The following is a 72,089-nucleotide window of genomic DNA, read 5'->3' as shown; positions in this document are numbered from 1 at the left end:
CGCAATCACTGTAACGGAATACTATAATAATGTACAGTGAAGGATCAGCTTATTGGATGTGTTAGTGTGCTCAAATATAAGGTAACTTATGACTGATTTCATGTGCCTACCTTGATTTTTTCCCTGTCACAACACCTCTCAGGTTCCTCTCCATTTAAACTATGATTACCGAGTGTCCTAGTTTGTGGAAAAAATGAAAGCCTCAGAACATTAAATAATGTTGTTTCATCTTTCGTAAGAAGGGAGTGTTCAGATTTACTGTGGATTTAGTGAAATTGTGGGAGGTAGTAAATGTAGTCTTGTGAAAGCCTCCCAGGGATGGAAACAGTCTGATTTAAAGTTATGTGGAGTTTCAAAGTCAACTACTTAATCATTTGCTTGAAAGTAGAAGACTGTTGCAGTTTTTTTTTCAATTTAAAAATTCTTAAAACTGAGGCTTATAAAGTTTTGCTCAGTTACTGATCATAGTGCTGCCTGTAGTAAATTTTAAAAGGTGTGTCAGTTTCTTGTAAATTTGTCAACATTGTGTCACACTGCGGCAAAAGTCGTGAATTGCAGTTGTGGAAAGTTATATTTGCTTGCTAAGCACTTGTATCTTAGAGGTATTGAAATTGCATATTAATAGTGTAATAAGATCCACAGGTTATCCTTTACCACTATTTATGAAAACAATAATTTCTTTATTCAATAGACAGTGAGAAGAAACGTGTTAGTGAATTCCAATTAACTTTCATTTTAAATAGTAAAGTATTTAAGTGAGAGAGACTTAAACTGTGACCAGTTCATAATTTTGCAGTGAACAACATTTATAATTCTATGTCAATTAGGAAAGTGTTTGAAAAATAATACTTAACCTATGTCCAATTTATGATTCTGCAGTGAATAATAATATTAATGTTATAAAGACCATTTAGTTTGAATAAGCCCTGAAAGTAATAGTGTGTTTCGTTATCTGTTACATTTATGCAAATAGTTTGTTCTGCTCTGTGGTTCATGTTGTGGGTTCCTGTAGTCATGTCCTAGTTCATGAACCACGGGCAACGTATGAGTGACCAGGTAAGTGGTCCCGACAGTCGGGATACCAGTTACTTTGGAATAAGGCTGGGCATCTCGGACATATTCTGAGTCGTGGTCACCTTTGTGCTCATACGGCAAAGACTACCAAATCCACCGGTTAGTCTCTCAACCGTTAGGGGTAAAACTCAATGGGACTCGGGGCAAGTAAGGCTAGCAACCTGCTTCCCTGGTACTTTAAATATGATGCTGGCAACAATCAGAGCAAAATGTCTCAGACCTTTAGAGGTGCCGGAGTCCCACCTCTAACTGACAAACCAGGGACTCCTAAGATACGACTTGGCAAACAAATGGTAATGAGATGGGGAGCTATTAATATCAATGGGAGCTACTCTGGGAAGAAGGTAGAGCTGGCAGAGGCTGCAAGTAAGATGGGGCTGGACGTTTTAGCTGTTAGTGACATTCGGGTAAGGGGTGAGAAAGAAGAGGAAGTGGGAGAATACAAGGTCTACCTGTCAGGAGTCAAAGCAGGAATAGCACAATGGGGTGTAGGGCTTTACATCAGGAAAGAAATGGAACCCAGCGTAGTTGCAATAAGGTATGTAAACGAACGACTGATGTGGATAGATTTGACAGTGTTTAGCAAGAAAATTAGGATTGTGTCAGTATATTCGCACTGTGAATGTACAGATCAAGATAAGATGGATAGTTTTTATGAGGCACTCAGTGATTTAGTTGTTAGAGTAAAGGACAAGGACAGTGTTCTCCTCATGGGTGATTTTAATGCCAAGATTGGAAACCGAACAGAAGGCTATGAAAAGGTTATGGGTAAATTTGGAGAGGATATGGAGGCCAACAGGAACGGGAAACAACTCTTGGATTTCTGTGTGCCAGTATGGGCTTAGTAATAACAAACTCCATTTTTAAACATAAGAACATTCACCGGTATACTTGGGAAGGCAGGGGAACCAGATCTGTCATTGACTATATAATAACAAATCAGGAATTCAGGAAGGCTGTGAGGGACACACGTGTATTCAGGGGATTCTTTCATGACACCGATCATTATTTAATCTGCAGTGAAATTGGGATTGTGAGGCCGAAAGTGCAGGAGGTCAGGTCCATATGTAGGAAGATAAGAGTGGAGAAACTTCAGGATAAGGAAATCAGGCACAAGTACATAACAATGATCTCAGAAAGGTACCACTTAGGTGAATGTAGTCAATTACAGTCATTGGAAAAGGAATGGACAAGGACAATATAAAAAACGCCAAGAAAATAAAAAAAATTGTTGTATTAACTTAAGTATGTTGTTAAATTAACTTAATTATGTCATGTATTGGAAAATTTGACTCGTTCCACATCATTACGAAATATCGCAATCATGATCCATGGAACTAGTATTAATCTAATCTAATCTAATCTACACAGTATTAGAAGTGGCTAAAGAATGTCTTGGAACAGTAGTGTGTAAAGGTAGGATGAAGCAAACAGCTTGGTGGAATGACACAGTCAAGGCAGCCTGTAAAAGGAAAAAGAAGGTGTATCAAAAATGGCTACATAATAGAACTCAGGTAGACAGAGATAGGTTTGTTGAAGAAAGAAACAAAGCCAAACAGATAATTGCAGCATCCAAGAAGAAATCTTGGGAAGACTTTGGAAACAGGTTGGAGACTTTGGGTCAAGCTGCTGGAAAACCATTCTGGAGTGTAATTAGCAGTCTTCGAAAGGGAGGTAAGAAGGAAATGACAAGTATTTTGGACAGGTCAGGAAAACTGCTGGTGAATCCTGTGGATTCTTTGGCCGGATGGAGGGAATATTTTGAAGAGTTGCTCAATGTAGGTGAAAATACGATCAGTAATGTTTCAGATTTCGAGGTACAATGGGGTAGGAATGATGATGGAAATAGGATCAAATTTGAGGAAGTGGAGAAAATGGTCAATAGATTGCAGTGCAATAAAGCAGCTGGGGTGGATGAAATTAAGTCGGAACTCATCAAATACAGTGGAATGTCAGGTCTTAAATGGCTACACAGGATAACTGAAATGGCCTGGGAGTCGGGACAGGTTCCATCAGACTGGACAAAAGCAGTAATCACACCAATCGTTAAATATGGAAGCAGGAAAGATTGTAACAACTACAGAGGTATCTCTTTAATCAGCGTTGTGGGTAAAATCTTCTCAGGTATGCGAGTATTAGTTGAGGACCAATTCGATGAAAATCAGTGTGGGTTTAGGCCTCTTAGAGGTTGTCAGGACCAGATCGTTAGCTTACGGCAAATAATGGAGAAGTGTTATGAGTGGAACAGGGAATTGTATCTATGCCTTATAGATCTAGAAAAGGCATATGACCGGGTTCCTAGGAGGAGGTTATTGTCTGTTCTACGAGATTATGGAATAGGAGGCAAACTTTTGCAAGCAATTAAAGGTCTTTACATGGGTAGTCAGGCAGGAGTTGGAGTTGACGGTAAATTGAGTTCATGGTTCAGAGTAGTTTCAGGGGTAAGACAAGGCTGCAACCTGTCTCCACTGTTGCTCATATTATTTATGGATCATATGTTGAAAACAATAGACTGGCTGGGTGAGATTAAGATATGTGAACACAAAATAAGCAGTCTCACATATGCCGATGACTTAGTTGTGATGGCAGATTCGATTGAAAGTTTGCAAAGTAATATTTCAGAGCTAGATCAGAAATGTAAGGACTATGATATGAAGATTAGCACCTCCAAAACGAAAGTAATGTCAGTGGGAAAGAGATTTAAAAGGATTGAGTGCCAAATAGGAGGAACAAAGTTAGAACAGGTGGATGGTTTCAAGTACGTACTTAGGATGCATATTCTCACAGGGTGGCAACATAGTGAAAGAACTGGAAGCGAGGTGTAGCAAAGCTAATGCAGTGAGCGCTCAGCTACGGGCTACTCTCTTCTGCAAGAAGGAAGTCAGTACCGAGACTAAGTTATCTGTGCACCGTTCAATCTTTCGAACAACTTTGTTGTATGGGAGCGAAAGCTGTGTGGATTCAGGTTACCTTATCAACAAGGTTGAGGTTACGGATATGAAAGTAGCTAGGATTATTGCAGGTACTAGTAGATGGGAACAATGGCAGGAGGGTGTCCACAATGAGGAAATCAAAGAAAAACTGGGAATGAACTCTATAGATGTAGCAGTCAAGGCGAACAGGTTTAGATGGTGGGGTCATGTTACACGCATGGGAGAAGCAAGGTTACCCAAGAGACTCATGGGTTCAGCAGTAGAGGGTAGGAGGAGTCTGGGTAGACAATGGAGAAGGTACCTGGATTCGGTTAAGAATGATTTTGAAGTTACAGGCTTAACATCAGAAGAGGCACCAATGTTAGCACTGAATAGGGGATAATGGAGGAATTTTATAAGGTGGACTATGCTCCAGACTGAACGCTGAAATGCATAATCAGTCTTAAATGATGATGATGATGATGATGATGATGATGCTCTGTTAGCTCAAATCTTACCGTGAACATTTGCAGGTTTCAGAGCTCATAGCACTCGCGTGTAGCAAAGTATAGGTTGTGTTGGTCCGTTAAGGTTACTCATACTTAATTTCTTCAACAGGAATGTCAATCACTCTCTTGCCTGATTAGGCTGGCGACCGTTTTCTTTATTCTTTAAACACTGTAGATAGGAAAAATATTGTTTGTTACTGTTCGAATATTTACGTAATTCTGACTTTTATTTCCGATAAGGCACTTCCGTTAGGTATAACGCGGTCAATATAACGAGATTCCTCTCAGAGGGTAACACTGCTCTGTTACGTTATGCCATAAATGCTTTAACAAGACAGTTTTATTTCACAACCTGCCTCCAACTTTAGGGTTATGGTATAGCAGTAGCAGACGGTAGTGTTATAGAGCGACTATAAATGACTACGTCGCCCACATTGTTGTAGGCATAGTGGAACTTCAAATCCCCGGGAACGTGGTACAATAACAGAGACAGGACAGCCGCAACGGGTAAATAGGCGAAAAGTAACCCTGTTGAATTCATACAGATGCACTCAGCACAGAAAGCGGTGGCCGGCTTGGAATCCTCCATAAGTGGTAGCTATGGTATCAACTTTCGATACCACACTTGTTTGGGGTTGCAGATATCGACCGCAGTCCGTAATAGATATCTCTGGACCTGCGAGTGGCGACCAGCGCCGCTCCGCGGCTTGTGAGAAGGGTCTAGAGAGCTCTCGTCCGCTCTTGCTCGGGACGAGAACTAGGAATGTAGCATAGCCGTCAGCTGATAGGAAGCAACCTCTAACACGGCGCGTAGTCAAATATGGCATAAGTAATGTCGCTGTAGATATCTGTTAGTAATTCTATATATGCAGCATATGAAGAAGCCTGTAACGCAAGTTAACTACAATACATATTATTTTCTACCAACGAGTGCTAATTATTTCAGTCGTTGCAGATACAGACTATGCAGCCAGCTCCTTACCAACTTCCCTCCCAAACATGTAATATATGTTTCCATTTACCATTGGCCTCCTGTCATCATAGCAACTGACGACGAGACTCATAACAGTATCTGATAATATGGTATGTATAAATATAACACAGGAAAGTAAGAAGCGCCGGAAAACCACGTAAAGACAAAATGAAGAACGGGAAGTGGCATTGACTCTTACACTACTTTCTATTGAGGGCACGATAATTAAACACTGGCCTGTAATCTTTATCTGAACCCTTTGCCACCAAACTGAATGGGGAGGCACAGGGAGAAGTAGATGGCAGATATTAACAGAATTTTCCGTCGGTTCTTGGTAGAACAACATTATAATAAATGAAAAGCACCAGTTTGCTTTTGTTCTACAATATTACTTTTATTGCTAACCGGTTTTCGGCTTACAAGGCCATCTTCAGACATTTACTGAGTATTATCAGCAAAGAAGTTAAATGTTAGCAGATAACATTGGAAGAGAAGTAACACATCTAGACTGAAGTAGAAACATACAGTAAGTAACATCTTTGCAATGAAATAGTAAAAACTGAACATTACATAAATAACAATGGAGTTGACAGGAAAACCTTTAGCACAAAATTGGAATAGTATGCCGACATAACAGTTTCTATTAATAAACAAAACTAATAAAATAAGTTAAAATTAATGCTAGACAAGGCTGCATCAAGAGATGTGAAACATGGAGAGTGATACACAACCAATTAAAAAAGAAGAGACAGTTGCCAATGTAAATACAGAACACATAAGGAACTTAAGCAATATCAATAAGATAAACAGAAATTAATAAATGCAGGAAAATGGAGGTGTTTGAGGGAACCTACAGTTTGAGGGTGTGATGGTACTGCATTTTAACATTAACATTATAATAAAAGCAGTGGCTGTGTACCAGTTTTCATTAAATAAATGGGCAAAGTAAAATATGAACAGTATTTGATGAGACAACTACAAGGGTAGTTAAATACGGACTGTAATACAAGTACAAGTTAAAAGGAAACCCTTAACTATTGAAACTACAGCCTATGTGGAACACAAAGACAACTGCAACAAATAAAACAACTTAATGAATACAGGAAAATGAGAATATGTAGGAAGAGGGAGTGTGGGAAGTAATGAACAACAAAGGTGATTATATGAAGTTTAGGAGAGGGGAAGTGTGGAGCTGTGTCTGGTCATTTAGGATGAGATCTGGACTGTGAGCAAGATGTTTGTTAATTTCCATGGCTTCCAGCAGGTTGAGTTTATGGCCTTTATTTGCTAAGTGCAGTACATGGGACACTGGCTGGTAGTTGTGACCCTCACTCAGTACATGCTCAGCAAATGCAGAGTCTGAATTCTGCAACCTCCAGCTGCGTTCATGTTCAGCCAGCCTAGTTGATATGTCTCTGCCTGACTGACCAATGTAAAATTTGTCACAATCAGAAGAGGTGATTTTGTATACCCCACTGTTGGCTAATAACTGGATCTTGTCTTTGCTATTAAAAACACTCTGGGCTGTCGTGTTCCTGACATAGTAGGAAACCCTATACTTGCAGGATTTCAGTGCTTTGGCTACAATCTGTGATACCTGACCTAGGCAGATAGGCGTCCTGCCGAAGCATAAGATTTTCCTCCTTGCTAAGGACCGCCATCGTGGGTGGAGATAAGCGGTAACGCGCCTGTCGTACCAAAACGCAATCAGTAGCCGGATCTCTTACTGAGTCAAATTAGTAGCACCGAATCTATCAGATAACACATCAACAAACTCATCCGAAACGATTAACAATTCCCGCCCTTCATTGACAGCCAGATGGCCAACGTCAAATAGGGAATCCTGAAGCTGAACAGAATTAACGCTACCGGCAAAACGGTGCAAACACAGTGCTATTCCCTGTAAGGGAGGATTTTTAAAATAAAAATATAGCAACCGAAATCGAGCACATAGACAGTCCGTCGTATGAAATCACACCCAAGAATCAGAGTAAAAGACGAGTGTGTTGCGAGAAATACGGTCACCAGCCCCGAAAATCAACAAATAGTTAATTTTTCCTTTACTTGCACAAACAGAGGTCACTCTTGCGTATTAGTGGTACGACATAGCTGAGAAGGAGAGTGTGGTGTCACCGCTAGACACCACACTTGCTAGGTGGTAGCTTAAATCGGCCGCGGTCCATTAGTACATGTCGGACCCGCGTGTCGCCACTGTCAGGATCGCAGACCGAGCGCCACCACAAGGCAGGTCTCGAGAGACGTACTAGCACTCGCCCCAGTTGTACGACGACATTGCTAGCGACTACACTGATCGAAGCCTTTCTCTCATTTGCCGAGAGACAGTTAGAATAGCCTTCAGCTAAGTCCATGGCTACGACCTAGCAAGGCGCCATAAGTAACTTCATGTATCTACTGAGTCTCACTTGTATCATCAAGAATGCTGTATACCAAAGGACGATATAAAAGTTAAGTGTTCTAGTAGCTACGTTCTTTTCTTTATCACATTCATTACGAATCTTGTTCCAGACTTAACGCCAGACGGCGTGAGTTGACGCTTGCCCTTTCGGCTACTTCACTGTGGACTGGCTGCCTCATCAGTCCACAACAGAGAGCGCAGGAGAGGAAATTTACAAATGTTCCTGAACTCTAAATACCACCTGCAATCAAGAAGAGAAACGGCGCTACCGATATCCAACAATGCACAAAGAGGTTCTTAATTCAGACTAACACAAACAAAGGGGAAGGATGGATCCTTAGTAGCAACGACACGAGCACAGTAGGTTGTATCTCTTCCATGACGTCTCCCTCCCCCCTCCACCGCTTTTTCTGATGCCGTCCGCCACCCGGTCGGTGAGGGAGCTTAACGGGACGTTCCCGGGCCAAATGATCGTTGGATCTGCATACAAACCAACGCCTCTGCGACCGCTCGCCAGATAATGACGGACGAGACTCAGGAAGAGAGGGAAGACTCGAAACTCACTCACCATTATCCGGACCACACTGTTCATCAGCGAACCTTAAGGCTTCAAACGAACCAACTAACAGAATTCAGAAAAGGTGGTAGGTCTACTGGCAAAAATTACGCGTATCCCAACTTCGGCTCTCATCCCTTCTAAGATGGTGGAAACGATCTCCCGTTCCGCAACCGTCATCTGTAGGGCGAGAACTGCGATGCGAACACGCTCTATACAGGCAAGTAAAACCTCATTCGGTGCCTGATCGCGCCAATAATTTGTCCGTTATAATTTGTGGTGTCACCGCCAGACACCACACTTGCTGGGTGGTAGCCTTTAAATCGGCCGCGGTCCGTTAGTATATGTCGGGCCCGCGTGTCGCCACTATCAGTGATTGCAGACCGAGCGCCGCCACACGGCAGATCTAGTCTAGAGAGACTCCCTAGCACTCGCCCCAGTTGTACATCCGACTTGGCTAGCGATGGTTCACTGACTACAGACGCTCTCATTTGCCGAGACGACAGTTTAGCATAGCCTTCAGCTACGTCATTTGCTACGACCTAGCAAGGCGCCATATTCAGTTACATTGATATTGTGAATCATGTACCTTCAAGAGCGACGTTCATCATTAATGGATTAAAGTTAAGTATCAAACTAATTACGTCCGCTTTCTGAATACTGAATCCTTGTCTTGTTCCAGACCTCACGTCAGTATAGTTCTTCCCTCCTCACGCCAGCTTGCGTGAGCTAAGACGCGTGCATTTCGGCCTACTCTCGTAACACGGTGTTGGCTCTTCAGCCAACACAATTCATTTAGGGCTCTCGGTGACAATTTCTCCCGGAGAATAGGTTGCCTCAAATCAGTTGAACTACCTCAATTCTGAAGAGCCTCCATCAAAATATCACCTAAGGAGCCAACGACTAGCGGGTACTACAAACCAACCCATAATTCGTAATGTACGTAGATGTTCGCATGCTCGCACCAAAACCAAACCAAGTTCTCCACCATGACGACTCAAATCCGGAACAGTTACAATGCAATGTATTAGGCACAATATACAAAATAAATAGCAGAAGTAATATCAGAAAACTGAGTACACCTTGATGTAAAACACCTTGTTATTCGTTAATCCCTTTTTTCTCCCAAACTAGTTTCGGCGACAAATACCAGCATCATCAGTGCGTCATTTTAATCTTATTTATTGTATGTTACAGCATGTTTTAAGCAATTACTGTCGCTGTCTGCGACATATTTTCTGTGCGCTTTTTTTTGTGTTGCTGCAAGTACCTTAGCAGAGCACGACCACGCTCTGCTACCACAGAAATGTCAGTGGACGGCCCAGGATACGGAAGCAACTAAACTGGCATGGCTAAGATGCAGGCCATTTATCACAATTTGTTACTTCAGTAAAGGCCAACATTCTTTTATTGTATAGATACGAGGAAGAATAGTAAAATCTAAATGAATCAGGCAGTTACTGCAAAATGTCTTCAGTTGAACCGTTTGATGATTAATTATTTAGTTTAAATGAATAAGATGTTCCAATTTAGGTAGGACTGACAAGCAAGTAGTAAAATTAAATGTAAATCAAACTCGCGCTTAGCGGTGGGCAAACAATGACAGCAGTGATGCTAGCGACTATAATTACAACATTTGGATGGCCAAAGGGGGGTGTTCGGCATTAATCAACATAACTTACAAGAAGTGTTGTTGTTGTTGCTGTGGTCTTCAGTCCTGGGACTGGTTTCATGCAGCTCTCCATGCTACTCTATCCTGTGCAAGCTTGTTCATCTCCCAGTACCTACTGCAACCTACATCCTTTTGAATCTGCTTGGTGTATTCATCTCTTGGTCTCCCTCTGCGATTTTTACACTCCACGCTGCCCTCCAATACTAAATTGGTGATCACTTGATGCCTCAGAACATGTCCTACCAACCGATCCCTTCTTCAAGTCAAGTTGTGCCACAAACTTCTCTTCTCCCCAATCCTATTCAACACCTCCTCATTAGTTATGTGATCTACCCATCTAATCTTCAGCATTCTTCTGTAGCACCACATTTCGGATGCTTCTATTCTCTTCTTGTCTAAACTATTTATCATCCATGTTTCACTACCATACATGGCTACACTCCAATGCAAATACTTTCAAAAACAACTTCCTGGCACTTACATCTATACTCGATGTTAACAAATTTCTCTTCTTCAGAAGCACTTTCCTTCCCATTGCCAGTCTACATTTTATATCCTCTCTACTTCGACCATCATCAGTTATTTTGCTCCCCAAATAGCAAAATTCCTTTACTACTTTAAGTGTCTCATTTGCTAGTCTAATACCCTCAGCATCACCAGACTTAATTCGTCTACATTCCATTATCCTCGTTTTGCTTTTGTTGTTGTTCATCTTATATCGTCCTTTCAAGACACTATCCATTCCGTTCAACTGCTCTTCCAAGTCCTTTGCTGTCTCTGACAGAGTTACAATGTCATCGACGAACCTCAAAGGTTGTATTTCTTCTCCATAGATTTTAATACCTACTCCGAATTTTTCTTTTGTTTCCTTTACTGCTTGCTCAATATACAGATAGAATAACATTGGGGCGAGACTACAACTCTGTGTTACTCCCTTCCCAACCACTGCTTCCCTTTCACGTCCCTCGACTCTTATTACTGCCATCTGGTTTCTGTACAAATTGTAAAAAGCCTTTCGCTCCCTGTATTTTACCCCTGCCACCTTTAGAATTTGAAAGAGAGTATTCCAGTCAACATTGTCAAAAGCTTTCCCTAAGTCTACAAATGCTAGAAACGTAGGTTCGCCTTTTCTTAATCTTGCTTCTAAGATAAGTCGTAGGGTCAGTATTCCCTCAGGTGCTCCAATATTTCTACGGAATCCAAACTGATCTTCCCCTAGGTTGGCTTCTACTAGTTTTCCATTCGCCTGTAAAGAATTCGCGTTAGTATTTTGCAGGCGTGACTTATTAAACTGATAGTTCGGTAATTTTCACATCTGTCAACACCTGCTTTCTTTGGGATTGGAATTATTACATTCTTTTTGAAGTCTGAGGGTATTTCGCCTGTCTCATACATCTTGCTCACCAGATGGTAGAGTTTTGTCAGGACTGGCTCTCCCAAGGCCGTCAGTAGTTCTATGGAATCTTGTCTACTCCCGGGAAGTGTAGTAGCAAGAAATTACACAAGTCTCTTGTCAACACAAATATGTCCCTTAGGCATAATCAAGATACTGATGTGGAAAAAAAAATTAACAAATTGATCAATTCACCGATATCGAAAAGATTAATTAAAACGAAACTTGAAAAAAGGAAAAATTGGTAGGGGTAGGTACGGCAGGTCATGTTTGAGTAGGACGGTTGAGAATAACTAGCACTTGTGCCTAAATTAATACCCAATTGCTACGAGATAGAAGCTCAAGATACAAGGGATGCCAGGAGGCAGCAAACTTTCAGAGGCAGGTAACAGGTAACATTTCAGGACAGCGCCTCCAAACGCTACGAACAGCTCGAAAGCCGAGAACAAACAAGAAAAGATATAATTCATGCATAATAATTATAAAAAACATGAAAATACTCATACCAAGACAAGAAACTCGATGTGAGGGTGGCTTCAAGCGTCAACCAGACCTAGCGCATTACAACAAGAATTTTACAATAGGAATTACTAGAAGAATTAATCGGTTAATGTCATAATAACAATTTAATGTAATAAGCAGGAAATTACAGATTATTAAACCACATTAATTTAAGTGGCTTAAAAGGTAACAGACAAATCTTGAGGGTTATGACTGACACAACTACAATAGTAATTACATTTAAAACAATAAATATTAATTTCCTTGAAAGGGAAAAATATCACCAGAGCTATGAAGCGTAATTACTCAAATGAACCTAGATTCACTGGGCCTGCCCGCATCTCGTGGTCGTGCGGTAGCGTTCTCGCTTCCCACGCCCGGGTTCCCGGGTTCGATTCCCGGCGGGGTCAGGGATTTTCTCTGCCTCGTGATGGCTGGGTGTTGTGTGCTGTCCTTAGGTTAGTTAGGTTTCAGTAGTTCTAAGTTCTAGGGGACTTATGACCACAGCAGTTGAGTCCCATAGTGCTCAGAGCCATTTTTTTTCACTGGGCCTCTACAGTTTGCTTACCACGGCCATAGGCAGTTTTATAGTCCCTACGTAGGTCAAGAAAGCAACAACATGCAATACAAATAAGACCCACCTTGACCTCAGTCTTCACTAATACACGTGTTGGCCTAGAACGTAGTCTATGATGATGAGGTCCCACACTCCGAGGAGAGTAGGGGACGATGCGGGAGACCCATACCGCTGTAGAACATATGACACAATTAATTTAAGGTCAGAATGATAAGCTAAGCTGACACTGAACAAGTTACAATCAAAGGAAATTTTAAAACACAAATATGGCAATCAGATAATTTCAGACAGAGGCACCACAAGGTAAATTCGGTACTTGAGTCAGAGTGCTGGAAAACCACAGGCTATCCAGAGTACCAGGAGCAACTTCAATACATCATCAACTATGCCCCCTAAATCCAGGGTAAACTGTCAGTGTCTGTACAGCCGACCAGCACATCTCTACTAACCAAGGGTCGCTTAGGCAGTCGTGATCCGTGAACATTTCACTATACTTCAAATGTGCCTCTTGTCTTTCTCTTCCTGACTAGACCGATTGCCTGCCCATGTGGTCAACCACCACTCCAAGGACCTACAACCAGGCCGGCCGCGGTGGCCGTGCGGTTCTAGGCGCTGCAGTCCGAAACCGCAGGACTGCTACGGTAGCAGGTTCGAATCCTGCCTCGGTCATGGATGTGTATGATGTCCTTAGGTTAGTTAGGTCTAAGTAGTTCTAACAAGGGAACCTGCCCATCGCACCCCCCTCAGATTTAGATATAAGTTGGCACAGTGGATAGGCCTTGAAAAATTGAACACAGATCAACCGAGAAAACGGGAAGAAGTTGTGTGGAACTATGAAAAAAATAAGCAAAATATACGAACTGAGTAGTCCATGGACAAGATAGGCAACATTAAGGATAGTCCGAGCATAGGAGCGCCGTGGTCCCGTGGTTAGCGTGAGCAGCTGCGAAACGAGAGGTCCTCGGATCGAGTCTTCCCTCGAGTGAAAAGTTTATTTCTTTATTTTCGCGAAGCTATGATCTGTCCGTTCGTTCATTGACATCTCTGTTCACTGTAATAAGTTTAGTGCCTGTGGTTTGCGACCGCACCGCAAAACCGTGCGATTAGTAGACGAAAGGACGCGTCTCTCCAATGGGAACCGAAAACATTTGATCGCCAGGTCATAGCTTAACCGATTCCTCCACAGGAAAACACGTCTGATATATTCTATACGACAATGGTGACGGCATGTGCGTCACGTGACAGGAATATGTTGTCGACCCACCTAACTTGTACACTTGGCGAATGGGTAAAAAGATTCATCTACCTTGCCCGATTTAGGTTTTCTTGTGGATGTGATAATCACTCCCAAAAAAGTGATGAAAACATAAGAGTTTGTCACATAAACTGCAACAAATGAATGCAACAGTTTCACAGTCGCGCAGTTTTCCCTGTGCTCTGTCAAAACATATGTTTTAAACGTTTTCAAATTTTTCCATGTGTAGACCGTCAAATCCTGCATATGTCCAAGCATATATGAACATGTCCTGGAATTTTGGAGAGCGTAGTTGTTTATGTGTGAGTGCCTGAACTTTGATAATTGTCTGAAAATAAAAAATTAAACTTCTCACTCGAGGGTAGACTTGAACCAAGGACCTCTCGTTCCGCAGCTGCTCACGCTAACCACCGGACCACGGCGCTCCTGAGCTCACAGTTTCTTTGATGTGAACTATCTTGCACATGGACTACTCAGTTTGTATATATTGCTTATTTTTTTCATAGTTCCACACAATTTCTTCCTGTTTTCTCGTTTGATTTGTGTTCAGTTTTTCAAGGCCTATCCACTGTGCCAACTTACAACTAAATCTGAGTGGGGTGCGATGGGGAGGTTCCCTTGTAAGTTCTAGGGGACTGATGACCTAAGATATTGAGTCCCATAGTGCTCAGAGCCATTTGAACCTACAACCAGAGACGTAACTAACAGGCGGCCGAAGCTCCACCCAGCGACCAGTACGCAAAGATGTAAAATGTATAACGTACGACACGGCTCAGTGTATAACTCTCATCTCCCAACCGTTTCTCTTCTTCCATGATGCGTCTCTGTCAGGATGGATATGTGTCTACTGCGGCTCCTCGGATTTGCCGCCATTTCATGAGTTTCATGGGTGGATCACGCAGAAAATTTGCTTCACACTGAGAGGGAAAGACTTCTACATTCCACTAGTCGACGGACAGGTGCTCCTGTACGGAGATTTGTTTAGTAACGATGGGTCCTCCCCGTGGGAATCAATCAAGCTGTGTTCATAAAGAGGACGTAACATGAAGGCCGCGACAGAGGTTGCAGAAGTAGTTTGGGAAGCTGAGGCAACAGGAGAGGTATGCAATAGAGCCAGGGGATTCCTCAAACAGATACCTGAATAGGTTGTGGCGACGGAGCTTCCACAGTGACGGGAGAATTACCCGGTGCTTTTTCAGTAACCACCTGATCTGGTGCAGAAACATCACAAACTCAGACCGGAGAAGAGGGTCATTCAACGAAGGGCTGTCCAACGGGCGAGGAAATGAGAAAGGCTCCTGCGTTCCGATACTCTTGTTTTGAGTAAATGGACATCGTTGCAGTGACGGCGTTAATGTCGCTACGCCTGTGCAGCGAGGAAAAATTACAAGCGTTATCCTTCGAAGATCCACTTTGAACCTCGATTACGGAAGTTGGTTTTTGGCGGAGCTCCACTAAAGTCAATTTTTTACGCTGTTCGTTAGGGGTTTTAATACCATCGCATGATGCAGACGGTTTGTTCGGAGGTTGGCGGTCTGATTACAAATAAAGCATGTCCCTCCCTAGGTGGTATAAGTATTACGAACCCGACAACAAAACACCTGCAAGCGAGAAGGGATATTTTTTTAATCACCAATTTTCCACTTTATACTTGTAAGCGGTGCTCAGCAGACCAGCGTTCTCTTCGAATATGTCGTAGATCCCCATAAGGGAGCAGAATGGACCTCGCCAAAACTGACATCCACCTCGGGCGGAAGACAAAAACCCTAAATCTGAATAGACTCCACTTAAAACTTCGGGGTTGATGGGCCGTGGTCGATGCATAAAACACTCCCGTTTCGTCTCAGACTGCGGGAGTCGGAACGTCAGGGGATAGTTTTGTATATCGGCCATGACCTATTAACCAGAAAATTTTAAGTGAAGACAATACCGGCAGTGAAAGCAAACACTGTATGATCATTTGTAGAGACTACTTCTGCATTCGCCAAAAGAACAGTGGAAGCATCACGATGGGTGATGTACTCGAACGTAATAGCATCTTGTCAACCTGAAGTTGGTCTAGAAAGTTAAAAATACACATTTGCCAATCAAAGTACGCAATATTCCCCCGATCTGTAGTAACCTTAATCTTGTCCACCAAACAGTCATGCATCTCTAAAGATCCGGGCTGCACACGCTGCGTGGGTTTATCGAAACTGGAGGTGACAGTATCTATACATGGAAGAGACTTGGGAAACATCTTCACCATTATGACACAAGATAACGCTGTGTCAAGAAGGACTGCATAATGATGAGACTCTAGACGAGAAACACCAATGCGGCACGTACAAGAGCTAACGTAACACTGAACAGGAAACAAGGAAGACACGAGGCGCTACGATAGGACGCGGAACAGGCACAGCCTACTACCATGACGGGCGAAGTGGAAATGAACACTGGAGCACGGAATATTTTGATACAGTCCGCGAAATGCGTTATTAACAGAATTATTAGTAAAGAACGAATAAACTAAAACACTGTGCATGAAGCGGCAGTTTTTCACGCTTCTCAGTATCAGACGTCATGTCTCCTGTACTACGAGTATGTGCGGTATAATAATATAGTTTTGTTGGTATATTCTAGGGCTTATGTGGATACAGTCTGCGAAATGTGTTGCGAATAGAGTTAATAACAAAGAAGTACCAAATGTAAACGTCACATATAATGCGTCAGTTTTTCATGGACTACGGTGTTGACGACATCCTGAACTACGAGTCTTACAACGGTGTAATTTTGCACTAAAATGCAGTGATGTGTGTGAATGCTATATGCAAAACATGTCACGCATACAGTTAGTGGCAAAGAAGTAATAAATTAAAACGTTGCCACAGTTTTACTGCTTTATCAGCGGAAATGTACTAAGCTATCAACTTTTTTTTCCATTCTAAATTTTTTACGGGTTATCAGAAAATGGACCGTAAACGATTCAGATTATGTGTTAAGGGTGTTCCAAGACAGTATGTGTCCTCATTGGCGAATACTGGGGAACGAAGTATGAGTACTGGCGCGCCGTGGGCTGCACTGCTTTCTTGCCCCCACCCCAACCAGTTTCATAGGCAGCTGGTTCTTACACTCACAGAGATCTTTTGCGGGCACTAATTGATACGTGAACCAAGTTTGGTTGAAATTGATCCAGTGATTTAGATGGAAGTGTTGCACATACGTGCAAACGTACGTACATACATGTTTACATACATGCATACATTCATTCTTATAATATGTATGCATTTCTACAGCATCTATCTTCAGGTACTCATACTGATGTTCCTGTATCTCTCACAGTGTTGCAGACTTAATCAATGAAACTTGTCATATACAGAGCTGAACCAAACTTTAACAACATGTAAAATAGCCATCGTATGGTATTTAGGACGTAGAGTGTCATTACCGGCATTTTGGTTTGACAACCTGTTTGAGCAGTAAAATTAACAGGCAACCAACCGCAGATTAAATCATTACCGAGATGTGTCTGAGAATAATGTGTGAAGTCTCGAAATCCAAAGTGCAATAATACTTGTAACATCATGACTGCCGCCTGAGACCAATTTATATATTTTTATTACTGTATGTGGCTTTGTCCCAAAAATCCACTACGATGATCAATGAACGAAGAAACTTTTTTCCCTCATCATGAGAATTATAATACATGGCGTAAAGTTTAATCTGATGTCACAAAACTATATTTTCTACATGAATGGCAGAAGAAGCTTGTGGTGAATTTCAATTTATACATGAGATTACAAACTTTTTAGTTTCAAAAGACACTCTCATTTTACATGCGTAGGTATACATTCTTGCCGTTCTTTTTACTGTAATCTTGGAATCCAATTGTTTACTTTCATTTCACAACTGCAGAATTAGTTGTCCACTGGACAAAAGTAAAGATGATAGTTAGGCTTGTTCTACACTCCTGGAAATGGAAAAAAGAACACATTGACACCGGTGTGTCAGACCCACCATACTTGCTCCGGACACTGCGAGAGGGCTGTACAAGCAATGATCACACGCACGGCACAGCGGACACACCAGGAACCGCGGTGTTGGCCGTCGAATGGCGCTAGCTGCGCAGCATTTGTGCACCGCCGCCGTCAGTGTCAGCCAGTTTGCCGTGGCATACGGAGCTCCATCGCAGTCTTTAACACTGGTAGCATGCCGCGACAGCGTGGACGTGAACCGTATGTGCAGTTGACGGACTTTGAGCGAGGGCGTATAGTGGGCATGCGGGAGGCCGGGTGGACGTACCGCCGAATTGCTCAACACGTGGGGCGTGAGGTCTCCACAGTACATCGATGTTGTGGCCAGTGGTCGGCGGAAGGTGCACGTGCCCGTCGACCTGGGACCGGATCGCAGCGACGCACGGATGCACGCCAAGACCGTAGGATCCTACGCAGTGCCGTAGGGGACCGCACCGCCACTTCCCAGCAAATTAGGGACACTGTTGTTCCTGGGGTATCGGCGAGGACCATTCGCAACCATCTCCATGAAGCTGCGCTACGGTCCCGCAGACCGTTAGGCCGTCTTCCGCTCACGCCCCAACATCGTGCAGCCCACCTCCAGTGGTGTCGCGACAGGCGTGAATGGAGGTACGAATGGAGACGTGTCGTCTTCAGCGATGAGAGTCGCTTCTGCCTTGGTGCCAATGATGGTCGTATGCGTGTTTGGCGCCGTGCAGGTGAGCGCCACAATCACGACTGCATACGACCGAGGCACACAGGGCCAACACCCAGCATCATGGTGTGGGCAGCGATCTCCTACACTGGCCGTACACCACTGGTGATCGTCGATGGGACGGTACATCCAAACCGTCATCGAACCCATCGTTCTACCATTCCTAGACCGGCAAGGGAACTTGCTGTTCCAACAGGACAATGCACGTCCGCATGTATCCCGTGCCACCCAACGTGCTCTAGAAGGTGTAAGTCAACTACCCTGGCCAGCAAGATCTCCGGATCTGTCCCCCATTAAGCATGTTTGGGACTGGATGAAGCGTCGTCTCACGCGGTCTGCACGTCCAGCACGAACGCTGGTCCAACTGAGGCGCCAGGTGGAAATGGCATGGCAAGCCGTTCCACAGGACTACATCCAGCATCTCTACGATCGTCTCCATGGGAGAATAGCAGCCTGCATTGCTGCGAAAGGTGGATATACACTGTACTAGTGCCGACATTGTGCATGCTCTGTTGCCTGTGTCTATGTGCCTGTGGTTCTGTCAGTGTGATCATGTGATGTCTCTGACCGCAGGAATGTGTCAATAAAGTTTCCCCTTCCTGGGACAATGAATTCACGGTGTTCTTATTTCAATTTCCTGGAGTGTATATTTTTATGAATAGTGAGGAATTATTTTATTCACCGCTATTGCTACGGAACTTTGTCTTATTCAAACATATGCGTGAAAGAAAATGAGTACGAAAGTAGATAAATAAATCGCATACCATGAGATCGAGCGAGTTAGGAAGTCAATGGGGCAATGCTAGTGGCTTCGAGCTGTAGCAGAGACTTGCGACGAAAAACATTCCGCGCAGTTGTAACTCAAACGGAAAATTCAAAATGGCTTAAAAGTTGCTGGGTTATCGCAGTCTCGAAGCGAGCTAGTTGAAGCAGGACGACTCCCATGGTTTTGATATGTACTGGCAACTTACAACTAGCGCAACGGTGTATTAAAATTTACAAGGCAGCAGTGTGGCCAGCGTAACGTAGCGAGATCTTCATTCTCCGAGTCCTTGAGTAGGTTCATATTCTACCCCTGCTTTTATTTCGCATTACGTCGGCCTCAGTTCACCGCTGGGCAATTAGAGGCGTCTTCTAAATGTTATGCTTTGTCGCTGCAACCACCTTCCTGTATCTTCATTTGTTGAGAAATTGCGGCACGTTTTTACCGTCAATATATTTTCTGAGAACGAAGTTTTTCGCGGCGGCACGTATGTATAAAACATTCTCGGTATTCTTGCCGCGTCAGTTCTAGATAAAATCTCGAACTTTCGACGATTACCTCCATCGTCATCGTCAGGAGCTGACTGTCTCCACTTTTTTTTTTCTTTATTGATTTTCAATTCCCCCCGAAGGGGGCGGGCTGGCAGCAGCTTACTACGCTGCTCTACAGCCTACAGACTTTTTTAAATAAAGGAAGAAGAAAGAAACAAGGTAAAACAGGCGATAAAATGGTGATTTAAAGTGTAAAATGGCGTAAAAATGCGGAAAGTTAAAACAGAAAGCAAAAGGGGTTGGCAATGTAGATAAAATACACAGGGATCAGACAAGTAACATAGTAGACACACAGTTAAAAAAAAACACGGCGGCAGTCTGGTTTCTGTTCGCAAGAGATAAAAGGCACACCCAGCGACAGCATGATGGCTGTTCGCAACAAGTCCCAAAAAACACAACACGGAACACTCACTGTAAAACACGCACTGTAGAACACTCACTGGAGAACACTGCACGAAAGTGGCAGCACAAAGATGACACACCCAAGCCAAAGGCAGATGGGGGGGGGGGGGACCTGCAGGAGGGGGAAAAACAAGGAGGGAGGAGAGGAAAAAAAACGAAAAGGGGGGGAACCAAGGAGGGAGAGGACTAATAAAGGGGGAGAAGGGCAGACGCGAGAGGGAATGAGAGGAGGACGTGGGGGAGAGAAGGGGGCAAAGAGAGGGGAGGTGGGGAAGAAAGAGGATGGAAGGGGGGAGAGGGAGCCCGGGAAAAGCACAGAGGAAAGGAGGGGGAGTGAGGATCAGAGTTGATAGGAGGGATAAATGGAGGGAGAGAGGGCATCATCTGGGAGGGGGAGTTGATGGAAGCCACCTTGGGAAAGGAGATGTAGGGTGTAGAGATGGAGGGTAGGGGGGACACAACGGTGAAGACATGGCAGGGGGTGGGGATCGGAGAGGAGTGGAGCAACCAGGGGGTGAGGGGGTTCAAGACGGCGGGAGGTGTACAGGATCCGGATATGTTCGAGGAATAGGAGCAGATGAGGGAAAGGAATGAGATCATAGAGGATCCGCATGGGGGACGGGAGGCGTATATGGAAGGCGAGGCAGAGTGCATGACGCTCAAGGATCTGGAGGGACTTATAGAATTTGGGGGGGGGGGCAGATATCCAGGTAGGACTGGCATAACAAAGGATGGGACGGATTAAGGATTTGTAGGTGTGGAGGATGGTAGAGGGGTGCAACCCCCAAGTCCGGCCGGAGAGGAGTTTGAGAAGTCGGAGGCGGTTGTGGGCTTTGGATTGGATGGAGCGGAGATGAGGGATCCAGGTGAGGTGACGGTCAATGGTGAGGCCAAGGTAGGTGAGGGTGGGGGTGAGGCGGACAGGACGGGCGCAGACGGTAAGGGAGGAATCCAGGAGCCGGAAGGAGCGAGTGGTACGACCTACGATGATTGCCTGGGTCTTGGAATGGTTGAGTTTCAGGAGCCACTGGTTACATCATGCAGCAAAAAGGTCAAGGTGATGCACTGTCTCCACTGCTATGGTAGCCTCTATATAGCCCTAAGACGGCTTCTGATTGGTCGGCTTATGATTGGTCGGCGATTACGTGCTGCTGTCTCAGACGGTGTCACTGTGTGCGCCGGTGGCGCCATCGCTTCAGTTGGAACGTAAACCTTGGAAGGAACGTCTCTGCTGCTTCTCTGCATCAAGCGCTCGTTTCCATGCACAGCTCAGATGGTATCCGCTATCGCGGTTAAAGTTCTGTTGGCTCATTCTTATTTCAACAGCCTCCTTAATAACAGAATCCCAGTACGTGGAGGCGTGGGACAGAAGTTTAGTTTCATCGAAAAATATTTTATGTTTGTTCGTGAGGCTGTGCTCCGCAATTGCCGATTTCTCCAGCTCTCTATTTTTAACATGGCGTTGGTGTTCTGCACAGCGGTCGGAAACGGTACGAATAGTCTGACCTATATAATTGCTTCCACACTCACAGGATATATTATAAACTCCAGGGACCCTGAGGCCGAAATTGTCCTTAACAGGGCGCACCATCTCCTTAATTTTCTTAGGGGGACGAAAAATCGGTCTTATCCCACGTCTAGGCAGGACTCTTCCTATTTTGCTGGAAATCGCGCCCCAAAAAGGAAGAACCGCAATCAGTGTTTCATCCTGTGAGGTTCCAGCATTTTCACGTTTCCTTCTTTCGGAGAACGCTGCCTTCATATCGCGTGCACCATAGCCGTTCCTTCGGATCACGTTTTTCAGGTGATTAATCTCTGACCTTAAGTGGTCCTCTCCAGAAACAGTTTTGCCTCTGTATATCAAGTCGGTTGGAATGAAGAATATATTACAGAAGACAAGCCGGACGATCGTCAGAGAAAGATTACGACACACAAGGTACGAACTGGATCTTAATGCTCGAAGCTTATACAGTTGCCATCTTTTGTTATCTACAGTTCTCTCGCCGTTTGACTGGGAGTGGGTCGATATGACGAGGGCTGCTCATCAAAGAGCTCATCTTAGCAATACATCTGCTAGACAAGTAAAGAAATTTGAGCGTCTTGCAGCTGTGCAAAGATCAGAGTCATTGTATGAAACAGCACGCACTGTCGTCAACCTGTAGGGCAAGAACCTGGACAAAGGAGCCATCTTGGCCCTTAATAAACGTTTGAATTTTGCTCCTACACCACGTACTATACCCATCGTGGATCTTATCAGTGGAGTAGAACAGTCTGTGCGGCATCTTGCACAGGACGACGCCGACGATGTGAGACCTGTTACCAGTCGCTTTTTGGCCTCAACTAAGCCTCCCAGGTCTAATATCAGTAGAGTGGAGAGGGAGGGGCTCCGTTTACTTCGGAAGGATAAAGATCTTGTCATATTACCAGCTGACAAAGGCAATGCCATCGTGGTTCTTAATACTACAGAATATCATAGAAAAATGACTTCACTGTTGAAGGACAGTCCGTTGAAGTGTCTTAAATGGGACCCACCTTTGACGTACAGCAGAAAAACCATGGAGTTACTGAAGAATTCCGGGCTGCCAGACGATGTTACAAAAAATCTCAGAGTCCGAGCTCCTAGACCGCCCAGGTTGTACGGACTACCGAAGCTCCACAAGGATAATGTTCCCATGAGACCTACTGTCAGAGCAATTGGTTCTCCTACTTATAAGCTGGCCAAACACCTAACAAAGTTGATGACTCCTATAGATGGCCGGTGTGAACATCACATCAAAAACTCCCAGATGTTCATTGAGAAAATCAAAGATATTAGAGTTCGTCCAAATGACATTTTAGTCAGCCTGGATGTGGTGTCGCTGTCCACAAAAGTTCCTGTGGAGGACACTTTGAAAATGCTGGCGGATCTTTTTCCTCCTGAAACTATAAAGTTGTTCCGGCACGTGATGACGACCACCTACTTCTTGTAGGGTAATAAATTTTATGAAATGAAAGACGGTATGGCAATGGGCTCTCCGTTGTCTCCATAACTGGCTAACATTTTTTATGGAGAATTTTGAAGAACGTGCACTAAATTCGGATCCCCTCCGTCCATCCTTATTTCATCGTTACGTTGACGATACATTTATGATCTGGCCACACGGGGCAGAAGCTCTCGAACAATTCATGGAACACATGAACAGCATCAATTCGAACATCCAGTTAACTGTCGAGATGAAGACGGAAGGGAGACTGCCTTTCTTAGACGTTTTAGTACAACGACAGGCGGACGGGCGTCTTGGCCACTCTGTATACCGTAAGCCGACGCATACCGATTTATACCTGAATGCACAGAGTTTCCATCATCTTGCTCAGAAGAGAGCCGTTTTGAACAAGTTGGTATTTAGAGCCAAAACTGTTTCTGACGAGGACCACTTAAGGTCCGAGATTAATCACCTCAAGAACGTGTTCCGAAGGAACGGCTATGGAGAACGCGATATAAAGGCAGCGAACGGAGAGCAGCGCGCTTCGTTACAGGATCATTTAGTAATCGTGAAAGCGTTACGGAGATGATAGATAAACTCCAGTGGAAGACTCTGCAGGAGAGACGCTCAGTAGCTCGGTACGGGCTTTTGTTAAAGTTTCGAGAACATACCTTCACCGAAGAGTCCAGCAGTGTATTGCTCCCTCCTACGTAAATCTCGCGAAGAGACCATGAGGATAAAATCAGAGAGATTAGAGCCCACACAGAAGCATACAGACAATCCTTCTTTCCACGAACAATACGAGACTGGAATAGAAGGGAGAACCGATAGAGGTACTCAGGGTACCCTCCGCCACACACCGTCAGGTGGCTTGCGGAGTATGGATGTAGATGTAGATGTAGATGAAACGGAGGTCCAACTCTAAAAATAAAATTGCCTTCGCCGTATTGCTTCGGCGGATAAAAAGTAAAGCGCGGTCGACAGCCCGCGCGTCATTCGCTGAAACGGCTGACAAATCAGACGGCCAACCCAAGCTGGAACGTAAATAGTTAAAAGAAGGGGCATTCCATCAGGATGTTACGTACAGTTAAAATGTTGGCGCAGTGTGTACAAAGTGGTGGGGTAGTGCCACTTAGCAAATGACGATGGCTATTAGGCAGTGCTCAATAAGCAGCCTAGTTAAAACAATCTCCTCCCGGCGGGAGGGCCGAGAGGAGGTTGTCCTAGGAGCTGGGAGAGGCTTAATAAGTCGAAGCTTATTCCCATGAAGGAAGGGCCATTGGCGATGCCAAAGGGACGCCACCTCCTGACAGACGGCAACGCAGAGATCACCGGAGGGAATTTAGGTACTCGCGGGCTGAGGTACGAGGACTGCAGCCTTGGCAGCAGCGTCAGCAGCCTCGTTTCCTGGCAGACCGACGTGACCAGGGACCCACAGCAACATCACACTGGCTCCACCAACAGTAAGCAAGTGACAGTTTTCCTGGACCCGCTGCACTAAGGGATGAGCAGTGTACAGCGCACATAGACTTTGAAGGGCACTGAGTGAGTCGGAGCAGAGGACACAATTGAAAAGGCTGTGTCGGCGGATATACTGTGTGGCCTGATACAAGGCGAAGAGCTCGGCTGTAAATACTGAGCAGTCTGCCGGAAGCCAATAACCAAAGACACGGGTGCCAATTACGAAATCACACCCGACCCCATGGTCAGTCCGAGAGCCATCAGTGTATACAAAGGTACTATCGCGAAGTTCCATGTGAAGGTCGTGAAACTGGAGGTGATAGGCTGGAGTAGTGTCCTTAGGAAGCGAATGAAGGTCTAGGTTAACATAGGCCGCTTCACGAAGCCAAGGGCGTGAAGGGTTCACACCCACCGGGAAAGTTGCAAGTAGTGTGAAGTAAAGCCACCGTAGCAAGTTCCGAAAGTGGAATCCAGGAGGTAACAGAGAAGAGGGACCAGCCCTATACCAACGAACAAAGGAATCATCAAAGAAGGAGGCATAGGAGGGGTGGCCACACATGGCAGACAAAAGGTATGCATACCTGCTGAGGAGAAAGTCACGGCGGTAGGATAGTTGTAGTTCAGCAGCTTCAGCATACAGAAAGGGGCTGATGTAAAAGGCGCCCGTGGCCCAACGGATGCCATAATGCTGGATAGTGCTGAGACGGCGTAACAGGGATGGGCGTGTAGACACATAAACAAAGTCGAGTTTCGAACGCACAAGGGACCAGTACAAAAGGGAGGAAGGTGGTTCAATCGGCACCCCAGGCAGTACCATTGAGGACATGTGGGACATTGAGGGACTGCATACAGTGGGCTGCCGGGTAAGATAAATAGGAGGAGCAAGCGAGTTTCCTATCGAGCATGAGCCCCAGGAATTTCGTAGTTTCAACAAAGGGAAGGGCAACAGGTCCAAGATGTAGAGATGGTGGCAGAAACCATTTGTGCCGCCAGAGAAGTGCAACAGATGTGTGTGTCGTAGGTGTCGTAGGCCTTCTCCAAATAGAAACACACGGCTGCAGTCTGGGATTTCCGCAGAAAGCCATTCATGACACGGGTGGACAAGGTAACGAGATGGTCAACTGAAGAACGCTGCGCTCGAAATCCACACTGTGCATTCGTCAGTAAATGGCGAGACTCGAGCCAAACACCAGCCAGGCATGAATCATACGTTGCATCGCCTTCCAAAGGCAGCTGATAAGAGAGATGGGGCGGTAGCTAGAAGGATGGTTTTTCTCCTGTCCGGGCTTAGGTATGGATATGACGGTGGCTTCACGCCAGCTTCCAGGAAATTGCCCTCTGCCCAGATGAGGTTGTACGTGTTAAGCAGAAAGTGCTGCAACATCTGAATGTGGATGGCGTCTGGCCCTGGGGCGGGGGATCGCAATGAACAGAGAGCACGATCTAGCTCCCTCATAGTAGAGGCGGCATTGTAGCACTCTTTGTTCGGAGAGGGGTTTCGCCTGAGCCTCCTCCGCTCGTTTGCTATGGAGGAAGGCAGGTTGATAGTGGGAAGAGCTCGAAACTTCCACAAAATGGCCGCCCAAGTTGTTAGAGATAGCAGTAGGGTCTACGATGACATTGGCAGCTACTGTCAGGCGGGAAATTGGGGAATGGATCTTGGTTCCAGAGATCCGTCGGAGGTTAGCCCACACGACAGAGGATGGTATGGAACTGTTAAAAGAACTAGTGAATGAAATCCAGCTAGCTCTTTCGTTATCACGAAGAACGCGACGACACTTTTTACGCATCTGTTTATAACGAATGCAGTTTGCCAGCGCAGGGTGGCGGTTAAAAACGCGGAGAGCACGTCTCATTGCTCGAATTGCGTCGTGGCATGTCTCAGTCCACCAAGGGACTGGGACAAGACGTGGTGAAGAGGAAGCGCAAGGGATGGAACGTTCTGGAGCAGTAAGGATAACGTTTGTGGGATATTTTACCTGGTCATCACAACTGGGGAAATCTTGTTCTTCGAAGGTCGCCAGGGAGGAGTAAAGCTGTCAGTCAGCCTTAGGAAGCTGCCATTTTGGTGTGCACGCAGATGGGGTAGAAGTCAGCAATTGGATAGCACACGGGAAATGGTCGCTCGAGTAGGTGTCAGAAAGAACGGAGAGGCAAGCTGGGCAGAGCACAAGTAGAGGTCCAGATGGGAATAGGTGAGCAAGGGATTGGAAAGGAAAGTGGGTGCTCCATTGTTAAGGCAGAAGAGGTTAAGTTGGTTATGGTCAGCCAAGAGGGCACCTCTCTGACAGACCCTGGGAGAACCCCAAAGGGGATGATGTGCATTAAAGTCACCGAGCAGCAAAAATGGAGGAGGTAGCTGCCCAACAAGTTGAAGGAAGTCTGGCCTAGTGACAGCGAGTGATGGAGGGACATATATGGTACAAAGGGAAAAAGTCAGGTAGGGAAGGAAAAGGCGAACTGCAAAAGCTTGAAGAGTGGTAGGGAGATGAGTTGACTCTGAATGTCATCACGTATGAGCAGCATGATGCCCCCATGAGATGGAATGCCGACTTCAGGGGGAAGGTTAAAACGAATCGGTAAGAAATGTGAAAGCTCAAAGCGGTCGAAATTTCGTTTCCTGAAGGCAGAGTACAAGGGGACGCTGCGACGCTGCGACGCTAAAAGCAGCTCTAAATTCCCTTTGTGGGACCAAAGGTCGCGAACGTCCTATTGAAGAGGAGTCATGGTGAGGAAGAGATGTAGGGGTGTCACCTCGATGGCTGCCGAGTGACAGCTGAGGAAGAGGCGCTACTACGGGGCACAGAAGCAGGAGGATCCTGCTCCATGGGGTCCACAGAAGGATCAGCTTGCTTGTGCCGTCGGTAGAATCCAACGGTGAAAAAGGTTGTTGGTGCGCACCGGCGATATGGAGACTGGCTGGGCTAAGGTATCACGTGGAGGCGCCATCGAATAGGATCTTCGAGGTGGCGAAGGAGAGGACCGTCTGCCTTTTGTGGATTTCTTCGAGCGTTTCTGGTTAGATGAAGACTCGGGTGTAGTTTGGCTCGAGGGATGGAGGAAGTCTTCATGGGAGTACTTCTTCTGTCCTTTCCAGCCTACTGGTTGTGTAGCTGGTGGCTTCGTTCCTTGAAGTGAGAGTTTGACAGCACAGCTAGATGGGGCGATGGCGATACTACCTTGACAGTAGGCAATTTCACAATCTCAGAGTTGAATTGGCGGTCGCATAACTGCATGGCCATGTCCTTCATGGAGCGAGAGGTAACAAGAGCAGAACTGTAGGTACCAGACGGGAGAACGCAAGGTTTTAGACTCGCCAGTAACTTGCGAGCGACTAGATACGGGATCTTTTCCTTTACCTGGATATCTTAAACAGCCCGCTCATCAAGATAAACTGGACAATCCCGAGAGGAGGAGGCATGGCCTTCATTTCAGTTGATACAGCGGGGAGAAGGCGGTGGACAATCCCCCGTGTGTACATCCCTGCTTGTCGACAGGACCTTCTAGTGTGGTTGAAACTATGACACTGGTTGCAGTTCACTGGACTCAGAATGTCTGGCCAGACGGTGATAATGTCATAGCCTGCCAAGAAAGGTGAGAAAGAGAGTTCAGGTGGGCACTGAGGAGGAATCTACCTTTTACATTACACGATAGACGGCAATGACACCGTGATCAGAGAGGTAAGATTGTATTTCATCTCGGTTAGGCCATCGAGCAACCTGGTGTAAATTACATGGGAAGAATTCAAAGATCCATGGGCCTCGACATGAACAGGGTAACTGTGGAGAAGCGAGGCAGCAAGAAGTTCTGCTTGAGAATCAGAAGTGGTTTCCAAAACCGAAGTGCCATTCCATTAATGAGAGCAAGATTTCACTGGGCCATCAACGGCATCTACACCTTTCTCAATAAAAAACGGATTTACTAGCGAAGGACTGATCATCTTTAGTTCGAGAGACCACAAGGAACGTTTATGTTTTGTAGACATTGAGTGGGAAGATGATTGACTCATCGTGAGGAAATCCCCCATGATTGCCAGAATCTCCAATGTTGCACTCCTTCCAGCTGGGAGCCTCCTTCACAAGGGGGCACAACCGCCTTAGGTGATTGTTCATACCTCATGTCACTCCTCCCGAGTACCTCACAGAGGGACCAAACTGTAATTTGGGAAGGTTACAGATGAGGCCCTTCCCTGGGCCTGGCCTGTACCAGGGGTACCATGGGTATATGCGAACCCAACCTGTCGACCTTGGACCATTATGCGCTTAGGCCGGCCTTCATGATCGCTCATGGAGGAAGATGAAAAAAGAGAATCCTCAAACGCCGAAGAAGAGGAATGAGAGGAGAAGGAAACAAAGAAATGAAAAGGGAGTAAAGGACAAAGGTGAGACTGTTCGCACGTCAGCGACAGAATGCAGTACATTCCCAATAATACCCCAGACGCATTCCCCATGGGAGGGGAAAAAGAATAGCAAGAGGATGGATACGCAGAACGGAAGGGAAAAAATGCTGCAAAGGCTGGGGCCCCGTGGTAGCCAAGCATGAACCCGCCAAAGAGTGGCTAGCCCCTGGATGGGGGGAGGGGGGTTCCCGAAGAGTTATTACACGCGTCGTACATGATTGTGTGGGGCATATTCACAAGCATCTGTATTTTAGGGCCGTTGACAGGTCTGCCGTCTGAACTTAATCGAGACCTTTTTCGCACAGCATGTGATTCCTGCTAAGGTAGAGCGCAACTGTATGGAGATCGCTGTCGCTCACCCGCTGAAATATTCATGGCCTGCAAGAGCACCTGATCTGAACCAATGTGACTCTTGACTCTGGGGTATTTGAAAGAACGGTTTACCAAAAACACGTTTGGTCTCTACCTGATCTGAAGGCCGGTATACTGGAACACATTGCTCAGATTACACTGGAATTGCTGCGAGTAACTGCTGATCACGTCATTTTACAGGTGCAGCATCTCTTCCACGTCTCTGGTGCTCATACTGAATAAACTTTGTAAGCGGCGGCAAATAATAAAATCAACAATACGCCTTTCTCACTTCTTTAACTTTTCTTGCACACGTCTCTTTCCTAATATACTCCATGTGGAAGTAGTTCCCACGCGTCTTTCTTGTATCCACAGTGACAGATCTGCACTTGGTGACCAGAATTGAAACTATGGTTCATTCAGCGTAAGTCAGTACTGTATTAACCCGTAGGAATATCCACAAAGTTTCACTGCCAGGAGATAAATACAGTCCACACTGGACCTCTGTAAGAAGCTGTATTTTAATTACATCCATATATCCTAATCCAGGTGATCAAATGTGGTGTCAGTTGACTCGTTATATTTAAGGACTTCTTTCTATAATCGTTATGCAAAAAATTATGTAAAGGAATAATGACTAATCTGACAATATTCAGAGGCCAACTTAAAATATTGTTCACGTAACGACTGGAAAATGTCCTTGGTGGTAAAATATGTAGACCACCTGAATCATGAAGACCATCATCTTTACTTTTCTCTAAGTTTGATTAATCCTGTTTCAAAACTAATAATCTGCGAAATTAATTACTTAAGAACCAGGTGATTAGATTACGCTAGTTACTCACTACGTTGGTTCTTCCATCGTTTCTCGAGAGGACAATTTCAAACTGATAAATGAACGTCAAAAATTACAGATCTCCAGTGTTAATGTATTTAGACAACTGGCTTCCGGCGTACATCAAAAATTGTGATATAGAACAAAGAGATATTTGTGTTTTCACTTTACACATATTCTTCTCGTTCATAAGCGTATCATTTCTATCGTCTAGACGATACATTTTACTTAAAAATACCAGTGTGTGTGTTTTGTGTATTGAACCGGGGACCTAGAAACGGCAGAGAGTCTTCGACCTGCCGTAGCCCTCAGTGGTTCACAACCCCACACCGGGCTATTGTGTGATTCGGCCCCCACTGGACTTCCCACCCCCCCTTCCGCCCCCCCCCCCTATCATCCCCCAGGGAGCGACTCGTGTCAGATGAATGTAACCCCAATGTTTGCATCGTACAGTAATTATGTTGTACGCTTACGTGGAGACAGTGTTTACGCAGCAATCGCTGACGTAGTGTAACAGGCGGAGGAAGGCGAACCAGCATTCATTGGCCAAGGCAGATGAAAAATCCCCTTAAAAACCATCCACAACCTGGCTGGCAAACCGGACCTTGATAATAATTCACTGGGCGACTTCGTGCCGGCGATCCCGCTCGGGAAGCAGCGAGTTAGACTGCACGGCTAACCGGGTGGGCTAAAAACTACCTGACTTCAGCTTCATCGAAAAGATAAGAAATTAGGGAAAATAAAACAAATAATAAAGGAGCATAACTCAACAGGTTTTCTACACCGGAGTAGACATGATGTTTTAACACCACCTCGAAGAAATAAACTTGCGTAGTTACATTTGTTTGGATTCATTTTCAGCACTTAGTCTACCGAAAGAGGACTGCTACAAAGACGATCGAAAAGTTGGATCTATTTCCGGTTTTAGTTTCAAATTGACGCGAACAATGACGCAAAACGATTTCATTTAAATTCGTGTTGGCCGTGTAAGCATTGGCAGTTCATGTTATGTTTCTACACATGTACGAGCCAGCAGTCCTCATTTCGGAGTGCTACAGTACTGTACACGTACGCCCCTAGGGGATCAAGCTGTAGTGATAGAGTGGCATTGGAAAAGGAAAAAAAAGGCCATATTCCGTTGCAAATTGAGGGATCTGAACAAGAATAATACACTATCATACACTGAAGAACCAAAGAAACTGGTACACATGTGTAATATCATGTAGAGCCTTCACGAGCACGCAGAAGTGCAGCAATACGACGTGGCATGGACTCGACTAATGTGTGCAGTAGTGCTGGAGGTAACTGACACCATGAATCCTGCAGGGCTGTCCACAAATCAGTACCAGGGACTGGAGATCTCTTCTGAACACATTGCAAAGCATCCCAGATATGCTCAATAATGTTCCTGTCTGGGGACTTTGGTGGCCAGTGGAAGTGTTTAAACTCAGAAGATTGTTCCTGAAACCACTCTGTAGCAATTCTGGATGTGTGGGGTGTCGCGTTGTCCTGCTGGAATTGCCCAAATGTTTCAAATGGCTCTGAGCACTATGGGACTTAGCATCTGAGGTCATCAGTAACCTAGAACGTAGAACTACTTAAACCTAACTAACCTAAGGACATCAGAAACATCCATGCCCGAGGCAGGATTCGAACCTTCGTCTGTAGCGGTCGCGCGGTTCTAGGCCGAAGCGCCTAGAACCGTTCGGCCACACCGGCTGGTTGGAATTGCCCAACTCCGTCTGAATGCACAATGGACATGAATGGATGCAGGTGATCAGACAGGATGCTTACGTACGTGTCACATGCCAAACTCGTACTTTGACGTATCAGGGGTCTCATATCACTCAACTGCACACGCCCCACACCATTACAGACCAGCTTGAACAATCCCCTGCTGACATGCAGATTCCATGGATTCATGAAGTTGTCTCCATACTTGTACATGCCCCTCCGGTCGATACAATATGAAAAGAGACTCGTCCAACCAGGCGACTTGTTTCCAGTCATCAACAGCCCAATGTTGGCGTTGATGGGACCAGGCGAGGTGTAAAGCCTTGTGTCGTGCAGTCATCAAGGGTACACGAGCGGGCCTTCGGCTCCGAAAGCCCATATCGATGACGTTTCGCTGAATGGTGCGCTCGCTGACACTTGTAGATGGCCCAGCAGTGAAATCTGCAGAAATTTTCGGAATGGTTGCATTTCTGTCACGTCGATCGATTCTCTTCAGTTTTCGTTGGTCCCGTTCTTCCAGGATCCTTTTCTGGCCGCAGCGATGTCGGAGATTTGATTTTTTAGCCGAATGTTCTGACGAATTCTTGATATTCACGGCTCACTCGTGAAATAGTCGTACAGGAAAATCTCCACTTAATTGCTACCTCGGAGATGCTGTGTTCCATCGCTCGTGCATCGACTATAACATCACGTTCAGACTTACTTAAATCTTGATAATCTGCCATTGTAGCAGCAGTACCTGATCTAACAACTGCTCCAGACACTTGTTTTCTTTTATATGCGTTGCCGACCGCCGCGCCTTATTCTGCCTGTTTACATAACTCTGTATTTGAATACGCATGCCTATAGCAGTTTCTTAGGCGCTTCGGTGTCTGGTGCACAGGCGCTACCTGTGTAATCAAGAAAGCTGAAGGAAAAGAACGAAATGGCAGACCTCCTTTCTGCCATAGAGGAGTGCTAGGTGTGTCGCTATGACCTCTAAACAAAGGGGCAGACCAAGCGATGGAAACATTAGGTTCCACACACTGCCAAGAAATGTGAACAACCAAACGTCATCAGTTATGTGTGTACTTTGGGACAGCCGTGGTCTCGTGTTAACCATTATACTCAGGCCATGTGCCACAGGTGCAGCCATTCACCATAGGTGCATATTACCTAACGCTCCTGACGAATTTATGGTAGGCTACAAGACGAAGTGTCGCAGAAAGCTATCCAGTGTACCGTGTTTCTGCACATCAGCATCCAAGCTAGTTATGCTCAGGTTGGAGTCACACAGGCTGTTTTCTTGTTCTATAAAATCTCACCTCAACCCCCTTTTCTGTTAGCATGCCAGGTGGTAGGTTATTTCTCTTCCACCAGATAATGAAACCATTGTTTGGCAAGGATTTTCTGAATGAAGACGAGGTTATTTTCGATGTGGAATGTTTCCTGAGTATCCCAAATGCAAACCTCCACATACAGGTTCTCCACCAAGTTATCCGTCGTGTGGAGAAATGTGTCGAATTGAAGTGTGAATGTGTAAACATTAATACCAATATAGTTGTAAAGTGATTTTTTCGAGGTGATAATTAATATTGAATGTCTGCGCTTCGTAAGTAATGAGGGAGAGTAAAAAATTATATATCTGTTTTTCGCTGTGCAGTGTATTTCCAAGGAAATGATAGCTTGGAAATGTACTTTTTTTTTTCAAACGTATTCTCTTTCATAACAATACACGTATTTAGGTGAGCTAATTGGCCGCCCATTATTGGTACGAGGTAAGATGAATTCGTCGCATAGCTGAAAGCTAGCTGGTCCAGGGCACAGGACGCGCCGAAGCCAGGTGCAGAGGCCAGCAGTGTCACCGGTAATGGATCAATCCTAAGCTCTGGAATTTGGGCTGCTGTCGCTCGCATGACCTCCGTGCAGGAGACAATGTTCAACACATGGCAGAGTGTCAGACAAGCTGAAAGATGGCTTCTTACAGAACTTTGAGAATCTAATTTGCCATCGAATATTAATGTAAATCCGAATACATCTGCGATCACAGGAAAATGAGACTCATCAAAGGGCACAGCAATAATTCAGATCCTTAAAACTACAGCAGTTAATACAAGGCGTGTTTTTTAAGTAAGTACCGTTTTGAAATTTAAAAAAGGCGTGCTAAGATATCTCAATAATTTTATTTTTACATGAAAGCCTGTACATTAATCTACTTTTCTACACAATTTCCGTCAATTTTCAGGCACTTGTCATAACGTTGTACCAGTTTTTGAATACCCTCCTCATAGAAGTCTGCCACCTCACTCGTTAACCGCTGCATCACCACTGTTTTGACTTCGTCATCGTCTTGAAGACGCTGACCGCCCAGGTGTTTGTTCAAGTGCAGAACAGATGGTAGTGACTGGGCGCAAGATCGACGGTACGAAGGGTGATCTACAGTTTCCCATCGAAAATATGTGATGAGATCTTTGGTCTGATTCGCCACATGCGGATGGGCATTGTCTTGAAGCAAAACGATGCCCTTGCTCAATTTCCATGGACTGTAGCTTTGATTCTGGTGTGACGTAGGCCACCTATGTTTCATTCCCCTTAACAATTTGGCTTAAGAAATCATCACCGTCGTTGTGGTACCGCTCAGGGAAAGTCAATGCACTGTCTAAACTTTCGGTTTTGTGCACGTCCGTCAACATTTTCGGTGGCCACAATTTTCGGTAATTCAAGTGCTCGGTCACAATGCCATAAAAAACACTACGAAAAACATTAGGAAAGTCTTCCCGCAAGGAGGAAATCGTAAAGCGTCTGTTTTCTCTCACCTTATTTTCCACTTCCTGCATCAAACTTTCATTAACGACCGAAGGACGCCCACTCCGTTGTTCATCATGCACATTTGTGCGGCCATCCTTAAACGCTCTCACCCACTTTCTTACCATTGCATCACTCACAATGTTTTCTCCGTAAACTGCACAGATGTCACGATGAATATCGATCGCTTTTAGGCCTTTAGCACTAAGAAATCTTATAACAGCCCGTACTTCACAGTCGTCGGGGCCCACAATTATCGGAGGCATCTGAAACACTCAGTACACAGCGTAAACAAGGAAGAATCAGACTGTAATGGTGTCAGTACGTAGGTTAAGGTACAAGCTTTCATGTAAAAATTAAATTATTGAGATATCTTCGCACGTATTTTTTTAATTTCATAACGGTTCTTACTTAAGAAACACGCCTTGTATTTCGCAATGATTAAACATTTACTCAACGAACCTCTGATTTAACAACTTTAAAAAGCGTCCTGCGATTTCAGCAAACGATATCTCAGATGATAGCAAGGCACTGAACCATCATGTCTGAAACACGTGTGTCTGTATCTACTTTATTTCTCGATTAATTACGTCCTTCACATATTTATATATATTTATATATTTTGATAAGAGTCGAGGGACATCAAAGGGAAGCAGTTATTGGGAACGGAGTGAACCAGGGTTGTAGCCTCTCCACAATGTTATTCAATCTCTACATTGAGCAAGCAGTGAAGGAATCAAAAGAAAAATTCGGAGTAAGTATTAAAATCCATGGAGAAGAAATAAAAACTTTGAGGTTTGCCGATGACATTGTAGTTCTGTCAGAGACAGCAAAGGACTTGGAAGAGGAGCTGAACGGAATGGACAGTGTCTTGAAAGGGGGGTATAAGGTGAACATCAACAAAAGCAAAACGAGGATAATGGAATGTAGTCAAATGAAGTCGGGTGATGCTGAGGGAATTAGATTAGGAAATGAGACACTTAAAGTAGTAAAGGAGTTTTGCTATTTAGGGAGTAAAACAACTGATGATGGTCGAAGTTGAGAGGATATAAAATGTAGACTGGCAATGGCAAGGAAAGCATTTCTGAAGAAGAGAAATTTGTTAACATCGAGTATAGATTTAAGTGTCAGGAAGTCGTTTCTGAAAGTATTTGTATGGAGTGTAGCCATGTATGGAAGTGAAACATGGACGATACATAGTTTGGACAAGAAGAGAATAGAAGCTTTCGAAATGTGGTGCTACAGAAGAATGCTGAAGATTAGATGGGTAGATCACATAACTAATGAGGAAGTATTGAATAGGATTGGGGAGAAGAGAAGTTTGTGGCACAACTTGACCAGAAGAAGGGATCGGTTGGTAGGACATGTTCTGAGGCATCAAGGGATCACCAATTTGGTATCGGAGGGCAGCGTGGAGGGTAAAAATCGTAGAGGGAGACCAAGAGATGCATACACCAAACAGATACAGAAGGATGTAGGTTGCAGCAGGTAGTGGGAGATGAATAAGCTTGCACAGGATAGAGTAGCATGGAGAGCTGCATCAAACCAGTCTCAGGACTGAAGGCCACAACAAAAAAAAATATATTTTCTATTCTTCAAATGTCTGTCAGTACATAATAATCTCCATATTTACACAGTAAATGAAAACACAGTATCAGTACTTATATTGGCTCATACTTCTGTATTTAATTAATGAGCAGTTTAGTACTTTGGCACTAAGTTTATTCAAATGTTGTTAAAAACTGTGCTACTTTGAATGTGATCGACTGCATGTGTTAGCAAACACCACAATTGGAAAAGAGAACCAAAAGATGCTTCTGTCAACAAGGGATAAATAATTTTTTGAACAAAATTTTAAGGACAATTCGTTGTCATTTAACATAGGCGCCCTTGTGGAAGAATACTAGCTTGTTTACTTATGAGCGAACCTTTATTTATAATTATTGTGAATGATCTCAGTGTGATGGAATATTTATAACATTTCTTTACATAAATAGTATTGTAATATATAAGTTTAGTAGAGGAAATGGTCATGATCAGTAAATCATGTTTCTAGAAAGTAAGACTGATGTACTTTTGGTGGGGACAGTCCTCGGCCAATGAAGAAGCTATGGGGTCTTGCCCTCTAGTCGCTAATAGGGTGCCCAATGGATGAAGCGTTCTCGGAATGCTACACAACAATTCAGACAAATAACATTAGTAGTTTTATTTCTAGAAATCAAATTCACAATACTTAACATTGATTACAGCAAAGGTTGCTATACACAAAGTCCAAGTAAGCACCAGACACGGATCACGACAATCTGATAGCGTAGCGCCAATTTCCGTTGCGGACTGGGCCGATCTGAGTGGCCGAAGCTGGAAGGGGCGGCGCTTATATTCACTTCTTGAAGGGGGCCCTTCTGGCGCGTCGCGATCCAATCCCGCGCACAGTTGGCAGACGTCTCCTCACCGCCTTCTCTGGTCTTGCGTTCGTCGTCTTCGTTCTGGCCCTCGTCGTTACGCCAAGACAAACGCAGAGAGTAGTAGAACATTGTAGGAGTCAAGTGGAGGCTAGGACTTCGAGTGAAGATCTCAAGGGAGTGATTGTGGATATTTTATGTCAAGTTCTTGAAGATGGCAGACCAGCTTGAGGTAACATGCATGGTTTGGTATTATAGTTGTTTGATTCTGGACAGTGAACAGCAGGTTTCTCGAGGTCTGAATGTGTTCCAAAATAGGACTCTTAACGTATTCTGCTTGTATCACAGATCTGAGGACAGAGTATGTGTTACTATTCTTTGTATCACATGTGATAAATTGTAGATCGTCAGGTTGAACTCTGAACTGTTCTTTAGTTGCTGAATATTTCGTGTACTGTGCTTACGAAGTAGACTTACTTCTATGTATCTCCACTGACTGTTAATTTTGGGAATTTTTCTACCATTCTCGTAACACTTTCAACGTTATTGTAAGGCATATAATAAGGGTATTTTTTGTCTATATTTTAACTGGATATCGTATGACCAGTTGCTTTTCATTTCTCAACATAATTCTCTATCGTCTATGTCAATTATGTACATTAGTAAAAACACTTGCTATTGAATTATTCACTGAATTCTTATTTGTGTTTCTGTGTATTTTGTTAACTCGCATTTCCAGCCAATGCACAGATTATTTCACTGCAGGATCGCAGTTACAGGTTATTATCTGAAGAGAACTAGCTGCAGGGCAAGAAAGCAGATGTGTGCTGCTCGACCCAACGACTTCATCGATCTGTTCTCTTTAAACAGAGCCGTGTATAGGTTAAGTACCTTAGGTATGAGTAACCACAGGTAAAGACGCAACTGGTTTGCTCGTATTGGATGTGGTTTGGAAGAGGAATTATTGAGCAGTGTCCTTCAGGTACGGTCGCCTTTTCGTTTTCGGTGCTCACGATTCAGCCGTTCACAAGCTTGCCAATTCCAGTCATGAAGACAGTTTTCGGTTTGTCTTGAAGTCACTTTCGCACTGCATTCTGCTCATTCACATCACAAAGCATCCTGGAGCAGGTCAAAAAAATTAATCTCAGATTGAGACAGATCTGGGCTGTAGATGTCCAGCAGCTCAAAACCAAGTTTCATGATGATTTCAGCGGTGTGGTGAGTCGTGAGCGAGCGGACGTTGTCATGCAACAGTAACACTCTTTTTGACAGAGCTCATTGTTTGCTGCAGATTGCCAGGTTTAGTTTGTTTTCCAACAATTAATTGTATGACTCTTTGTTGATGGTTGTTACAGTCCGAAGAAATGATTAACTTAATCTTTCCGGCCGATTCTAATTGTCTTCGGTGATAGGGGGTGTTTCCCCTACATAGTCTTCGTTTTAGGTTCAAATGGTTCAAATGGGTCTGGGCACTATGGGACTTAACTTCTGAGGTCATCAGTCCCCTAGAAATTAGAACTACTTAAACCTAACTAACCTAAGGACATCAGACACATCCATGCCCGAGGCAGGATTCGAACCTGCGACCGTAGCGGTCGCGCGGTTCCAGACTCTGGCGCCTAGAACCGCTCGGCCACGCCGGTCGGCTTCCTCTTCGGTTATGACCCATTGTGATAATCTCACGTTTCATCACCTGTCACTATCGTACTCAAAAATTGTCACCTTCGCCATTGAAATATGCGAATAACAGTTGCCTGATGTTAACATGTTTCATGTTGAGCTCGTCAGTAAGCTGTCTTGGTACACACTGCACAGAAACTTTACGTAAGTTGAGTTGATTGTGGATGATTTGATAAGGAGGACCTTCACTGATGAAAAAACAAAACGAAAAAAGGCGCTGCCATATGCCTATCCGCTAACTCGTCTGATGAGCTTGCTGAACCTTTTAGACAACAGTGGACGTTGACGGACACCCTGCACCCCCTTAAGTTGCTCAGACTCGTCCGCTCGTTTTCAAACATCTTGATACACAAATAAGGCCTTCACACGTCACTGCCCCGTATTGTGCTGAAGGTCTGTGATGGATTTCAGCCTTCTTTCAACCCTTTCGACTAAACAAACAGAATTCCTGTTCGCAGTTCGTCCCTGATGCAAACTACTATCGGAGCGGAGATGTTTGAGCTGTCACTGGCTGAATGCAACTGGTCAGGATCGAATAGTGCGTAAATGGATACAATGTAACCACTGTGAGCGTACTTGCGCAGAAGACACCGTGCCTCACAGCTATGCCTCAAAGCAACATGCAGCCGTCTGTTTATACCCCCATGTTGTAGCACCTGCCGTAAGGGTAGCTGTGAAGTGGAGTGTGATACTATATCCCGCCTGTGGAGCGCGTAGCCGCGCCCTTAGAAGTAGGGTATTACCGCGACGGTCGCACTGCGCGTTCAATGATGCAGCTCCAGTGCCATTATTATTCCCGCGCCAGCGGCGGCCGTACTATTCCGGCGGCCGTGTGCTGGTGGCGTTGTGAATTATGCAGCTCCAATGTTGCCGCGCTCGACACATTAAGCACTCCCAGATACCCTCAACCGTCCTAGCGCGCAAAAGGGTCGTATGCAGGGCACATTTGCGTCCTCAGGCTCTCTAGCACCGAAATTAAACTTTGTTTTCAGGGAACCAACGTGCAATCTCGACAGCAAAGTCATAACTAGCAATTTCAGAGTGCAACACGAGTCACTATTGGATAATGCCGAGTCAGCGAATATAGACTAGCCATCTCTCGACAGAATCACTGTTCCCAACTGTTAGGAGACTCTACTGCGATATTATTTATTTATTGCTGCCACAAACTAAACCTGCAATCACTTTACATAGTACAAGTTACACAATACAAACTGTAATTGTGACAAATAATAAAACATCGAATTATCAAAATTATATGGTGATTATTAGTAATTTGTCTACATAACCCACCATCTAATACTATAAAATTAAATATCATAAGTGTGTTGTGTCACTTTAATTACGTGTGCCATATTATACGGGGTGTCCAAGAAGGAATGGTCAATATTCATGGTGGTGGTAAGTTCCTGTGGTACCAAACTGCTGAGGTCATCGGTTCCTAGCCTTACACGCTACTTCACACTGCTCAATCTAACTTACGCTAAGGACAACACACATACCCACGTCCGAGGGAGGACTCGAATCTCGGACGGGGAGAGCCGTGCGAACCGAGGCAAGGCGCCTCGGACCACGCGGCTACACCGCGCGGCTAATATTCGCGGACATGAATGGAACGATCGTTCGAGGCATAAAGCTTAGTAAACAGGGGCTCTAAAATACTTACCTTAAGAGCTGTGAGCACTTCTTATTATTCGGTACTGTGAAAAAAATCTCTTCTACTGCAAGGTCGTTGATATCCATGTTTTACGAGGAGATAGTATGGACCATAAGAGGAAAAATTTGTTTTCGTAACCTTTGTCTCTGCAGCTAATACCTTACGGGTATTGAGCACTTGTGTAGTAGAGGATATGCGTTTCACAGTAGCGGAGATGAACTAATGTTTATACCTCTTAACCCATTATTTACTGTTGTCCCTTTTTGATTCAAATGGATCTGAGCACTATGGGACTTAACATCTGAGGTCATCAGTCCCCTAGAACTTAGAGTTACTTAAACCTAACTAACCCAAGCACGTCACATACATTCATGCCCAAGGCAGGATTCGAAACTGCGACCGTAGCGGTTGCGCGGTTCCGGACTGAAGTGCCTAGAACCGCTCGACCACATCGGCCGGCCAGTCCCTTTCTGAGTCGCAACTATTTTATTCATTTCTACATAAGTAATGGAAGTTTTAACTTTGATTGTTGCACCTAAAGGATGAACTGGCTGCTAGAATGCCTGAAAATTGAAAAGAATTAATTTTTTCCTAACTATCGTATTTTAGGAAATGAATTAATTTGCCTCTTTTCTATCTTCGTACTTGGCTGCACTGTATGTACGTATGTTAGTATTTTCTGTACTATAATTAATTGTGATTTAATTGTTTGAGTATATTTGTTAACAACATGGGTGTCGTTTGAGCATTCAGTATATTTCAGCTTGCCTGACGTAAGTGAAATATCAATCTATTTTAAGCGTCCCAATAATTGGACAGTAGTACATGACATTATCACGGCTTTCTTGATGTGCCACGCTGTGTACACGTCTTATATACAAAAGTTATTATTTACGTTATTGGTATCTGCTTTCTTTTCATTGTATGAGATTTTATCCAGGGTTAGGTAGTGAAGTTAAATGAAGCCTTTCACATTTTACGATTCCAATACGTGCCATGTGGACTTATAGTTGATAAGCTTCTAGCAGAACTGGTGAACTATGAAGTTGATCCAGATGAAGGTGATGTCTTAGAATTTCTGATTATTCCACCCAATGCAGATTAAATAACCTATGAAGAAGACAATGAAGAAAATGAACTGAACGATGACTACTCTGTACAAGACGTAGCAGATACGTTAGAGCTTATAACCAGCAGAGAAGAGGCTAATGTTACCGATTTACCTCCAGAAGCTAAGTGAAGAAAATCTTCTGGCCATGGGGTCTAAAGTGGTGCTTTATTCACAAAAAGAGAGACCAATGTAAATAGTATAAATATGACCTAACGTATAGAAACACTAGTGAACCAGGTAAAAGCAATGAAAATTATACTGCAGAATGTCTAGAAAATAAGACGGTAAACCAGGTGTTAGAGGAATTTTTTCTGAAGAACTAATGAACACCATTTTATAAGAAGTGTCCAAATGAAAAGTATGTAACGTCGTAACAACCAAGCGCTTCAAATTTGCATTTGCTGCTGTGGGATAACGTAATGATACATGTTAGGGCGCGAATGTAGTGTCCTTACCTCCTAAAAAATTCGAAACTGTGCCCTCAGCAGGAATGGTGAGGTCCAATACCCACGGAATTCCTCGAGCATGGACACACCACTGACAGAGACGTGTACTGCGAGACACTCCGTAGCCTATGCAAGTCCATCAAGAGCAAACAGCCTGCGATCGTGACGGAGGGAGTGAACTTGTTCCACGACAAAGCGCGTCGAAATGTCTCCAAGGCCACGCAAAGTGCAATGGCCAAATTCGAACAGGAGCAGCTTCAGGACTTCCCTTCAGCCCAGACGTATTGCCCTGCGATTTCCATGTGTTTGGTTCGCCAAACGAAACATCCCAAGAGGGAGCGTTTCAGCTCGGCTGATGAACAGAAGAATACAGTGGATGACTGGCAGTCACAGGAATTATTGCAACAGGGAACCCTCCGGCTCGTAACTCGAGAAGCAGTGGGACAGTTGTACTCATGTCTCTCGTGATTTCTTTTGAATAAAGACTTCAGTTATACCCGAAATGTTGTTTTGTGCATTTTATTTGAGCATCCCTCATAGAAAAAAGCGAATTTCATTCAGCACTCTCAGCTGATGAATTAATGGAGCGTTATTATAGCGAACATTCAGCTACGACATTTCGGAGTGGGGGCTGGGTAGATAGCCTATCAAAACTGGATATAAAATTTAGTGTCATACGAATGTCAGTGACTTTCATCATAATACAGTATTTCATCATACTGTGGCACGATACAGAATGAACACGAGTGTTTAGGTTCAAGGATAGCAAATTACCTAATATTCATACTTATACAGTTGGAGTATCCGAATCGCAAGCTTTTATTTGAACATTTTCAGCAGTGTTAACACATTCATAGCACTGGGAAAGAGAAAAATGAAAGTTACTGGAACAATAAAAAGAGATGCAATATAATGCATGCCCCTTGAATGATGCGAAAAAACTGGCGAAAGAAATTGAACGAGGATTATGTGGCTACACATTTGACAAATACAATGATTTTCTGACAGTGAAATGGAGGGGCAACAAACCAGCACGATCAGCCAAAAACTACATTACAGTCACCCCTTTAAGCTGTACTGAAAGATATTCACCGGGAAACAAAAGGAAATATCTGTTTCAATGCCACATATCATTGAACAATACAATAGCTACTGTGGTGGCAGTGAGCTACCGGACAAGCAAATACGACTTTATAGGACGAGGATAAAACAAAAGAAGTGCTGGGAGCCATTATTCATTGAGATGATTGATGTCTGTGTGGTAAAGACATGGCGTGAATACTAAATAGCTAACCGAAACGAGATGTCCACTGGAGAATAGCGCCGTTGTACCTCTCAAAAACGAAAACAAATAGAGAGAAAAGTCAACATGGAAACGCAGAGGACCACAAGCAAGCAAAATAATAGGAAGACAGTTGAATACACATGTACGACTGGAGACAGGAAACCACTTTATCGTGCCAAAGAAAACACCGAGGAGATATGAAATCTACAAGAAAAAAACGATAAAAAAACACTACTGGCCATTAAAATTGCTACACCACGAAGATGACGTGCTACAGACGCGAAATTTAACCGACAGGAAGAAAATGCTGTGATATGCAAATGATCAGCTTTTCAGAACATTCACACAAGGTTGGCGCCGGTGGCGACACCTACAACGTGCTGACATGAGCAAAGTTTCCAACCGATTTCTCACACACAAACAGCAGTTGACCGGCGTTGCCTGGTGAAACATTGTTGTGCTGCCTCGTGTAAGGAGGAGAAATGCGAACCATCACGTTTCCGACTTGGATAAAGGTCGGATTGTATCCTATAGCGATTGCGGTTTATCGTATCGCGACATTGCTGCTCGCGTTGGTCGAGATCCAATGACTGTTAGCAGAATATGGAATTGGTGGGTGCAGGAGAGTAATACGGAACTCCGTGCTGGATCCCAACGGCCTCGTATCACTAGCAGTCGTTGACTGGCATCTTATCCGCATGGCTGTAACGGATCGTGCAGCCACGTCTCGATCCCTGCGTCAACAGATGGGGACGTTTGCAAGACAATAACCATCTGCACGAACAGTTCGACGACGTTTGCAGCAGCATGAAATATCAGCTCGGAGACCGTGGCTTCGGCCACCCTTGACGCTGCATCACAGACAGGAGCGCCTGCGATGGTGTACTCAACGACGAACCTGGGTGCACGAATGGCAAACCGTTATTTTTTCTGTTGAATCCAGGTTCTGTTTACAGCATCATGATGATCGCATCCGTGTTTGGCGACATCGCGGTGAACGCATACCGGAAGCGTGTATTCGTCATCGCCATACTGGCGTATCACCCGGCGTGATGGTATTGGGTGCCATTGGTTACACGTTTCGGTCACCTCTTGGTCGCATTGACGGCACTTTGAACAGTGGACGTTACGTTTCAGATGTGTTACGACCCGTGGCTCTACCCTTTATTCGATCCCTGCGAAACTATACATTTCAGCAGGATAATGCACGACCACATGTTGCAGGTTCTGTACGGGCCTTTCTGGATACGGGAAATGTTCGACTGCTGCCATGGCTAGCACATTCTCCAGATCTCTCACCTTTTGAAAACGTCTGGTCAATGGTGGGCGAGCAACTGGCTCGTCACAATGCGCCAGTCACTACTCTTGATGAAATGTGGTATCGTGTTGAAGCTGCATGGGCAGCTGTACCTGTACACGCCATCCAAGCTCTGTTTGACTCAATGCCCAGGCGTATCAATGCCGTTTATCGGCCAGAGGTGGTTGTTCTGGGTACTGATTTCTCAGGATCTATGCACCCAAAATGGGTGAAAATGTTATCACATGTCCGTTCTAGTATAATATATTTGTCCAATGAATACCCGTTTATCATCTGCATTTCTTCTTGGTGTAGCAATTTCAATGGCCAGTAGTGTATGTTATAGGTGCAATGTTCGTACAATATGACATATGTTTTGTTTCATTTGGTACAGAATAGACACCTTATTACACTACGGTGACGCAAGTCATTGGATACCTCCTTATATCGTGTCGGACCTTCTTTTGCCCGGCGTATTGCAGCAACTGGACATGCCGTGGACTCAACAAGTCTATGAAAGTCCCCTGCAGAAATATGGAACCATGCTGCCTCTACAGCCATCCATAATTGCGAAAGTGCTGCCGGTGCACGATTTGATGTTCCAACCGACCTCTCGATTATCTTCCATAAATTTTCGATGGAATTCATGTCTGTTGACGTAGGTGGCCGAATCATTCACTCGAATTATCCAGAACGTCCTTAAAACCAATCGCGAGGGACTATGGCCGATGACATGGCATACCGTCATCCACAAAATGTGATCGTTGTTTGGTTACATGATATCCATGAATGGCTGCAAGTAGAGTCAAAGTAGATGAACATAGCCATTTGCAGACAACCATCTATTCAGTTGGACCAAAGCACACAGCCCATTACATGTAAATACAGCCCACACCATAATGGAACCGCCACCATCTTTCACAGAACCTTGTTGAGAACCTAGGTCCATAACTTCGTGGTATCTGTGCCACACTCGACACTACTGCAACCTCCCCCCCCCCCCCCCCACCACCACCACCACCACTTATCGACCGAAATGACAGTAAAAATTAAACCATGTGTACCTAATGGAAATTTAGGAAAAGCAATCATTACCGAAGTTAATCTGTCGGTAAAGAGGGAGGAAAGGGTTACATCTAAATGAAAGGAAAAATGCAAATGAAACTGGTGGAAATTAATTCTGAAAAGGGGTAAAGTTAATAAAGACAGTAAATGTGCGGTCGTTACGTTAACAGTTAACTGGCGTTAATTGGATATTTGAGATTTGTGGAAAATTACGGTCGCCAGTCCTATGGACAACTACTATAATGACTGAAAAAGAAAGGTTATTCCACATATAATTAGCACTAAAAGCGTGGCAACTGAAGGCTGACACGTGTTCTGTGAAAACTGAATGTTTGTCAGAAGTAATAAATTTCGCTACACTCTGACTTAATTTAGCAAAATAATTAATAAAACCGGAAAATTTAAAGTTAATTTAGTGACTGAAATTAATAGTGATATTTGTTTCTGAAGCGCTTCGAAATTCAATACCATAAGGTTAGTCTTGGGCTGCTTCAACAATCATTTCAAAAGCTACTTGAATCTACGCAATTTAGATATAAGAGATTTAACTTTGAACTTGAATTAAATGATTCTGAACAATTAACAATGGTAAAATTTAGTATGTACCAAGCTGAGCTGCAGTCACAGCTAAGCTAAAATATGCTAACAAAACTCGCCCTCAATTTGTGCTTGTGTAATCTAACCACTGTAGCCAGATATGAATACTTTAACTGAACTTTCAAATTAAAGTAGTGAAACAGAATATTACTTCAACGCTTCCGGAAAAGGAAGGGACCCTGCTTGGTAATACATTTGGGACAATGAGCAACAATGGCTCATGCAAAGTTGCTGTAATTTTGTGAGGCAAATGGGACAATTTTAAAAGCTGAGGTCTGCCATAAAGTTCTAAAACATTACGGGCTTCCAGTCTTCCTTCTTGGTTGATTGAAGGTTTGAAGTCGTCGATCGAGGAGGCGGCGACAGTCACTCATTGTCGGCCGTCGCTGTTGCAGAAGCTGGATGTTGGCGCGCCTTCTTCTCGACACTCAACAGGCGAAATGGGCTCTTGATGTGCGCCAGCTAATGCTTCCCGTCCGCGACACCGTATCAGAAAGTATCATAGCAAGTCGAGCTGAATTACATGCTGCCAGACCCCGAAAGCGCGGCAACTCGCGGGAGCGTCACACAACACTTCCTCCACCGCCGTACTCCAAACAGACTCCCTCTGCCCGCGCTCCACGCGGCAGAGTTCACCCTACCAAAGATCCTAAACACTTTCGTTCTCCAAACGACCTATCGATGTAATCGTTCGATAGCATAGTTTTCCCTAGGCAAGACCGCGTGTAAAAATACAAATAGTAATTACAAAACAAACCAATTATACATAGACATAAATATCTATATACAAATAGTAAAACTATATATATATATATATATATATATATATATATATATATATATATCGGGGCGGTTAGTAGACCCGCGACCGAGCGCCTCCACAGGTGGCGGATAGGGGAATGCCTCCTAGATATAGGTGGTACCGAGGAAATGAAATACTCGGGGCGGACCAAAACTACTAGTAGCGTCTGTTCCCACAGTGGGCGGCTACAAAAGGCGTCTGCTCCACATGTCAGTGGCGGCCTCAACCGACCTCCTGATCTGGAAAGTCAGGTTGTAGTCGGCAGCATGCCATACATCCAACTACTAAACATCATGATGGTACAACGAGAAAAATCTCATTACCTCGGGCCCCAGTCAATAGACTGGGATCGTCGTGAGCACCGGATTCCGGGGGCTCACGGACATCATGAGAAGAATCGGAGCTTCTCAAACTCCCTCAAGACCAAACGCAAACACTATATCGGCACACTCAACGTGAACACACTGATGAAGACAGGAAAGATGAAACAACTGACAGACACTCTCGAAAAATGTCAGATCAAAATATGTGCACTGCAAGAAACACGATTCACAGACGAAGACCATTTCAACACGGAGAATTTCAGAATATACAAAGGAAAACCATCGAGACAACTGAAAAACCTAAGGCTTTTTGGCACAGGATTTGCAGTACTCAGGTCCATCACGGACAGCATAATCGACTTTCCGTCTCCAAACGAAAGAATCAGCACCATCACAGTGAAATCAGCCAATAAATCCTACACAATAATCAACACACATGCACCGGCTAATGACTACAACAGGAAAAACCCGGATGAAATTGATGACTTCTGGACGACAATGGAAGATACTATCAGAAAAATTCCTGCACATAGAGTCAAAATAATACTGGGAGACTTCAACGCTAAACTCGGAAAAGAAAAGATATACAGACATATCACAGGAAAACATGCTCCACACAAGGACACCAACAAAAACGGAAAACATCTGATAGACTTTTGCAAAAGCTACGACCCCGCCATTATGTCAACAAAATTCAAGAAACCAACACGAAAACTTACCACATGGAAATTCCCCAGCGGAAAGCAAGAACTACAAATCGACCACGTAATAGTCCAGAAAAACTCACAAAAAGAAATTTTGAACATAGACACCCGTAAAGGCTACTTCGACTCAGACCACCACCTACTACAGATCAGGATTCGTATTTTGCCCAAGAAAAAGCTCCAGAAAAACAAAATTGTTAGTCCAGAGCCAGAATACGTTACTTTAAACCAGACACAAATATTACACAAAATTAAAATGGAGAAAACAACAGACTGGGCACAACTTTCACGAAGAATCCGAGAGGCCATGAAACTAGCACAAGCACCAGGCACACGGAAAGACCGTTGGTGAAACCGCACATGTGACCAAGCTATTGACCAACGAATCAGTGCATGGAAAAAATTTAGTAGCCATAAATCCCAAGAGAATTGGATGAACTTCTTGAAAACACAGAAGCAATCAAGCAAAATCATTCGCAGTGAAAAACGACAGTATGACAAACGGCGACTGACAGAGATCGAATCGGACTTCATGAAAAACAATACAAGAAACTTCTACAGAACGTTCAGAGAAAATATGACTGGATATGAACCACCCAACCTGTGCTTCAGAAGACCGGATGGAACCATAGAAACCAATACCAAAAACAATTGTGACATTCTGGCAAAGTACTTTGAAAAACTGCTCAACACGGACCACCCCTATGGAAGAAATGATGACAGAAACGAGCACATACAATCCAGATAGTGAACCTCCAACTCTAGAAGAAGTTAAAGAAATAATCAAGTCACTCAAGAATCGTAGAGCACCAGGAGAAGATGGCATCATCGCGGAAATCTGGAAGTTACAAGACCCAGAACTCACCAAAGATATCCACAGGATCTTGGAAGACATCTGGAAGACCATGAAAATTCCTGACGACTGGAAAACTGCCCTGATACACCCACTACACAGAAAAGGTGACAAGACTGACCCGAACAACTACAGAGGAATATCCCTACTGCCGGTCACATATAAGATCCTCTCTAAAGCTTTACTGAACAGACTAGAATGCCAGACCGACCACTTGATTGGGGAATACCAAGCAGGCTTCCGTAAAGGGCGGTCTTGTGCGGAACAAATTTGGAACCTGAAAATGATTTTACAACACAAACAGAACCTGATCATTATCTTTGTTGACTTCAAAAAGGCGTACTACTCTATCGACCGGAAAACACTCTTCAAAATTCTAGCAGAATACAAAGTAGACAACAAAACACGGGCTATCATAGAGCAAACCTTAACCAACACGACCTCCAAAGTTCTGTGGGAAACTATCAGAGCCCTTTGAAATTCGCACAGGTGTCCGACAAGGCGATGGCCTCTCACCTCTCCTTTTCAATCTGGTGTTAGATAAGGTCATAAAAGAATGGGAAACATCACAACAGGGGATAACCTTAGGAAACCTACAGATTAGATGCTTGGTTTTAGCAGACGATTTGGCGATTGTCACGAAAGGTATAAAGGAAACAAAAGACGCTATTAAAAAACTGCCAGAAATCGCTTCCAAAACTGGACTACAGATCTCTTACGAAAAGACACAGTTTATGAGCACAAAGAAACTCTCATCTCTGAACACAAAGTATGGCACGATTGACAAAACGGCAAACTTCAAATACCTAGGTGAAACACTACAAATGAGTGGACATAACAGAGACTCAAACGAAGAAAGGAAGACTAAACTGGACAAGGCATACAAAGTAGTGTGGAATCATTACAACAAGAAGTCTATCTCACAAAAAGCCAAATTACGCCATTACGACACGGTGGTGCTCCCCGAGGCACTATATGCAGCAGAGACCACACTAATCCTAGGGCATACAGGTATCAGACAATTAGAAAAAGTAGAACGGAAAATACTTGGGAAAATATTTGGCGCAGCTAACAACAATGGAATATGGATCAAGAAACCTACAGAGGAACTGTACAAACATACGGAGACAATCACAGAAAAGATTAGAAAACGCAGACTACAATTCTATGGACACCTATACAGAATGCCATCACACAGGCTGACCAAACAGATCTTTGACTGGGTAACCACTAGAAACCACAAATAGGTGGCAGAGGTTGAAAACGACCTGAACCAACTCAACATAACAGCAGACACAATAAACGACAAAATAAAATTCAGAAACATCATTAAGAAAAGTAAACTACATGAGATACAATGTGACAAACGAACAGGCATAAAATGGACCGAAGAACGCAAGCAAGCTCACAGCCAGAAGATGAAAGAAATATGGGCAACCAAAAAGGAAATCAAGATGAAGCCGAAGACACAAAGCCGATAAGAAGCATGGACAGAGGACCGGAAACAGAAACACAGCGAGCGAATGAGGGAAGTTTGGGCAGCAAGGAAGGCAGCAAAAGGAACTGGCCATGTAGTTTAGTCCAAATGCGCTCTTTAAGAGCAAAACACCAATTTATATTATATATATATATATATATATATATATATATATATATATATATATATTCAGGTAACAAAATAAGGAAAAAATTTATAGTACAATAGATGGAAATAGGAGGATATGCATTTCCGGCGTTACACTACCATCAGCTCTTACCAGCTGAACTCGAGAATTAGCTAGTCAGGCCACTGTTTTCCAGTCGTCTGGGTCCAAACGATACCGCTCCGAGCACAAGGGAGACGACCTCTTGCTGTTAGCAAAGGCGCTCACATCGATCGTATGCTTCCATGGCCATTAACCCCAAATTTCGCCCCACTGTCCTAATGGATACGTTCGTCGTACGTCACAAATTGATTTATGCTGTCATTTGACGCAGCATTCCTTGTCTGTTAACGCTGACAACGCTACGCAAAGCCGCGCGGTCTTAGGCGCCTTGTCACTGTCAGCAAGGCTCCCCCCCCCCCCCCCCCCCCGTTCGAGTCCTCCCTCGGACGTGGGTGAATGTGTTGTCCTTAGCGTAAGTTAGTTTAGTTAATGTGTAAGCCTAGGGACCGATGACCTCAGCAGCTTGGTACCGTAGAACCTAACCACAAATTTTTAAAATTTTCACTGTGCAAACACCGCTGCTCTCGGTCGGTAAGTGAAGACTGTCGGCCATTGTCTTCTGCGTTGTGAGATAATAATGCCTGAAATTTGGTATTCTCGGCGTTCTCTTGACATTTTGGCTCTCAGAATAATGAGTCCCTAATGATTTCCGAAATTGAATTTCCCATGCATCTAGTTCCAGCTACCATTCCTCGTTCAGAATTTGATAATTCCCGCCGTGGGGTCATAATCACATCGGAAATTTTTCACACGGATCACCTGAGTACAGGCGACGCCTCCCTCAATTCACTGCCCTTCTGTAAGCGATACTACCGTCACCTGTGTACGTGCATGTCGCAACCTGACGACTTTCATATCAGTGTACGTCACTGTACGAAGAACGAAGCTCATCTCGAATGCCAATTACTCCTTTCGTCACGATACCTAACACCAACTGTAGCTTTGAAATCACAAAATGCTTGGTGAAAAAATGTAAGTACCCCATTTGTAACTTCATAATATGCAGCCGTGCACCCGTCGGAACCTAAGATCAACTTGTGTGTACTGTATCTTCTAACAACCCTACCACAAAAAAGGTCAAAAATTAATCATGATTGTAGTGTTGCTCACGCTACTAAATATTGCATTTTAGGGCAACAACAACGTTATATTATGTGGCAGGTGTCATTGGAGCACAGTTAATAAAGTCATTTCATGAAATAATGGATAAACGAGGCACTCATCTTTTCGTGTTTCCCACGCTGGTCTCGTTCTCATGGCTCAATCGTCGAAAATCTAAGTGGTGATGATTCCAAGCTCGGATGCAAAGAGGCCTAGGTGTTATTCTGCGACATTCAAAAGTTTTATAGATCTGTTTCATAAACCATTCTTGAAGATTAAACTTTTGCAAGTTAGCACAATGGTGACGTAAAAAAGTAATCAGCACACCGAATTTAAGTTACACTGCTTTTTTATTACTTTTGTTGCAATATCACGTAACTCACAAAACATCAGTTCACAATATAAAACATACTTGAAAATATCTTCCTCACTGTTAAAGTTCACATTACATAAACTGTCTGCAATTTGCGTATTTTCAACATGACGACCAAGACTTGACTCTCTAATAACCGCTTACTCGCCCAAAAATCAAAGTTACAAGTACGACAAAGATCATAGTGACAAAAGAAAGAATACTGAAAGGCGTATGTACTCGATGGCAGCGATGATGAGGCATGGTAAAATCTCTGACCAGAGAGCATGTTCAGCTCAGTTGCGTGGCAGTAGCGCGATAGCGCTGTAGCAGTTCAGTAGCGAACAGGAGTCTGTCAGTAGTGGTAGCCCAGAGCAGTCGGCGGGCGTCGGCACCGCAATGGTCGAGATTCAGGACAAGGTATATTATTAAGCAGCATTGCGCTCAGCTAGTAATGTAAATTAACTGTAACTAATTTGTGCAATAATCGCCCCAATAATAATTTGATTTCAAAGCAATTTTTAACAGAAAAAAGAATCATTTGATTCCCTTGCATTTCCTTAAAGAAAATTTTCAGTTAATTTCAAAAAATTATTATTGCAATGCATTTCCTCCAAGCCGCGGCCAACAATAAGAGCAGAACTTTGACATGCAGTTATACTGAGGTAAGAAATTAATTCTGATTTCGCACAGGGCCAAAGACTGATATTTCCGTCATTTTCTACGGGAAGGTTACACTTCGCTCCATTACTAATAAATATTGTCATTGAAATTTCTGTGGGGAGGTTACACTTGGCGACCCTGCCAGGATCGTATTTCGTTGAGAATCTTTTGAAAAACAGTCAGATATCTGCTCTTATTTGCTTAAATATAATTATAATTTGGCGCAACGCTTTTACTAATTTTGTGACTTTCTTTCCTCAGATCATCGGCAATTCGTTGCTCTGTTGTATTTGTTTGTTGCCTTTTGCATTGTGCTTATTTGTTTTGTGAATAATTGTGACTATTGTAAAAATGCCGCGAAAGACTGTGAATAGTGTATCGCGTGGTATAATGAATGAATTTACCGACTTAAACAACGTGACCGATAGTACCAGTGACACGCAGTGTAATTGTGACAATCCTACGTTCACTGACAATCAATGTGTTCCAACCACTAATGACGATATTTATCTTACTGATGAACAAACGAACTCAATTGTCTCCCCTGTTAATTTGACGACAATTGATGACGCGGGGCGCACTATTGTATTGAGCGCTGCCCAGGTTCACACCCGGTTTGGAAAATTCAAGTAACGTGCAGAGAAATTTTTCTGATGAAAACGGACAATGTACTGAAAGTGCGACGGATTTATTTAATTCCGAAATAATGTCTGACAGTGTACATCCGACTGACAAACCTTTTTGTGAATCTCAGAATAACCAAATGGTCACATAAAACGAGACAATTCCAGATCCACCATTAATTAGCACAGAGAATAGTAATGCTAATTTTGTATCGGATCCAATTATGGCATTTTTGCTGCAAAATTTCAAACAACTTAGTGAGAAAATAGACAACAAGTCCAATCAACTTAGTGAACAGGTCAGACAACAGAATGAAAAACAAGACAATCTTAGTGAGGATTTCAGACAACTTAGAGAACAGAACAAACAAGATAACGAAAATCTTAAACAACACTTAAATGAAAAATTAGACAACAATTCTAGGCAGCTTAGTGAACAAATTAGAGCCGTTGCCGCGCAGTGTCATGACACTAAGGAACAGTTACGCGAGGAAATTGAGGCTTGTTCAAGAAAAAGTAGCGAAGAAATTAGGTCTGTTGCTCAAGAATTAATGGAAATGCAAACAGCCACAACAGAAACACTTAGAGCGGAAATCAGTACAGTCGCTAAACAATGCTCCGAAAAAGCTACACAATTACGCGACGAGTTTAAAGCAATGACGGTAGCACTTTCGCGCACAATGGATGAAAAGATAGACGCGAAATTCGAACAACAGAACACTCAGATTAACGAACGTCTTAGTCTTCACATACAAAACAGTGATACGCGTTTCCGCAAATTTATTGAGGATCAAAATAAAGTAAAACGTCAAGTAATGGAAACAATCACTGCTCAGAGACAGGAAGACAAACGTAAAATGTTTGCGAAGGCGAAAACATATGTAGACAACAATATTGCCACAGTGTCCGACGAAATTAATACATTCAAACAGTCGAACACAGAATTACGTGACGAAATTTCGGATCTTAAATCAAAAACAGATACACACACAATAGATATTCAAACAGTGACCGACAGACTCGAACAATTAGAACTAACACAGGATTCCGATGTCGTCAAAGCTGACGTTAGAAAACTGAACGAAACTACACGTAAATTGCAAAACCAGATTAATGCCACTGACACTAAAACCGATGATCAGGTAAAAATACTGACTGAAAAATGTGATGAATTGGCCAGTCGTATTGATGTCATCGAAAGTACTAATGACAATAAATCAGATGATACTTCACCGGTTTCGTTTAGTCAAACACCTGAATTTCAAAATTTGCAGCAGACAATTAATGAGATTGATTCGTCTAATAACACGTTGCGCAGAAAGTTGTCAAGTTTACAACAAGAAGTAACAGAGATGAAAAATATTTCGGTTAATAACACATCACAGCAGACGCCATTATTCGAACATTTGTCAGAGTCACGCAGCGCGTATAATGTGAGCAATTTACAGAGACTACGAGACTTAAAATCCGAAAATCTACGCGACTTAAAATCTGAAGAGCTACGTAACTTGAAGTACGAAATGACAGAGACAAATAGATTCACACACAAACCTGAACGTGTTCTAAAATTCAATGACGAGAACGTAGAATACGAGCAATTTTTATCCGCAAGAAAATGTAAGGAATTTAATAATGACAGAACACAGGTACACGCTTTGAGCTGTATACGACAATTTATTTTTGTACTTTCACCATTATTACCTGTAATGCAGAAACGAGCTTTGAACCTGTTACGACAATTTGCTATTGTACTTTCATCAGTATTGCCTATAATGCAGAAATTAGAATTAGCAAGAATACAACAATTTGTTTTTGGAATTTTACCGACATTGCCTGGAACGCAAATGCTAAAATTTATTTGCAGTGCGTAATTGACCTCAGGGGATTCATTACGCGTTAATGAATATGTGCCGTAGCGAGCATAGGGCCCCGAGCTGTAGTAGTACTGTTTCATCTTTAGTTTTCTGCACTGCTGCCTTCTCTTCTACTATCCTTTATATCTATCAAAACAGCTCTTTAACTATTGCTCTACCTAGGATTAAGAAAAATGACTAAAGAAAACCCGATAAGACAAATTTTTACCGAATGTGACAATTTTCATTAGGCACTCCAGAATCACGAGAACTTTAATTACAGATAAAATCGTAATCATCAGTTTGTACAAAATTTTCAGTAGTCGCAACCACATTTTTGTAACAATAGACGTTTTTCACCACAATAGCATGAAAGTCAGCCGCTTAGCATACGTAACCAACAATGCAGTCTACAAGGTCAACCAAACTCTAATGTTTCGCCGCGTGCATGTATAGTCCCAGCTACAATAAATAGTAACGCACAGCAGAGAAATAACTACGTACAGAAAACACATTATTTCGACTCGTATCGCAATGCGCCGTATAGAAGTGACTATCATGACAGACGTAAAATTAATGAGCACAATTTTTCAGCGTACATCTAACAACAGTCGGTCATACCAACAGCAAAATTATCCACAAGAACCTATTCTCATGAATGAACCCGACAGTAGGTATCATCCAGAGCGTAATACGTCTGGAAGAAGTAATAGAACTGTTCAGATTGTAGAAATGCCACAACATCCTCCTGATAATAATAACACGTCAGATAGAATCTGACTAGATACTGTACAGGACGCATCTTCCAATAACACAAGCACTACTTTTGACACGCAAAATGTTGTTCACGAGAATGTTATTACTTTCGACGATATCAGAGACACTCTTTTACAGGAAAGACCAGTTGTTCAGAAAACCATTTCACATCCTGTCATCGAAGTTAAAATTGGTTCATCGAAATTTTCAGCAGTAATCGATTCCGGATCACCTATGTCAGTTATAAATGAGGAAACTTTTAACGAATGCAACAAAGAGAATACTTATCCTACATTACCATTAGGCAAAACGAAAGTAAAAGGAGCAGTATCGAGTAAAGGAGTAGACGTTAAATTACTGACACATTTATCATTTAGTATTGCAGGCCATACATTTCACTCAAATTTTTGGATTGTTCCTTTATTGACAACAGACGTAATTTTAGGTACTAATTTTCTCGTACAACATGACGCCGTGGTTGATTTTCAAAATTCTTATTTAATGTTGAAGGATGAAAATGTACAACTTGCTTTAGAATTTCAGCACGCACTATCTGCGGAAGAACAAACAATTAACCTCACAGAGGTTATTTCCGCAACACGTAACATAGACTGTAATCCCACATTGTTCACAGACACGTACGTACATAACTATAATACTCCAGACGAAGCTGACTACGACGTAATGCAGATGATTTCTGATAAAGTTAAGCAAAGCAGTGCAAATACAGACGACGAACGAACGCAGTTACACAAAATTCTTTTACAGCAAGCTCCAGTTTTCGACAACATTCCTGGTATTATGTCCGGCTTTATGTACGAATTTCAAGTCAAACAGCACGATACATTTAAAGCAAAGCATTATCCCATTCCATATACCCACAGAGAACAAGTTAAAAAAGAATTGCAGGATATGCTCGACCAAGGAATTATTGAACCAGCAGTTAGTCCGTACATAAACCCGCTGCATATTGTTAAGAAAAAGGATGGCTCACTTCGTCTTGTACTTGATTCACGTCACATTAATGACATTATTATTAATGAAACAGATCGACCACATTTAGAGGAACTTCTACAAAAATTTCATGGTACTGCTATTTATTCCACATTAGATCTGAAATCGGGATTTTGGCAAATTCAACTTCATCCGAATTGCAGAAAGTATACAGCTTTTCTCTGTTTTGGCGACTGTTATCAATTTTGCAAATTACCATTCGGCTTAACTATTTCTTCTGCAGCTTTTATTCGCGGTTTGAACACAATACTTCCGACAGAACTTAAAGACAGAATTACGACGTACGTAGATGACATTCTTATCGCAGAAGCTAACTGGACTGAACACAATCTGATTCTTGAACAACTGTTACAAACTTTTCATGCACAGGGACTCACAGTTAATCTCAGTAAATCGCATTTTGGTAAAACCTCTATAAAATTTCTTGGACACGTAATTTCAGCAGAAGGCATTGCGCCTGATCCGGAAAAACTTCAAGCTCTACGTGACATTACTGTTCCTACGACGAAGAAACAATTACGCAGCTTTTTGGGCTTAATTAACTTTTTTCGTAAATTTATTCATCACTCTGCTTTAGATACACCTAGATTATGCCAATTAACAGGTAAAACCACTATTTGGTCATGGGATAAGCAAGCACACTCTGAATTCGTGAATCTGAAACATGCTTTGTTGAATGCTCCACTTTTATCGCACCCAGATCTTACCAGAAATTTTTCCATTGCCACCGACAGTTCTAACACAGCTTTAGGCGTACACATTTTTCAGGAAATTGAAGAAGATGGTTCTAAAGTAATTAAAAACATCGCAATTGCAAGCCGCATTTTGTCACCTGCTGAACGAAATTATTCCGTCACAGAATTGGAAACGTTATGTGTTGTATGGGCTTTCACAAGATTTCGGCACTTTCTTTATGGAAGACATACCACCGTCTACACAGACCATAGAGCGATACAATTTTTACTTTCAGCTAAATTCTCACACGATAGATTAAGTAGATGGAAACTTTATTTACAGGAATTTAATTTTACGATTGTTCACATTCCCGGCACACAAAATGTTATAGCAGACGCACTATCGCGTTCTCTCAGCAACAATCAGGAAGACGTAGCAACCAACTTCTGCAAAGCAAATTTCAGCATTATGTACATTCAGCAAGTTGCATTTGAAAATTTTATTTCATCGTCATTACAGGACATAGCACGAGAGCAAAGCGAAGACAATGTGTGGAAAGAAATTAAACACCTTTGGCAAGATAGGAAAAATGTTACAATTAGGAACCACTACACTGTACGCAATGACATTCTGTTTCGCCGCTCTCATCCAGACAGCAACAATTGGTTACTATGCATTCCTGACGAACAGGTTAATAAATTAATTTGGTACACGCATTTAAGCTACGCACATTACGGAGCCAGAAAATGTTTTCTTATACTGAGACAGAACTGTTATTTTACAAACATGGAAAAACGTATACGACGAGTTTTAGCGTCATGTAAAATTTGCCAGAAAGCTAAGTCTGACACCACTTCACATATTCCTCCATTATACCCCATTGTACCTGTTAAATTAAGACATGTGGCCGCAGTAGACATTTTTGGTCCAATTCCGAGAACTAATAGAGGTTTTTGCTACATCTTTGTCGCTGTTGAACTCACTTCAAAATTTGTTACTTCCACTCCTTTACGCAAAGCTACTGCTAAAACTGTTTCGAAAGCATTTGTAAAACATTTTCTATTTCATGTAGGGCATGTGATCAAAGTAATTTCTGACAATGGACCATAATTTCGTTCTGCTATATGGACACGTATGTTACGAGCTAGAAACATTTCTCCGATTTATATATCCAAGTACCACGCTTCTTCGAACCCTTGTGAACGATTAATGAAAGAAATTGGTAAACTGTGTAGAATATACTGCCACAAAAGACATGTTAATTGGGACACACATATACACTCATTCCAAGATGTAATTAATTCCATTCCAAATGAATCCACTATGCTATCTCCGTCTGTAATACTGAAAAACGTTGAACCACCAAACAAAATTAAAGAATCAGTAACATTTCCTACATCTCGTCGATTACGACACCACGAAATAATTGACATTGCGCTGAACAACATCAAACGTGCCGCAGAGCGCCGGAGAAGACAGCAAAAACAGGTTTGTAGACGCCGAGACTTTCACGTTGGACAGAAGATATTAGCACATACACACTATTTATCCAGCAAATTAAAAGGTAAGTGCAGTAAATTTGAACTTCTGTACGCAGGTCCATATCGGATTCGCAGCATTCCTCACCCCAATGTTGTACACGTCGAAACTCTGAGAACCAGGTAATCGAAAGGCAACCACCATTGGTCAAACATAAAACCCTTTATTGAGTGAACATACTTTATGATTTATCACGCCGTAATGCTATTTGCTAATTTTTATGAACATTTCTGCAATTATATTCACATGACTACTTATTGATGATTATCGTATTTTTTCTTGGCAAGTGCCCGGCAAGGTAAGGTTAGCAGGTCGCTTTTCTTGTCGTTACACATCAGACCGTCCACATTTTTTCAGATGAACTTACACATTTTATGACCACTTATGCAATTATAATTATGAATAATTACTGATGATGATTATCATATTTTTTCTTGGCAAGTGCTCGGCAAGGTAAGGTTAGCAGGTCGCTTTTCTTGTCGTTACACATCAGACCGTGCACATTTTTTTTTTTTGTGTGTGTGATTGTTTTCCTGTTGTTTGCATACATTATGAAACAGCTAAGGTATAACACACCAGTTGATTTTGACATTTTTGCCCTATGATATCTCAACATCGTGACTATTTTACATTTTTTTGCTGCTGCATTGTGATATTCTCTGTACATTTTTGCCTTTGAACACTGTCTATGCTTTTGACATATTACGTTTTCTGTCATGTTACGCTGTATGTTTAATTGTGTCACCATTAACCAGTCATTATTTAATGGGTATATGATTTAAATGCAAGACATTAATCTTTGTTCATCAGTTTCAGAAAGAAATGATGCGTAAAGGAAATAAACAGAATGGGAATTTCACCTACGGAATAGATGAAAGAAAATACAAAACCTTATGAGGACGAGTAAATGGATCAGAATTAACAAGCATTAACAAGAATATACTATACACATCGCAGAATAGCAGTCTTAACTAATTTTTTCTTTCAGAATACAAGGCGATTGATGCAAGCTGTCAGACAGAACTACACGTCTTAGTTTTAAGTGATGAAATATGCTAGAGATAAGGAATAGTTGTGTAATGAATAATGAAGTGATTTTTTGCAGATGATAATGAATGCTAATGAAGAATAATGATGAAGAATATGCTACTATGAATAATGAAGTTTTTCTTTACAGGTGATGATGATAATGAAGTTATGATAATATGGATAATGAAGTTTTTCTTTACAGATGAGGATAATGTTGAAGTTATGAATTTATGCTATGTAGTTATTTAAGTATTTGTTGCAGTTTGCTTTGACAGCAGGTGTTATATTGCGTAGTAGGATGACTGAAGGTTTTGGAAAGGACAGCTATGGAACACATTTTTTATACACATTTCACTACCTGTTAATTCGAAGTTCACTACTTTTCAGCATAGTCTGCGTTTCTTCTTTCAGCTCAATAATCCATTTTGTATTTTGTCCAGGAGAAGCTTTTCATGATACTTACTAAACTTGTTACTTATTATACCTGTTCTAGTACTTGCATTTTATTTTTTTACCCATTTGTGTATATCATTCACACATGTGATCACATATACTACCTTGTGTCACAACCTTGGTACAGCTGACGAATGACGTTACACATTTTTCATTTATAGGAACAACCTAGAAGCATTTTTTCTCTTATTTCTTCTTGCTTTCCCTTATAATTACCCAAAGCAATGCATTGCTAGCACCAAAAAAAAAAATGTATTACCAGTCTCATATAATGTCACTAGTTTATGATAATTCTGAATAATACTGATCAGCTCTGAATAGTATGTCACTTGAATAATGACTTCTTAATGATACAGAAAAAAATATATATATAAACTGGCTAATAACTGCCACTGTTTATTGTAATGAGACTACTTATTATGCCCATGATTACTAATGATATGATTGTAATTTTGTAACTGGCTAATAACTGCCACTGTTTATTGTAATGAGACTACTTATAATGCCCATGATTATTAATGCTATGATTGTAATTAACTGATTTTAATAATGACTTCTTAATTATCTGAATAATAATGCTTTGTAACCAGCTAATAACTGCCACTGTTTATTGTAATGAGACTACTTATAATGCCCATGATTATTAATGCTATGATTGTAATTAACTGATTTTAATAATGACTTCTTAATTATCTGAATAATAATGCTTTGTAACCGGCTAATAACTGCCACTGTTTATTGTAATGAGACTACTTATAATGCCCATGATTATTAATGCTATGATTGTAATTAACTGATTTTTAATAATAACTTGTTAATGATCTGAATAATACTGAATGAGGAACAATGTTTTATACTATTCGATACTTGACGGCCACTGAGTGCCAATAATTAGTATCACTTAATGAAATATGTATTAATTATGCCATTAATTAGCTCTTGTTTTCAATAATGATTTTAGTAAATGGCCACTGAGTGCCAATAATTAATGTAATTAAGACTTCTGATGAACGTTATTCTGTCATACTAAACATGGTTTGTAACTGGACAAAGATTGCCGCTGTTTATTGTAATACGACTACCCATGATGGCAATAATTTAATTTTATGAACATTATTCTGTAATACTAAAATACATGGTACAGAAATGTTCAATAACTAGGCTATGGATGCCGCAAACTACTTATATAATCACTGATCAAGACTTGTGTGTTAGTTAATGTCCTTCACCTTCTGACCTAACTACCTGAAATTATTGTAACATCCATTTGTCTTGTCCATCCTCATTATCATGGAGCACTATATTTGGTTTTTGCACTAATTCTACGTTGGTGTGCCTCTTAAGAGCGTGGTGTTGACACGACATGCTGTCCACCACCGTAAGCGATGAAGACGTTATTATGGTCCCACTGGTTGGTGTACCTGGTGTACTGCCAAATGATAGCATGGAATATTACTACGACGTTTCAGTGTCTTGATACGCTGATAAATACTTCTGGGAACGGAACTGCAGATTGTATCACTTAGTGTTGTGATTCTGTGGAAAGATATGGACTTTCAGTGCAGCTGTGTGCAAACTAAAGTGCTACAACCATGATGCAATCCTTTCCTTTCCTATCCTAATAGTGAAAATCATTTTAGCTAACATCATTGATGTTCATGGCCTATACATTTCTTTTCGATTTGTTGAACTCCAGTGCAAGTACACTTATGTCACCTGTCGACATGATTTTTTGCCATTATGTTTATTTATTGTGAAAATACTAACGACATTTTTCGATTTGTTCTGAAGTGCAGTATGTGTGCACTCTTGTCATCTATATTCTATATACTTTTTGTGATTTGATGATTTTTTTACCCTTGTGTTTATTTGTTATGAAAATGTTCAAAAGTTTTCAGTGCATTTGCACTTATGTGTTAATATGTTTTCTACGGAACTTCAGTGCCTGTGCACTTTTCTCATTTTTCAATATGATTTGTGCTTATTCTGTATACCTTTTATGATTTCGTGATATGTTTTATGTCATTTGTTCCTCATTGTATATACATTTCGTCTTTTGCTGTTATGTTCTCCACTGCAGTGCATATGCACTCATGTCACTTTTCAATATGATATTTTGCCATTCTATTTATTTGTTCTGAAAATGCTACAGAATCTTACAGTGCGTGTGCACTTTTTTATTTATCAAATAATTTGTATATACATTTTTCTGATTTGCTAATATGTTTTGTACTCACATTTTGTACTACAAGTGAATATTTTGTAAATTGTAAAAGTTAATTAGTTACAAAACAAAACAATTTGTTACGATGGCAAGTCCAAATGACTCACCATCGCTGCCAAATTTTTGCCCCCCCAGTGGAGGGTTATGAAAGGCGTATGTACTCGATGGCAGCGATGATGAGGCATGGTAAAATCTCTGACCAGAGAGCATGTTCAGCTCAGTTGCGTGGCAGTAGCGCGATAGTGCTGTAGCAGTTCAGTAGCGAACAGGAGTCTGTCAGTAGTGGTAGCCCAGAGCAGTCGGCGGGCGTCGGCACCGCAATGGTCGAGATTCAGGACAAGGTATATTATTAAGCAGCATTGCGCTCAGCTAGTAATGTAAATTAACTGTAACTAATTTGTGCAATAATCGCCCCAATAATAATTTGATTTCAAAGCAATTTTTAACAGAAAAAAAAATCATTTGATTCCCTTGCATTTCCTTAAAGAAAATTTTCAGTTAAATTCAAAAAATTATTATTGCAATGCATTTCCTCCAAGCCGCGGCCAACAATAAGAGCAGAACTTTGACATGCAGTTATACTGAGGTAAAAAATTAATTCTGATTTCGCACAGGGCCAAAGACTGATATTTCCGTCTATTTGCGTTTCCATTGTCACTGAGATTTTTATTATCATTGAATTGACTTGAATTTTTGTGGGGAGCTTATACCTGGGTCAGATTGCTAATTTTCATTTAATTGTCTTTGTGTTTCAAAATTTCTCTGGGGAGCTTACACTTAGCTGAATGTCCATTCGCATTTGAGTATTATCTTTCATTTTCTGCGGGAAGGTTACACTTCGCTCCATTACTAATAAATATTGTCATTGAAATTTCTGTGGGGAGGTTACAATACACATAAGAATAATATCATTGCAACATAAAGCTATCGATGTATCAAAGTACCTCTACATTAATGAAATCAAATCTGAATGTTTTATCAGAAATATGTTAACTACTTTGCAGAAACACAGTAGAATATTGCTGGTATCGAGAGGTTGAGGTGAGGTACCGTAATGGTTACGTAGTTCAAATACGGTTACAATCTCCAGACAAACTTTCATTCATATCCCAACATTAACTGTAAGTGGATTCCCAGTTCGCAGTTAACCCTTCCATACTACAGTTCTGTAGCCTGTCATTCGCTGTAGCTTTTACTTCCTTCTTCCACCTGCACCGTCACTAGTGACGTATATTAGGTAACAGAATACCAAATTTTCAGTTTGTGTACCTATAGGCCGATGTGCTTAAATTACTTCTCATAACAAGTTTGCGAAAGAGCTGCATTAATACAGTGGTTTAATTTCATTCATGATGTTTCTTGCAGTTTTCTACATTGACAATGATTTTGTACATTTTGATATTGCCCAAAGTCCCAAAAGTGGGACGGTCTATAGTTTTTATACTAATGTACGGAAATTTTTAGAAACAGCATTTTCTTTCATTTATCGCTCAGGGTATCAAATTAATTCAATAAAGATTGAAAAAATTAAAATAAGGTTTTGGCAAGTAACGGGTTAAGGTATGACTTCAGATCCGATGTTCACTGACCTGCTTCTCTTGTTTTGGTCCGTGCTACCTGTGGTGTCACAGCCAGACACCACATTTGCTAGGTGGTAGCTTTAAATCGGCCGCGGTCCATTAGTACATGTCGGACCCGCGTGTCGCCACTGTCAGGGATCGCAGACCGAGCGCCACCACACGGCAAGTCTCGAGAGACTTACTAGCACTCGCCCCAGTTGTACGGACGACTTTGCTAGCGACTACACTGACGAAGCCTCACTCATTTGCAGAGCAGATAGTTAGAATAGCCTTCAGCTAAGTCCATGGCTACGACCTAGCAAGGCGCCATTAGCATGTATCTACAGAGTCTCACTTGTATTGTCAAGAGCGATGTACAACAAGGATGGATTAAAGTTAAGTATTCCAGAAGCTACGTACTTTTCTTTATAGCATTCATTACGTATCCTGTTTCAGACCGCTCTAGACTGCGTGAGTTTAAGCGCGTGCCTTTCGGTTACCCGTCACTGTGGACTGGCTGTCTTGTCAGGTCACAACACTACCACCTCTCGTACCATGGAAAGCTAAGAGCTTTTAGTAGAACAGATTCATTTCACAGTATCAGAGAACGAAGAAGTGCTAATTTATCTTAAAGGACGCACTATACAGCTCATGTTTACTAGACTTTTATGCTTCGAATAATCATTCCTGGCATATTTCTAAATATTGGCCATCTCTCTTGGGACACCCTGCATAGGAATTACGCTCTGTTATGCCTGGTGCAAGTGGTGCTCCGGCACCTATCATTAGTAAGTATTCTCCAAAAAGAAAGTATATCTGCCCAGTATATTACTACAGATTATTAATAGAAATTTACTCTATCCTGTATTAACCATCGATTCCACTGCAAGCCTTCTGACGGTAAATTGTTGTCTTTCTCTAATCATGAGATGACCACCGGGTCATCAACGCAGTTTGCCGGGATTACATTGGCGGTTGCACATACTCAGAGGAGCATTTCGGCATCATTCAAAAACGCAGCCTCAGCGGACGCATAAGAAAGCAGTTTTCCTGGAATGTCCAGGGGGAACACGGGTCTCGACGTTGAAGCTACAACCTCAGTCGTACTCTTTAATACTGTATTTTGTATTTAATATTTTGTCAGGAAGTGATGAAACTTCCCCTTTGAATAATTTTACAAGACTGTGCTTAAACTGACGCACAATATTTTTGTTAGCGCAACGCAATCTGACTTTCCACACACAATATTTTGTTAACGCAACGCAATCTGACTTTCAAAATTCTCTACAAGAGAATGGCCCTGACTAACATTAAACTATCTCTTTCACAAATCACTTACCTCACAAAAATCTTCGCTGCTCAAGCTACTGCAATACAGCGAGCGCCACTACTGCCAGCTAAATAAAAGATTCGAACTATGGAAGGCACTAACTACTCATAGGGATAGTTAGCAAATAAAAGATATTAATACAGAACCAACAATGTATTTACCTTGATATCATGACAAATTACAAAACTCCGCCATCTCTCTCCCCACATCCACCACTGCTGGCGGCTCACCTCCAACTGCGCAACGTTACGCGCTGTTCACAGCCAGCTGCCTAACACTACAATGGTTGAGTATTACAACAATGCAAAGCAGCCACAGACTGCACACGGCACAGCCGGTGATTTTCATACTGAGGTGGCGTTACCAATAAAAAAACCTAAACAGCCTACTTACATAGCCCCCATGCTCCCCACAAAAAATTTCACAAATTGGGTTGGGCAGTGCCCAATACATATTTGTTAAAATTTTTCATAATCGTAATTACAATAACAAAGAAATCAAATGCACACACTTATTGATACAATGTTGGTCAAAAGCTAAAATTTTCTCACAGTCCATAAAGACAGTCCTGATCATTCATCACATTGCAGTGTTTTTCTCAAAGTCTGAGCAGTAAAAGAAAATGCACACGGAAGTAGTGGATTTCCATGCAGTCTTGAAGAAGTATCGTTGTCCTTCCAACGGAAAGACAGTGCTGACTCTCGACATGCTGACAGGTAATGGGCCACAAGAGAGCAAACCCACAGCGGAGTCAGTCGAAGTTTTGAAGAGTATTGGTGGGTAGGTCATCACAGAGCAGACCCACTGTAGTCCTGGTAGAGATTACGGTATTGGTGGGCCACCAGAGGTGCAGACCCACTGCAGTCCTTGTAGAAATAATGGTATTGGTGGATCATCAAAGGTATAGACCCACTGTAGTCCTTGTAGAGATGGCCAGCAGCCATCTGTTGTGACTGTGCAGGTGCACAATCACCATTGAAGAGTCTTGCGGATAATATAGCAAGTCCATAACCACCACTTGTGCACTCACAAAGTTTTTGGAATTGTCCTCAGAACCAGCAATGCTGTTATCCAGTCCCTTGCTGAATTATTAACACACGTGCAAACACTAACAGTCCCTACTTCTCACATATTGTCCATATATTATGACCAACAAAAACGTGTGCAGTGAAATGTAACTTACAAGTTACTTAATTTGATGACCTGGTGTCAATTACAATTTTATAACATAAGAATACAATAACAACGGTATAAAATACATCATTAAAAACATAATAGTAGAGATAACATTCGTAGTAATAGGGGCTTTACAAAAGAATAGAAATAAACATATACATCAGTGTTACAAAAATAATGACATAAGTACTTACATAAAGATCAGAATAACTTTTGAAACATCACCTCCACATATGAGCAACAAAACAGAATTTACCAAGTAAATAACATAGTATTAGAAAAATTCTACAACATAGCTCTAATCAGCTAAACACATAAAGACAGGAAAAACACAAATACACAAGGGTACACAAACACATAGAGGGCTGACACAAAAGGAATGGATAGGGTTCGTTTTCAGTGTAACTTTTGGTACTGCAGTATTGTGCGAACAAAACCTTTTTTGTTCTTGGAGATCTCCCTGTGTTCATCATTATTCCCAAAAAGTCCTATCTGTACCTCTTTTCTGTATTCCAACCATAAGTCTTTCAAAATAAATATGGCTCATTGTACAATACTCATTTAGGCCCAAATCTTTTTTTTATATACCTTGTCAATGCATTGCTTCCAATTCATCATAGTTAGTTTCTTATATAGTCTACCCCCTCTTAAGCTAACTTAAATCTACTGAGCTCAGATATATATACCAAGGGACGAGGCAATGCAGCATCACATAAAACAATCAACATCAATGACAAAAATTTCAAACTGGCAAAGCAAGCTACAGTAAATCTAAATTACCAAGCAATTCAACATTACAACTAATATGAGGCAATGCGCAGCAAACAATAAAATAATCATTAGTAAAACTGGCTTAACAGCGTAATACAAAGTCAAATTCAGTAACATTATGCCTGGCAAACAGCAGAAGCAAAAGCAATAAATTATATCTAAACATGACAACGCTCAAGCAGAAAAATATTACAGTAAAGACAACAATGCAGATAAGGGAAATGTATAATCACATCTTAATGTCTAAGTAATTAAAGTGGTGCACCACAAAAAGTTATTCTACCAAAAAAAATTACCCAGTAGTTGAAAAGAAAATTCCGTATGCAATTCCTGTGAAGTGAAATATTTTTTTTTTTATGCTCCTTCGTTTTTTTTTTTTATTTACTCGATCTGTAGACAGAAAATATTTACATTAATACATCTATAAAATTTTATTTTTACCAATGCTGCAGTGCAGCTAGAAACTAGATATTAAACAAAATGGGCAAAGCAAGGCGTGAAACGTCATTCACTAGCCATATGGCATTTCTCTCAGTTAGCACGACAATAGCCGTGAAATGTTTCTCATCGTTTTCAAGTTCGACCCTGTCGTTTTTGCGATGCTCTCTACAAAGGAACGTCTGAAGCGAGGTTAATGGCTTCCCCTTTTTTTTTTTTCTACCTGTGCCGCTGAAAGAGGCTAATGGCTTTTTTTTTTTTCAAGGCGGCTGTCGCCCTGGTGGGTGCCCGCGACGCATTACGTGCAGGTGGTCACTTAACTTTCGTACGGAAATATTTACGACAGCAGTTTCCGCTACAATGGCAGTCTTAAATAAAAATATTTCACAGGTCAAGAATTAGCGTTGCAAACCTGTAAAAACAAAATCCCATGAATATAACAGTGTCCAAAAAATTTTCGTCGGCATTGTGATACATTCACGCATTTACACACATTTCATAACTCTTAAAGTACGATCTTGGTTTCCAACAACCTTTTCCACAAATCAGAGTGCCCTAATCACTATTCATTATTCCTTACCTTATTACACATATATAAATTCGTCGACGCTTCTTCAATACTTCATCATTAGATACATAGCATAATCAAATTCTTCATATAACATTAGCTTACTAATCATAAACATACCTCAACAACATAATACACATCGTCGTCGTAAAAAATAACATCATAACACCTCAGTCAAATCTCAAAATCGTCGTAGCTTCCTCCAATAGTTTCAAAACCTAAAAAAAATTCTCTGCTCATTTCAAAAGTGTCATCTGCCTCAAACGTACTTTAAAATCATGATTCCATACCAAACACATCATTCAAAGCTCACATTGTATCACAATGGTTCCGAAAAAATATGAACAGTTGACAAAGTACAGACAAAATACAATTTCGTAAGTGTGAAGTTATCCAACGGTGTAATTACGTAAACATCTGTCACTAATGTTGTAAAATAAATGTTTGTCTCTCTCAGGTAAATAATCAGATAGCTGTGTAATTCTGTGTTAGAGAAATATGGTACCGATGTGTAAAGTTGTATAAGCAAATACCATATTAGCTAGGGCTCCTTGTGCGTGCTAAACACATGATACACAAAGTAAGCGTGTACCCCCCTGAGGATTAAAGTAATTATACCCTCAGGTGTTACAGATTACAGCAATGGAGTGAAATATATCTCAGAAAACTTTCTTTGTAATTCAAAAATCTTTAAAAATAAATGTTTTAAGTACAAAATTAATCACTCAAATACGTGTCCTGTAGCGCTAAACTGTGCGTCATGTTGTAAGATAATCTCTGTGGAAGTCCCGTAGTTATCGTCCTCCGAAAGCTAAGTTCTGCAGAAGTCAATGTACTTACCTGATGATACACAAAAGTGAAATGCTTTGCGTATAGATATCTTAGTTATGCTTATTGTTGTGATGAAGAAAGTACTGTGCTGTAACGTATTGTTGTGCCACGTAAAAGGCTGCCTCATTATTGCTATACCACAAAAGTTACTACTAAAACATGTTTTTCTTTCCAGAAGAATTCAGAAAAACTGTGCAGATATAAAACAGATACACCGCAAAAGCAACATTGTAAACTGTCACTCATTAGTAGCGTCGTGATAACATCGTGTAGCTGTCACATAAAGTAACCTCTGTGTCATCTGGTATCTCACAGAAAGCACTTTAATTTCAGAATGTATTTTCAAATAAACCAAAATGTTGCATTAAAATCTCAAGTTAAAAAAGCACATTATCTCTCAATAAACGGTTTTACGTGTGAAATGTGGTGTAAACCTTTGCTCTTCCTAGTATGCAGAGTTTCAACTTTAACGCAATTGTCAAGTAGTATACGTCGGTAAAGAATACTGGAATTTTTTTCTCAAGGTTAGCGCTATGTTATTTTTCTCGGAGCCAGCCGGCGCAGGTGTCTGCCTGCGGTGCGGGTCATTGTCTGTCTCTCCACTGGCGCGCGTCGCTAATGGGATTCGGAGACCGAACCTCCACAAATTCGCCTTGCCGAGAGGGCCCAGCTCTGTTAGAATCCCGCCAGTTCTGATGCAATTCAGGTCTGTCGTTATGTCGGTAGTTTACACAGTTTCTTGTTTGTCGGTCATGTGGTGGAGAATCTCTCCCGGAATCGCAACTGCGCGCCGAACCGTCGCGTCTGAAGTCATTCTGCCACCCTTGATAATAATAATTGTTTTGGTTCCCATATTGTCTGTTTCTATGATTGTCTCTGTCATAGTCATTACTACGGAAATGCGATCTTTCTCTGTAACTATTATTCTGCCAACGGTTGTCATAAGGGTGGTGTCTGTTTTGGTCACGATTTGTGTTGTGAGAGTAGCCTTGTCGTGTCCATTTATTATTTCTGTCGTCACGGAATTGTGACGGATGTGACCTGTAGTGATTGTTTTCCTGTTTTCGCATCCCGCGACTGTCAGTGTCAATTTCCAGTTCTTGTAACAGTCCCTGAAAAGCTTCAATGTCGTCTTTACAACGTCCTGCTAAAATAATATGTCGCAAATGTTCAGGCAGTTTGATTAAGCAAATGCGGATGAGTTCTGAGGGGCTGTATGGGTTTGAAAGATATTGATTCTTATGCAACATGTCTTCAAAATATTTCACAAGACTGGAGAATTCAGATTGTTCGAAATGTTTCATCATTATGATGCCATGTTTTACTCGGTCTTGTGTGGCTTGAGACCAGTATGCGGAGAGGAAGGCATGGTAAAATTCTCCTTCACTGTGGCAATCGTGAATGACCGATCGCATTCTTACAGCTGGTTCATTCTCTAAGTAGCCACACATAAATTCTAACCTGTGCTCCAATGACCAGTTGGGAGGAAAACAATGAGAGAATTGATGGAGCCATGCTTGTGGATGAATGTCGTTGGCAGAATTCTTAAATGTTTTAAATTTACGTGTAGTAATGAACAGCTTATAGTCAAAATCATCGTGTCGGCGAGTAGCATACCGGTCATTGTTACGTCGTGTCGGCGGTTCCATCTCAAAATTCGGTGTGCCTTGCCAATTTCTTTCATAATTTCCGAAGTGTCTTGTGTTATTATTTTGTGGTTGTTCCGTATTTCTATGTCCCTCTTCCCGTGTTGGGGCGCGAGTGTCCTCTGAAATACGTAATTCTTGTATTACCTGTGTCAGCTGATCTTGTACTTCGCGGATTTCTCTTTGGTGTTGCGTATTAATTTGATTTTGATTTTGTTTGAATTTTCTAATTTGTTCATACTCTTCTGTGTCAGTGAAGGCTACAGGTGTTGTGTCATTCAGATCATCATCTACCTTTGTAGATAAGTTAGTGAACTGATCTGAAAGTTCGGCTACTTTATCCGATAATGTACTTATTTCCTCAGTGTGTTTTTCTGCTGTGTCTTTTAAGTTTTCCTGGGTTTTTGCAAGTTGCGTAACCGAATCGGTAGATGCAACTGAGTCAAATTTAGCTTGCAAGGTCTCATGATTTTCATGAACAGTAGTTTGCAGTTCTTTTATGGCTGCTTCGTGATTCTGTAGTGCATTTTCATGCCGCGAAAAAATAGGTTGGAAATGTTCACAAATTTGTGTTTTTACGTCATTACAGACTTTTTGACATTTCGATTCAATGTGATGTAACTCATTAGTTAAATCCTCACGTGTTTGTTCAAGTGTGGTATCTAACTTTTTAAGATTTTGTTCCACTGTGTCTAACTTTTGAAGATTTTGTCCCATTTGTTTCATTTCTCTCTGATTTTGTTCCATTTGTTGCATTAATTGCAATAATAAT

The sequence above is a fragment of the Schistocerca nitens genome, chromosome 7 (assembly GCF_023898315.1).
Source record: "Schistocerca nitens isolate TAMUIC-IGC-003100 chromosome 7, iqSchNite1.1, whole genome shotgun sequence".
NCBI lineage: Eukaryota > Metazoa > Arthropoda > Insecta > Orthoptera > Acrididae > Schistocerca > Schistocerca nitens.
The sequence above is the reverse complement of the archived record's forward strand: the minus strand, read 5'-3'. Positions refer to the sequence as shown.